This window comes from Pelobates fuscus, chromosome 10 (assembly GCF_036172605.1).
Source record: "Pelobates fuscus isolate aPelFus1 chromosome 10, aPelFus1.pri, whole genome shotgun sequence".
Classification (NCBI taxonomy): Eukaryota; Metazoa; Chordata; class Amphibia; order Anura; family Pelobatidae; genus Pelobates; species Pelobates fuscus.
The window spans coordinates 89770823-89842911 of record NC_086326.1 but is presented as its reverse complement, the minus strand read 5'-3'; the positions used below and the strand labels follow the sequence as shown (position 1 = coordinate 89842911).

Here is a 72089-nt window from a genome sequence, read left to right as displayed (position 1 = left end):
AAAGAGACAGCGTAAACTAGGACTAGCCGGGGTCTGGTACACAGGAAACAGCAAGCCGGCAAACAGAACAGATGAGGATAAAGTGAAAACGAAGTCAGAATACAAAGCCAAGGTCAAATACGGAGGAACACAACTGAACACCACAAGCGCTAAAGGGAACTGTAGCAGAAACCACGATAGGGCAAGGAACTAAGGGAAAAGGGTAAGTATAAGTAGCATCTAAACTAATGTGATTGGCTCCTGTCATATCCACACCCCCAAAAGGTAAGTGTATGGAGTGCGCCCGAGACTCGCACTCTTAGATCCAGGCGGAACACGTGACCGCTTCTCGCGGTCACTGCCTGCCTTCCTGTTTGAGCAGTCGGATGAGCCGCGCGCGGCTCGTGCAGCAGCAGGACCGCGCACGGCTTGAAGAGAGGACCGCGCACGGCCCCTGGAAAAGGTGAGTAATGCTACAGTATCCCCCCTGAGGACACGCCCTCCGGGCGGGCAGGACCAGGTCTGGCAGGAAAACGCGAATGGAAAGAACGCACAAGGCGGGGAGCATGAACAGCATCAGCAGAAATCCAACTGCGCTCCTCAGGCCCATAACCCTTCCAATGTACCAAGTACTTATATAGTCAGTGACATCCTTTCGTAAGGAATCCCACCAAAAATACAGAGAAACAGCTGACACCGTTTTGGAAATACCAGGATGTCCAGCAGTCTTAGTATCATGATATAGTGACAGAATATCCCGTCTCTCGGGAACATCAACGAACAATTTATCATTAGGCCTCTCGCTAGGTGCCATGCTTTGTTTTGCTTGTATGGCCTGCAAGAGGGACGAGGAAATAGACAATATAGTAGTTGCTATTATCCTGTCTGGGGGAATGACAGGAGTAACATCAATCTCCTGTTTGTCAAAAGTTTCGAACTGTCTGGACAGAGCGTCTGCTTTAGTGTTGCGATCACCTGGCCTATAGGTGATAATATAATTGAAATGAGACAAAAACAGTGCCCACCTAGCCTGCCTGGAAGACAATCTTTTAGCTTCGCTAATGGTAGGATAGGATCTTTATCAAAGACAGTCTTTAGAGATAAGTACTAAGACCGTATAGCCATAGACAAAGGAGGAATGGTAGGAACATTAATAGAATTCACAGGTGTGACTTCAATAGTACAAGACTCGTGGCAGGCTTCCCTCCATGATTTTATCTGCCCTGTCTCCCAGTCAAAAATGGGATTGTGGGCACGTAACCATGGATACCCTAACACTAATTGTGAAGAGGGAGAGGTGATGACCTGGATCCAAATGGTTTCATAGTGTAAAACCCCTGTGTACATGTGTAACGGTGCAGTCTCATGAGTAACAACTGGAGAAATTAATGGTCTACCATCTATGGCCCCAACGGCCAAGGGTATCTCCTTCTCTCTGATGGGAATGTTGTTTCTCTTTACTAAACCAGAGTCTATAAAATTTTCAGCTGCCCCGGAGTCAACCAGAGCGTATATGTTTTCAACTATACATCTCTCTCCCATATGTAAAGAAACAGGGAGAAGCAGTCGGTTAGGAGGCAATGTAGGAGACTTAGAAATCACACCCAAGGCCAGTCCCCTATAAAGTCTTAGGTGCGAGAGTTTTCCGTGAGCAAAGGACATTCCTTTACCATATGGTCTCTCTTACCACAATATAGGCAGAGTCCCTCCCTTCTCCTATGTAATTTCTCAGTATCAGAGAGTTTGGCAACACCTAATTGCATAGGTTCCTCATCAGATACTTTAACATTCTCCGGTATATTAACTCTGGGGTGAATAGGTGTAACAAAACGTCTATTCCTGTTCTTAGTATAGAGCCTGTCAACTCTCTATCGGAACTCAAGTGCTTTATCGGTAAGTTGGTGCATAAAGAACCCAACTTTAGACCTCTCTGTGGGAAATGAACGTGGATACATCTCAAAGTGAAATTCTATTTGGTTAATGAACCCTCTGCATGTCTTGGAGTCCCCTCCATACCTAGGAGGAGGTGTTAAATGGGCCGAAGTATTAGGCAAAGTAGATACTTCAGAAAGAAGAGGTGTAGAAGGGTTAGGTGTGGTTGCTGGAATGGTTCTAGCTAAGAGCGTCTGGAGAGCCTGGGCTATCTGATCCATTCGGTGATCCTGCTCTACAAATCTAGCCTCATGGGACGCCATCTGTTGAGCTAAATCTGCGGGGTCCATGGCCCTATCGTAATGTAACGAGATTATACCCCAACACGCAGGATCCAGCTAAACAGAAGACAGCACAGAGGGAAGATACGTCTACCGGTCCTTAGACTGGCCGGACTCGACGTATATAGGAGAATACAGAGTCAGGAACGATCCGAGGTCAAGGGCACAAAGAGACAGCGTAAACAAGGACTAGCTGGGGTCTGGTACACAGGAAACAGCAAGCCGGCAAACAGAACAGATAAGGATAAAGCGAAAACGAAGTCAGAATACAAAGCCAAGGTCAAATACGGAGGAACACAACTGAACACCACAAGTGCTAAAGGGAACTGTAGCAGAAACCACGATAGGGCAAGGAACTAAGGGAAAGAGGTAAGTATAAATAGCTAAACATCTATTTTGATTGGTCCCTGTCATATCCACACCCCCAAAAGGTAATTGTATGGGGAGTGTGGCATGACAGGGACCAATGGGAGACCTTTTCTAATTTAGGCTCCCACTGTCCCTTTAAGAGCACGCCCGAGATTCGCGGCGCGCTCTTAGAGTCAGGCGGGACACGTGACCGCTTCTCGCGGTCACTGCCCGCCCTCCAGTTCCAGCCATCGGATGAGCCGCGCGCGGCTCGTGCAGCAGCTGAGCCGCGCGCGGCTTGAATAGAGGACCCCGGCCGGCACCTGGAAGGGTAAGTACCGCTACAAACACGCCGTCTTGGGTTTGACTTGCTTGAAAGTCACACCGGACAAGCACTCCTGTCCGCCCTGAACGCACAGGTGGAAAAGTGGCTGACTCCGCAGCAACTGGAGATCGGCAAAGTGGTTTGTGACAACGGAACAAATTTTTTTGGCGGCATTGAAGTTGGGCAAGTTGACACATGTGCCGTGCATGGCACATGTGTGTAATCTGATCGTACAACGCTATGTGCATAAGTACACAGGCTTACAGGACGTCCTGAAGCAGGCCAGGAAGGTGTGTGGCAATTTCAGGCGTTCCTACACGGCCATGGCGCACTTTTCAGATATCCAGCGGCGAAACAACATGCCAGTGAGGCGCTTAATTTGCGACAGCCCGACACGTTGGAATTCAACACTCGTAATGTTCGACCGCCTGCTTCAACAAGAAAAAGCCGTTAATGAATGAACACACACACACACACCATCCAACACACACACACACACACCCACACCATCCAGCACACACATCATCATCCAACACACACATCAAACACACATCATAATCCAACACACATCATAATCCAACACACATCATAATCCAACACACATCATAATCCAACACACATCATAATCCAACACACATCATAATCCAACACACATCATAATCCAACACACATCATAATCCAACACACATCATAATCCAACACACATCATAATCCAACACACATCATAATCCAACACACATCATAATCCAACACACACATCATCCAACACACACATCATCCAACACACACATCATCCAACACACACATCATCCAACACACACACCATCCAACACACACTGCATTCATTATACACAATCTGCACTTACTACAAACACACTACATTCATTATACACACTCTGCACTCACTACAAACATACTACATTCATTATACACACTACACTCACTACACACACACAAACTACATTCATTATACACACACTGCACTCACTACAAACACACTACATTCATTATACACACTCTGCACTTACTACAAACACACTACATTCATTATACACACTCTGCACTTACTACAAACACACTACATTCATTATACACTCTCTGCACTCACTACAAACACATTACATTCACTATACACACTCTGCAATCACTACAAACACACTACATTCATTATACACAATCTACACTCACTACAAACACACTGCATTCATTATAAACACCCTGCACTGCACTATATGCATAGGAGCACTGCACTATATGCATAGGAGTAAAAAAATATTAAGGGGGGAGGAGAGGGTGTGAATCTTGGGTGAGTTCCCACACTTTTTTCCCCAGGACTTGACCCCTGTCCCTCCCTCATCTGCACAGATCCCCCTGGGGGCAGACTGGGCTTTTATATGATTGGGGGCGTGATTATCATAATCACGCCCCTAAAAGGCACGTGTGCGTTGAGCTCTCTTGTTTAGAGCTCTTCCGACCTCATGGCGTCAGTACGCATGCGTCAGCTCCTGAAAAGAGGCGGGCGCATAGCGGCCGGCGTCCCTGATGCTTAATGCATTCTTTCCTGGAGTGGGAGGGGCAGTCCGACCGATCCCGAAGTCAGCAGATTGCGGACCGATAAGGTAGGTGGCTGAAGGCTTACACGCCTCCCTCATCTGCAGAGATCCCCCTGCCTCCCTGACGACCCCTCTCCCTGCATAGATCCCCTCTCCCCCACCTGCACAGATCCCCTCTCCGCCTGCCTCCCTTGCACAGATCCCTCTCCCCCCTCCCTCACCTGCACAGATCCCCTCTCTCCTTCTGTCCCCTGCACAGATCCCCTCTCCTGCACAAATCCCCTCTCTCTCTCTCTACCCCGCACAGATCCCCTCTACCCCCTTCCCTTACAGTCCCCCTCCCTGCACAGATCCTCTCTCCCCCTCCCTTCCCTGCGCAGATCCCCTCTCACGCACAGATCCCCGCTCCCTCTCCTGCACAGATCCCCTATCCCTCCCCTGCACAGATCCCCTCTACCCACTTCCCTTACAGTCCCTCTCCCTGCACAGATCCTCTCTCCCCCTCCCTTCCCTGCGCATATCCCCTCTCACCCCTTCCTCCCCTGCATAGATCCCCTCTCCCCTCCTCCCCTGCATAGATCCCCTCTCCCCCTCCTACACAGATCCCCTCTCCCCCTCCTACATAGACCCACTCTACCCCTCCCTGCACAGATCCCCCTGTTTCCTGACAGCCCCCCTCCCCTCTTCACCTCCCTCCCCTGCACATATCCCCTTTCCTTCTCCCTCCCCTGCACAGATCCCCTCTCCCTCCTCCCTGCACAGATCCCCTGCCTTCCTAACAGCCCCCCTCCCTGCACAGATCCCCTCTACCCTCTCTGCACAAATCCCCCTGCCTTCCTGACAGCCCCCCTCCCTGCACAGATCCCCTCCCTCCCCTGCCCAGATCCCCTCTTCCCTTCCCTCCCTAACAGCCCCCCTCCCTGCACAGATCCTCCTCCCTCACCTGCAGAGATCCCCCTGCCAGCCCCCCTCTCTGCACAGATCTTCTCAACATCTCCTGCACATATCCCTTCTCCCCTTCACAGTTCACCTCTACTCCCATCCCTTACAGTCCCCCTCCCTGCACAGATCCCCTCTCCCCCTTCCTTTCCCTGCGCAGATCTCATCTCCCCCTCCCTCATCTGCACAGATCCCCACTCTCCATGCCTCCCCTGTACCCCTCACTCCCCTGTACAGACCCCTCTGCCTCCCTAACAGTCCCCCTCCTTCCCCTGCACAGAACCCCTCTCTCCCTGCACAGCCACCCCTCCCTGTACTCTGACAGTCCATCTTTCTCCCTGTACAGATCCCCTCTCCCCCTGCCTCCTGTGCACTGTCCCCCTCCCTCTCTAGCCCTCCTCCATGCCAAAAAAATAAAAAGTATATTGTGACGAGACCAATCTCGCCACATTGCATTGGAGGAGCCTGGTCGCCCGCCTGCTGCCTTTGGATTATGGACTGGCAGCTAAAGGGTTAATTTTACTGTGCAGAAGGATTTATTTCTCCCTTTCTGCACAGCCGTTCGGTAGATTCTATCTACCGAACAAACAGCTTCTTTTCAGCCTCCCCAGAGCCGTGGGAAGCCGGCCGGCGCTGTTAATGGGCCACCCAGAAGCTGGAGTGCGCCCTCCATTTACCTCCCTGAAGCCGCGGTTAACAAGCATGTGCCGGCAATTGACCACCCAGTAGCTGCGGTTAACCGCAGCTTAATTGATTGTTACTGGGTGGTCGCGGTTACACTTAGCCGCCACACGGTGGCGGTGTTCTGGAGCTCCCCGGGCAGCCAGCGCTTTTCTGCCCGGCTTTCATGCACCAAACCCGGACACTTTTACGTGCAGGCACCGCTGAACCTCCAGCCCCTGGTTCTAATTCGTACTGATTTAACGAATGCATGTAAATTCGGTATTTTATGTTGGAGGAATGTTTTAACCCAGATAGCCATGCAATGGAGCATATTAGTGTAATTAAATACTTTGGCTCCATGGCAATTAAACTGTATTCGTGTGGTCTGAGTGCCATTCACCTAATAATGTGCACTCAGACCTGAGCTATCTGGGGATATGTTAAATGTATCTATTTACTGTACCATTTGTCCCATTATGTATTTTAAAGTGATAGTCTGTCTTTGTGTCCCCACGTGTGTAATGGAGTTTTGCCTTTGTCCTGGGAGATAATTGAATTACTTCTCAATTATCTCCAGGACAGAGGGGAGGAAGCCAGGATGCATTGTGGGGATGTTTTACTTCTGTATGTCCTGAAATGCTACTTGTCTGTCCTTTGTTACAGTCTTCCATCTGGTCCCCTAGGGGAGTGTCCACCAGGTGGGAGACCTGCATAAATACAGGGACAGGTAGCCCTCAATAAACAGACCACTGCTTGACCCTCACAGAGCCTTGTCTCGTTCTTGGGGGGATTCACTGTATGCTGTTGGAGACTGATTGCCAGGAGTGTAAGCCGCTTGGGAGCTTTTCCTGTTCGTCTGCTAGCAGCTATTCGTGAGGTTCCAGTTCGGGAGTTTGGAGTGCTACCTTATTCCCTTGTATGCAGTTCGGGAGTTTGGTACATTCACTTGTATCCAATTCGTGAGTTTTGGTGATTCTACAGTAGCTGTGCCTGTCTTTGAGAAGGGGATTATCGCCTAAACGGATTTTAACCCCTTGTCTGCTGAAACGGTCCGTTACATATATATTTTTAAGTGTGTATAAAAACTTAAATTCAGTCAGCTGCATTTCACTCCTAAGGGTTTCCTTTCACACCAATAAGGTAAATATACTAAAGAGCTTCAGTAACAATAATTTTAAAGGAACACTCTGCTCAAATGGGCAAACCCCTGTCCCCCACCCCCATAAAATCATTGTTTAGTAGATATGCCCTCAAGTAATTATATGCATGAATGTTTCATGCATGTATATCTTGTAAAAGCGTGAAAAGGTTGTAAACTGTGTTGGGCTAGAGGCGTTGAGTACTTAAAATTGGTATGTCTGGCACAGCCACAGACGTACACGACTGCACTGGACAGGACATGGGTCAAGATAGGGGCAGCAAACTCAGGGACAAAACCTGTAGCTGCGCCACTGCATATGTCGATTGCCATGGCACACTGTCGCATGTGCCGGAGATACAATTTGCCCCTGGCCAAAAATGCCAATTACTGTGGATGTGCAGTGTTTCAATCTTTATCCCATTTTTATTTGCTAAGATAGGTGATTTTAAGTAGCATTGTTAAAGGTAAAGCTGTATTCTTGTTTGTGTGTGCGCTGTTCCTTTATCTGTATTTTGTATATGTTTTGGTCTTTACAGCAGCACCACTGCTTGGAAATGCATGTTCTAGGTGTACCCCCAATTTCCCATTTCTTTTTTAATACAATATAGTGCTTTGAAGAGACACGCCAAGGACCATAACCACTACAACCTGCTGTAGTGGTTATGGTGCACTGTCGCCATCCACTTGAAAAAATTCAAATCTTTTTAACATGGATTGTCAGTCTCCTTGGTTCCAGCCATCAGGGCCGCAATGAGAAATTTTGGGGTACCCAACACATCTCTAGGTCTGAGCCGTCACCCCTCAGGTCCCAACTCCAAGTCCACCGACAAGAATTCAATGTGTGTAGAGTGGATACAGGGCATGTGTGTTTTGTGGATGCAGTATGTATATATATATATATATATATATATATATATATATATATATATATATATATATATATATATATATATATATATATATATATATAATAATATTATATAAATATATACACACACACACACACACACTTTGTGTTTGAATGTAAGCAGGTTTGTGAATGTTGGCGTTTGAATGTAGGTGTGCATTTGTGTGTAGTGTATACACTTCCACACACCAATACACATACTCACTGATACACTGACACATAGTTACAACCAGGGCCGCCATCAGAAATTGTGGGGCCCTAACACAGCTCAAGATCTGGGCCCCTGGGTGCCCGCCTCCAAGCCCCACCTCCAAACCCCACCCACAGGAATACACACACACACACACACACACAGACACAGACACACACAGAAAGATACACACATACTAACAGACACAAATACTAAAATAGACATACACACAGATACAGATACACACACACACACTGACGTACATACATACTCACATACTGACACACACACATACATACAGACATACAAACTGACATACATACACATAATACTGATATACATACATACAGACAGACATACACACACACAGAGATAGATATATACATACACAGATACATACAGACATACTGACATACACACACACATGCATACTGATAGATAGATATATACATACACACACACATACTGACACACACACAGACATACATACAGACAGACACAAATATACATACTGACATACACACACATACAGATAGACACATACATACACACACAGCCATACATGCATACTGACATACATACATACACACTGACACACACACACAGACATATATACATACTGACATACAAACACAGACATACATACTGACACTGCCCGGGCACCACGTGAGCGGGGAAACTCCTGCAGGTGCATCTGCACCGGGGCCCAAGCATTTAGGGCCACCCGATGGGCCCTATATCTTCAGGGGCCCGGTCAGCGCAGCAGCCGTGTAATTGCATGACCGGGCCCTTTAAAAAAAATTGCGGCTACACCGCAAGTGCTGCTGGGAGGAAGTGATGGCTGGTCACTTCCTCCACGCTTACTCCGCGCAGGGGGAGGGTGGCTGATAAATGAAGTGTGTATATGTATGTTCTGCACGTATGTGTGTATGTCAGTATGTATGTCTGTGTGTGTGTCACATACACAGAATACAAACACACATAAAGGCATACATTCTGACACATACACATACTGAAACACAGACAGACATCAGCGTGCAAGCCCCAGTGCACCTGCACTGGCGGCAGTTCTGCTACTACAGATAGGGAATGTGGCCCCCATGACCACTGGCCCGTGACAACCGTTATGGATGTCACACCCTGACGGAGGCCCTGCCCGCTTGATGCCTGCACCTCATCCTCTGCATCCCATGTACGACAGCAGGAGAAGCCTGACACCTCTGTAGAACACAACCGATAAAGAACCAAACTCATTGACAGAGCTCAGCTGAAGGTCTCAGTCACTGATTCTGTTTTTGCATGTTCTTGCTTTGTTCTTTAAAGACATACAGCTTTCATGTTGGACAAGACTGGATGCAGCACAGGTGACCAGGTAAGTTGTCAATGTATTTGTAAACTGTTATTCAATTGTGCCTAGGCCCTTAAGCCCTTAAGGACCAAACTTCTGGAATAAAAGGGAATCATGACATGTCACACATGTCATGTGTCCTTAACCCCTTAAGGACACATGACATGTGTGACATGGCATGATTCCCTTTTATTCCAGAAGTTTGGTCCTTAAGGGGTTAAGGGGTTAAAGGGAAACTCCAGTGCCAGGAAAACGATCCGTTTTCCTGGCACTGGAGGGTCCCTCTCCCTCCCACCCACCAATCCCCGGTTACTGAAGGGAGAAAACCCCTTCAGTCACTTACCTGAGGCAGCGGCGATGTCCCTCGCCGCTGTTTCCTCCTCCGCGACGCTCCTCCTGTCCATTGCTTCGGCCGGTGGGCGAGACTGATCCCGCCCACCGGCCGAGGAGACCGAATGCGCATGCGCGGCAATGCTGCGCATGCGCACAACGTCTCCCCATAGGAATGCATTGAAAAATAATTTCAATGCTTTCCTATGGGGTTTTGAGCGACGCTGGAGGTCCTCACACAGCGTGAGGACGTCCAGCGACGCTCTAGCACAGGTTTCCTGTGCTATGGACCAGGAAGTGACCTCTAGTGGCTGTCTAGTAGACAGCCACTAGAGGTGGAGTTAACCCTGCAAGGTAATTATTGCAGTTTATGAAAAACTGCAATAATTACACTTGCAGGGTTAAGAGCAGGGCCGGACTGGGAACAGAAAGCAGCAAAATAATTTCAGCCCTCTAATTCATTGTGTCACATAGTATGCTTGTATTGTTTATATGTATGTGCTTTGGAAGAATTGTGTCTTATGTGCAGCCGCTCCAGATGATCCATGGGTGTTACAGTGCTGTAACACCCACCCTCCAGGCCGCCCCCTGTCTGTTGTGATTGGCTTTGCTTGGGGACATTTCTTTAACCCCTTAAGGACACATGACGTGTGTGACACGTCATGATTCCCTTTTATTCCAGAAGTTTGGTCCTTAAGGGGTTAAGCAGGGAAATACTCCATGCCGATATCAGCATATTGGCATCAGTGTGTCAATTGTATAATTTCAGCATATATACATATTAAAAGGATGTTCCACACTAATAAACCACACTAGTTCAATGGCACACACACACACACACACACTGACTTCAGAAAAGCTCACTGACACACACTCGCTCCCTACGGACATGTTCACTGACACAAACAAACTCACTACAGACAAGCTCACCGATACACACAAACGCTCTCTGACTCATGCACAAGCTCACTACAGACAAGCTTACTGCTGCACACAAGTTCACTGACAAACATTCACTCAAGCACACTACAGATTAACGCAGTGGCAAACACAAGCTGACTACAGGCAAGCTCAACACACACACAACCTCTCTGACCCACACAAGCTCACTAATGACAAACACAGAAGCTCTCTGACCCACACAAGCAAGCTCACTACAGATAAGCTCCCTGCACCATACACAAGCTCACAACTGTCAAACTTACTGGCACACACACAAGCTTATTACAGCCAAGATCACTGATATACACAAGCACACTACATGCTCACTGACACACACAAGCTCACTACAAGCTCACTCGCACACATGCACACTACAAGCTCACTCGCACACAAGCACACTACAAGCTCACTGATACACACATGCACACTACAAGCTCACTGATAGTCACAAGCACACTAAAAAGTTCACTGATACACACTACAAGCTCACTGATACACACTACAAGCTCACTGATACACACTACAAGCTCACTGATACACACTACAAGCTCACTGATACACACTACAAGCTCACTGATACACACTACAAGCTCACTGATAGCCACACGCACACTACAAGCTCACTGATACACACTACAAGCTCACTGATACACACATGCACACTACAAGCTCACTGATACACACATGCACACTACAAGCTCACTGAGAGCCACAAGCTTACTACAAGCTCACTGATACACACATACACACTACAAGCTCACTGATACACACTACAAGCTCACTGATAGCCACACGCACACTACAAGCTCACTGATACACACTACAAGCTCACTGATACACACATGCACACTACAAGCTCACTGATACACACATGCACACTACAAGCTCACTGAGAGCCACAAGCTTACTACAAGCTCACTGATACACACATGCACACTACAAGCTCACTGATACACACTACAAGCTCACAGATAGCCACATGCACACTGACAAACAGTTGCACACTACAGACATGCTCTCTCCCTCACACACTCTCTCTCACACACACTCTCTGTCTCTCACACACACTCTCTGTCTCTCACACACACTCTCTGTCTCTCCCTCACACACTCTCTGTCTCTCCCTCACACACTCTCTGTCTCTCCCTCACACACTCTCTGTCTCTCCCTCACACACTCTCTGTCTCTCACACACACTCTCTCACACACACACACACTCTCTCACTCTCTCTCACACACACTCTCTCTCACACACACTCTCTCTCTCACACTATCACTCTCTCTCTCTCTTACACTCTCTCACACACACACTCTCTCTCACACACTCTCTCTCTCTCACACACACACTCTCTCTGTTTCAGTATCAATCTTACATTTACCTGTCCCTGTCAGTGTGGATTCTAAGTTCAGTGTGAGGATCCTTCATGAGGTGCTTCCTCTTCCTGTGTGAAAGTTTACCAGGCTGAGGTTGGTGGGCGGAGCTCCAGTGCGGGGGCTGGATCCTTACCAGACAGGCCGTGCAGAGGAGCTGGCAGTGTGAGAGAGACTCACTCCTCCCTGCTGCAGCTGGCTGCCACCTCTGACTGTGTAGCAGGCACCTCGGTAATGGTCTGCCCCAGCCTCCAAACAAAACCTCACAGGAGGGAAAAATGTGTCAAATGCTGCACTGTCGGCCCCAAGTCCACCGGGAAATTCCCCGGTATCCCAGTGGGCCAGTCCGGCTCTGGTTAAGAGTAGTGGGAGTTTGCACCCAGACCACTCCAATGAGCAGAAGTGGTCTGGGTGCCTGGAGTGTCCCTTTAAAACGGTGGGTACTCCTACGTTACACTATAGCTTTAGACATTTAAACACCAATTTTGAACATAGAGTTGGATGGTATCTAAAAAGGTATCTGCACAGTCTAATATTAAAAACAGAATGCACGCTATTAAAAAGCTAAAAAACTAGGTGTGGATGGCAATCCCGAAGCAATTAGTTGGAAGCAACCTCCACAACAATGGGCAATTAATCATGTTGCTGTGAGAACACTGCATAAGTAGGTGTTTTCTGTTAGGTATCAGTCAGTCAGAATTCTCATTAAAAGCTTATGCAATACTGTAACAGATAAGTAATATATCATCCCATTAGGTAATGCAAAGAAATATAATGCACAAAGGTCACTAGGATAAAATAGTGTAGCTAGTGTATTTTACCTGCTGATTTATTAATGCGTTACACTGTCCTGTGTAGTTGAAGTTGGATATACTTTACATTTTAGGTTTCACAGAAGTTCTTATTGAAACCACCTCGTTCTCATTAAAACCTGAAGAGATAGCAGTATTCAGATACTAAGAAGCTGGTTCATTAACTTGTAATTTCCCCAATGCGGTTTCCCTACAGTCCATAATGAACGCTGCTGCCAGGCTGATTTTTCTCCCCCGTCACTACTTGCACACATCACCCATCTGTCAATTGTTATATTGGCTTCCTTTACCCTATAGGATTAAAGGGATACTATAGGCACCCAGACCACTTCCGCTCATTGAAGTGGTCTGGGTGCAATTGCTGTGTTCCCCTTAGTCCTGCAATGTAAAGCATTTCATTTTTTGAGAAACTGCAATGTTTACTTTCCAGTACTAAGACAGCCTTAAGATGGCTTCTGGGAGTTTACCAGAATCTAGGTCACCAGAATGACGCAGGATGTCCTAACGCTCTGCATTGAGTCAATGCTCTCCTATGGGGAGGGTCTAGTGCACTTGCTGCATTGGACCCCCCTGGAGGAGGAAGAGTGCCAACCCAGCACTGACTGACATCAGCGCTAGAATTGTATGAGTAAATACATTTTTTTAAACCTTTTCTGAGCTAGACGGTGGTCTGCAAGAGAGGTGGGGACCAGCGAGTACTATAGTGTTAGAAGTACAGATCTTTAGTCCTACAACTATAGAATTCATTTCTTTTAAAAAAATACTAACTCTTACCTACAAAGCTCTCAATAACTCTACTCCCTGCTACATTTTTGCTACACTAACTCATAGGTACACACCTTCTAAGCTGCTCTGCTGCTGACCTTCTGACTGCTGCATGTACCCAACTTGAGCTAACAGGTCCTCTCGCTGGTAGCTCCATTCTTATGGCAAATCCTGCCTCCCCCATCATACTCTGCAATATTCTTAAATCCTTTTTAAGAAGTCCCCTAAATCCAATCTCTTTCGAAAAACCTATGTACTTCCAGGGTAAATGTCATTGCTCTTAAGTAGTAGGTCCATTCTCCACTTTACTCTCATCTTACAATTCTGCTACCTTTGCACCCTGCTACTTTTCTATCACTCATGTTTTTATGCCTCACCTGCAGTAGATTGTAAGCTTGTTTGAGCAAGGTCTTCAAGCTACTGTTTTCTTAAAGATGTTGTAAGCATTTGTCTCAATTTTTGCTAAAGTCCCTTTAATGATATTGTAAAGTGCAGAAGAATAGGTTTGTGCTGTATTAATGATAAATTATTGAGTTCAGGTGTTTCAACCTCACACATTGTTAATAGTTGTATAAGATCCAGGACATAGTCATGAAGTCTCCAAAGATAATATTTGCACTACTCAGTTATGTTAAATGTTGCACTGCGGTCTCCGTACCACCACCTGTGACAGTCGGGAGCTGTGTGAAATGGGATTCCTCTGTAAAATTGCAATAAAATGCTCACAGAACTGTGCTGAAATGTACTAAAATTCCAATACAGTCAAAATATATGAAAAACAAGCACCTACTATGTCTTATGGTACCTTGGTAACTTGACAAAAAGATGATGGTACCACTGTTGAATTTTGTCACTTCTCACAGGTGTTGCATGTGATGGCTGTGGGAATAAGGCACTACCTTGCTCATCTATGAAAGCGCCAGTGGTCTCATAGGATCCTCCATTGACATCAGTGTTGTACTCTCACACATGTACATCACTAATGTGGGCTCTTGGTGGGAAAAGCACCAGAAGCTAAAGATCACAGATAGAAACATAGCCCGCATCCGCCCCTTTCTTACGCAAGATGCTACCAAGGAGCTTGTCCATGCTCTAGTAATTTCCCGCATGGATTACTGTAACCCTCTCCTGATTGGTCTCCCCAAAAGCCGTACTGCCCCGCTACAGTCTGTAATGAATGCTGCAGCTAGACTGATTTTCCTATCCAGTCGGTCCTCTCACACCTCGCCCCTCTGCCAGTCCTTACATTGGCTCCCTGTATCCTATAGGAGTCAATTCAAAGTGCTAACCCATACATTTAAAGCACTGAACAATTCCAGCCCCTCTTATATCTCTTCACTGATCCAGAGGTATGCCCCTCCTCCAGGCCCGGACTGGCCATCGGGCACACCGGGCAAATGCCCGGTGGGCCGCGATGGCCGTGGGGCCGAGGCCGGCAGGGGAGATCACAGGATCTCCCCTGCCAGCCCCAGCAGGGCCAGCGCGCTACCCGAGCGCCGGCCCTGCTCTGAGCCTCCATGGGCCGGTGGGGAGATCAAAGATCTCCCTCACCGGCCCAGAGACACTGACAGGCGGCCGCCGGCTGTGGGGTGTGAGGGAGGCAGCAGAGAGGACCGGCGGAGCTCAATCCAGCAGCTCCGCCGGGTCCTCTCGCGAGGTCTGAGCGTTGCCGCGGTAACCGCGGCAACGCTCAGATCTCGCGAGAGTGAACTCTAGCCGGCAGGTTAGAGTTCACTCTCACCACTGGACCACCAGGGAAGGAAGCTGCAGAAAGGATCCGCCCCAGGCAGAACGGCTCCCCCCTCCCATGCTAAAGGTAAGAAGGGAGGGGGGGATATAACTTTTTTTTTTTAAATTATTAATAATATATTTAAATAAATTGTTTTTTTTAATTATTAATATATTTAAATTAAAATATTTAAATTAAAAAAAATCACACCAACAGCCCCCTCACACACACAGCCCCCCCCAGACACACACAGCCCCCCCCAGACACACACAGCCCCCCCCCAGACACACACAGCCCCCCCCAGACACACACAGCCCCCCCAGACACACACAGCACCCAAACACACACAGCACCCAAACACATACAGCACCCCCAGACACACACAGCCCCCCCAGACACACACAGCCCCCCCAGACACACACAGCCCCCCCAGACACACACAGCACCCAAACACATACAGCACCCCCAGACACACACAGCCCCCCCAGACACACACAGCCCCCCCAGACACACACAGCCCCCCCAGACACACACAGCCCCCCCAGACACACACAGCACCCAAACACACACAGCACCCCCAAACACACACAGCACCCAAACACACACAGCACCCAAACACATACAGCACCCCCAGACACACACAGCCCCCCCAGACACATACAGCACCCCCAGACACACACAGCACCCCCAGACACACACAGCACCCCCAGACACACACAGCCCCCCCAGACACACACAGCACCCCCAGACACACACAGCACCCAAACACTCACAGCGCACGCAGACACACAGCGCACGCAGACACACAGCGCACGCAGACACACAGCGCACCCAGACACACACAGCCCCCCCAGACACATACAGCACCCCCAGACACACACAGCACCCCCAGACACACACAGCCCCCCCAAACACACACAGCACCCCCAGACACACACAGCACGCAGACACACAGCGCACGCAGACACACAGCGCACCCAGACACACAGCGCACCCAGACACACAGCGCACCCAGACACACAGCGCACCCAGACACACAGCGCACCCAGACACACAGCGCACCCAGACACACAGCGCACCCAGACACACAGCACCCTCAGACACACAGCACCCTCAGACACTCAGCACACATCACCTTCAGACACACACATCACCTTCAGACACACACATCACCTTCAGACACAGACAGCACCCTCACTCACAGACAGCACCCTCACTCACAGACAGCACCCTCACTCACAGACAGCACCCTCACTCACAGACAGCACCCTCAGACAGACAGCACCCTCAGACAGACCGCACCCTCAGACAGACCGCACCCTCGCTCACACACATACACATATATAAAATAACCCTCAGTGAGTTAACAGACAAAGAAAATTAGAAACCTAGAATGTGACGGCAGATAAAAACACCCTCACACACAGCACCCCTCTTAAATACACACACACTGCGCCCCTCACACATACAATACGTCCAAATATATATATATATATATATATATATATATATATATATATATATATATATATATATACACACACACTACAGCACCCCTCACACTGCACCACCACACACATTACGCTCCAGATACACGCTAGATCCCTTACCCTATATGCACTCTTAATCCTCTATATATACACACACACACACACACACACACACTCTCCTTTACACACTAGATCTCCTACACACCCTCTCTACAACCCCTACACACACTACGTCACCTATACACACACACACACACACACACTACAGCCTGTATGCACACACTCGCTACATCCCCTATAACACTATGCCCCCTATACACACACTATCTACAGCCCCTAGCCACACATATTACACCACAAACACAAATGAAATTGACCTATTTACACAATACCACACCACACTCTACACACACGCAATTTCACAAGCAGGCTCCAAACACATGCACCATACACTTTCCTGGCCCAATTGTCCTCTGGTATCCCACTTGTGGAGACACCAGAGACAATTTAAAAGCAAACACAGCGCAAGCCTTTTTCTAATGCCAGAGCTCTTCAGCGCGGCTCTGCGCATTGAACCAACTTGCTCACTTTGAGAGGGGGTGTGCTTGTCATTAGTGATGAGAAAACACACCCTCTCTGGCCCCGCCCCCTTCTTAGGGGGCCGCTCTGATTGAAAAATGCCCGGGCCTAATTTTTTTCCCAGTCCGGCCCTGCCCTCCTCGTACCCTCCGCTCTGCCCGCGACCACCTCCTGACCGCTGCTCGCACCCGTACGGCCAACTCACGCTTGCAGGACTTCTCACGGGCGGCTCCTCTCCTATGGAATAACTTGCCTACTGCCATCAGACTCTCCCCTAGTCTTCAATCATTTAAGAAGGGCCTTAAATCCCATCTCTTCAGGAAAGCGTATGGCCTCCCAGAGTAATCTCTCCCTTACATACCTGTCTCTTGCTCCCCTATGGAATAGTGCTTTGCTCTCTCCTCCAGCTCTGCTTCACTCCTACTTGATATTTCCTATCCTAATGTTTCTAATACCCCACCTCCTATAGACTAAGCTCATTTGAGCAGGGTCCTCTTCAACCTATTATTCCTGTAAGTTTTCTTGTAATTGTCTTATTTATTGTTACATCCCCCCCTCTCAAAATATTGTAAAGCGCTACGGAATCTGTTGGCGCTATATAAATGGCAATAATAATAATAATAATAATAATAATAATAATAATAATAATAATCATTCAAAGGAAACAAAATCAGACACGTATAATTCACCTCTGCTGTACCCTTGGTCTGCTGCTGCTCCCCTAGCGGTGATGTCACCATCGGGTGTCTTTGGAAAATTTGCAAAGATCCATAAGGTGACCAAGCCACGGTAAAGTGCAGGTGTGCAACTTTATGACCTGACACAAAAAGTGGGTTATGGTGCAAGCGATTTGTAAAAATGCCAATCAAGCAGCCTGCAAAACGTCTACTGTGGGTAGCACCACATTTTGAAGTGTAACACCCAAGGTAGACGCAGCATTATATATAATTATGAGTTTCGAACGTATTCATTTTATTAGTTTCTCATGTATTCTTTTTACCAATGCAATCCAAAACAAAGTCCATTTACTAAATAATAATTTCTAAATTACTTTCTGTTATGTGTACCTATTAATAGCAGAAATACTGGCTCAGCGAGATACTAGAAGGTAGTTATTTAATCCAGAAAGACTAGTAGTGTTATTCTACCTATGTGGACTAGGCTAGAATGATCGCTGCCTTTGTGCTAGGATACTATATATTATATAACAATGATCAACGCAATCTAGAAAGTGTATACAATTTAGGCCAACTAATAATATAGGAGACATAATATAAGACAGCAGAGGGTGTAGGCAGACTTGTTCTAAATGCACTTGTAATTGCAACAAATATGTTGTTTACTTTAAAATGGGAATAGCAATGGGGTGTATTTATTTTGGGTTCTATTCCACTGTTGTATATACAGTCATCAGGTACTTGTTAAAACGCATTTTGCTGCTGTTAGTGAGTACTACTGAAAACCAGCCACTAAGTAGCAACTAACAATTGCCATTATGCTCTATGGCAACTGCTAACCTCTACCTGAAGCATTTTTAAGTTCTGTCCCACCCTGCCAACTTCCCCAGTGTCCCTCAACTGTCCATAACAAGCAGAATGTTGAAATTTTCCCTGGAGGATAACAGCATTTAATGATGTTCTGGTTACAGCAGAGGGGTGCAGCCAGATACTGCACCCAGATTGGTGAATTTCAGGTTGTCTATAGCAATGTCATAATCCCTGCTCACACTGGGTGCAATTTGCCGAGTCATTCTGCACTTTTGTATAGTGTGAATTATAATTGTCCCGAGCCTATTGTATGTTATACTGATTAGCTGCATCATTAAAACCACTGAAAAGTGAATAACATGGATTATAAGAATCGCTCCTGTCAATGGATGTATTACAATAGCAAATGTCAAGGGATGTGATATATATCAGGCAGCAAGTGAACAGTTAGTTCCTGAAATTTATATGTTATATGCAAGCAGAAAAAAAATGGGCAAGCGAAAAGATCTGAGTGACTTTTACAATGGCCAAATAGTGATGGCTACATGACTGGGTCAGAGCATCTCCAGAACGGTGGTGTTCGGTATGCAGTAATTAGTAGCTACAAAAAGTGGTACAAGGAAGGACAACCAGTGAAGCAGCTTTGGATGAAGGCTAGCTCGCCTGGGCCAATCACACAGAAGAGCTACTGTAGTTCAAATTGCTTTAACAAAAATGTAATGCTAGGCATGGCAGAAAGTTGCCAGAACACACAGTACATCCCAGTTTGCGGCATATGGTGTTCCATAGCTGGAGGAGGAAGTGTTATGGTTTGGTCAATGTTCTGCTGGGAAACTTTGGGTCCTGGCATTCATGTAGATGTTACCTAGTGATTGTTGCCGACCACATACACCCCTTCAAGGTAATGGTGTTTTCCTGATAGCAGTGATTTATTTCAGAAGAATAATGCACCCTGCCTTACTGCAAACATTGTTCAGGAATGGTTTGAGGAACATGACAACGAGTTCAAGGTGTTACCTTGCCCTTCAAATGCCTAGCTCCCAATCCAATAGAGCATCTTTGGGATGTGCTGGAAAAATTAATCTGCCTTAACTTTGTACCCCACCTAGCAACTTGCAGAACTTAAAGGGTCTTCAACTAATGTCTTGGTGCCAGATGTCACAGGACATGTTCGGAGGTCTTGTGGAGTCCATGCCTTGATGCATCAGAGCTGTTTTGGCAGCACGTGTGGGCCCTAACCAATATTAGGCAGGTGGTTTTAATGTTGTTGCTGATGAGTGCATGATCCCTTGCTTTGTATATGTAACGGTCTTACCTTGGTTGGAGTCTGAAGTGCAGAGACGTTTGCTCACCTTTGCAGATAAACACAACCCACAGTAACCAGGTAAGAAGCTACCTGGGTTGTGAATCTGTGCACGGGGGCATAGCAGGAACAATAACCGGGTGCAAGGAAACAGACAAGGGCAAATCCAGGAGAGTAGTCAGGCAAGGTTCCAAATGTCAGGGCAGGCAGCGAACAGGCAATAAGAAAGATCCAGAAGCAGGGGTCACAAGCCAATTCAGTCTTAAGCAACAGGAACAGGAAGCAATGAACAGACACTGCCCTCATGGAGATGTAGTGCTATATAGGTGGATAACGAGCAGCCAATTTGCAAGATGCCACAGGTGGACTTAAAGAGACAGGTAGTAATCAAAGGAGAAGTCCAGCCCCCTAGTGCTGCAGACAAGGCCAGGTAAACATGGCTGGAACCGTAAGTTCAGAAGTGGCTGAGAGACAGGAGAGCAGGCTTAGGATACAGAAGGACCCTGGATCAATTCCCCTGTAAGGCACCTGTGGGGTGGCCACGCCTAACCACCTGGATGGCACAGGGAGAACCGTGACAGTATCTTACCCTATCTTTGGATTTGCCCCTGCTTGCTGAACTCCTAACATATAGGAACTGCTCATACAATACAATTACCCGATCAGCTCAAATTCGAATCAATTGTAGTTAACAACAACATGACTCTCCAAGTCTAGTTTTACAACGGGGTCATTAGTTTTTTTTTATTCTATAGACCCTATAAGTCCAAGATGTGTTTGTGGTTCTTTTCTGAAGAGACTAAAGAAAGACACTTCATACTAATAATAAGAAATGTTGATAACAAGTGACACAGCACAATATAACATTAGCAACAATCAAATAAACTTACACTATATAAGCTCTAAACTATTAAACTACGCATGCCTATTGTTCTGAATAGCTCACAAATTAAGACTGCCAAATGCTTCATATCTGATTCACAGACACAAGACATTTAAAAAACTACAAACCTGTGCATATATTTTCAAAAGAAAAGTGGAACAGAAAATAGCTTATAAAGCCCTTTGTTCTGACATTTATGGAAATAATAATCGCATAGTCAATATTGCATATATGTTGTTAGCGATGTTGGCACAATCACAATTCTACCTTTCCTATAATTTTGGCACCACTTTTACGATTACTGGATTAGTGAACCTGGCCTTACATCTTATGTTAAACACTGAGGTCAGGTCAAATCCAGAGGAGTTAGCAACACTTTGACGATTGAATATTTGGCAAATTCATATAGGATCCCATATAATCCAACTGAGTATATCCGTTGAATAGTCTCCCAAGTCCCAAAGTGAAGAAGTGATTATAACTCTCGCCTACCCAAACATCAACCGAGACTTGATGAAGGGTACAAAATGAACTGGTTTTATTATGGCCAAGTGGCCTGTTTATATACACAGAATCCCAGGAAATGCCAAAAGGAAAAGAGCAGAATCCAGAATGTAGATAAGATAAACTTTACTGGATACAATAACTTAAAATCAAAGAAGGCATACAGCATAAGCCAACTTGCATACATATACAAACGTCCACCAGCACTAACGCGTTTCAACCTTGTTGGCATTTAAGGGAGACACCACATGGAAATTCTACAGCCTGAATAAGCTGATTATTCAACTGCTATCTGAGCCAGAGCCTGCTTGTTGTGGCTCTGGAAAGTGTGAGTGACCCAATACCTCTATAATAGATCTTGAATATATATGTTCTGTTTTATGTTATGTGTTTCAGATCCAGAGGTTCCTCACATATAAGTATATTATTTACAATTGTTTTATTATTGTGCACCCTCCATTATCTTTTATTCTCGTTTTAAACACTTAAGTGCCTTTTGAGTGATTTTAGGCACTGGGGGTAGTTGCATTTTTGGTACACAACAGCGCCAACCCACCATTATTTTATCCTGTTTGGGTTTAATATTCTCTTATATGTCAACTGCAATACTAACTGCTTAAACTGCTCCCTGGGACTCTCCTAAAATGTATGCTTTCCTGTGGTCTCCTCCAAAGGGGCACTAGGTGGGGTTCTTAGCCCAATAGGAATCTGGTCTGGAATCGAAATAAATACTAACAACGTCTATCTAAACAGAAATAAACTGTAAATCAAAGCCTATCCTCTTTGCTTAACTGAATGGGTTGAGGAGAGGTGACCATGATAAGGTAAAATAACCAATACTCTGAAATAATTCCATACACACACTTATACACACATGTATACTGATACATACACTGCAATGTCCACAAGGAATATAGGTCAAGGAGATACCTGTCACCTAATAGCATAATCAATGCACTTGTCTTCACCCGTGATGTAGTCAAAACATGCTAGAATGAAGGAAAGGCAAGAAGTGTGTCATGGAAAGCCATTTTGGACCCTGAGATCTTTCACAATCGTTTTTTTTTTTGTTTGTTTGTTTGTTTGCAATATTTTTTTATGCACATAATAAGCAATATTATAATGCAATTATATAAAATGCATTAAAAATAGGGGTTAATTTTTCACCCTATCATTTCCCTTTAATGTAGAATAATAACTCTCTAAACATTCCACTGAGTTTTCTGTGACAATTACAAATGTTTGTCAATCACCGAAGAGCTTGTGATATTCACATTTTATGCAGGTATTTTTATGGTTATGATTTTGCATTCCTATGTATTATACAAACAGGCATGCAACCATGTGCCTTTTTTTATGTGACAACGGTATAGTATAGAATAGAGTTCTTATGTTTAATTAAAAAAATTAATGAGAACACAGGTATATGCATAATGGTCAAAAGAGTCCCACTGAATTGTGTCTGGTTCCTGGATCTTTAGGAGCTATCAATATTATTGAGGTTTACATTTTAATTCATTAGGACTGCAGGAAAGAAATATTAAACATCACTATGAGAATCCAAGAATCCATAATTATAACCTATAAACTCAGCTACTGCCGTCATCAAAGGAAATTACATATGAGCTAAGGATGTGCAATTTGTTTCATCCCAAATCAAAATGTGCACGTATTTGGCTGAATTCAGCAATTTTTTTTTTTTTTTTTTTTTAAAGTCTTTATTTTTGTTGTGCATGTTTTACATAGCAACGTCAGACGCCACAACAGCGTGTCTAAGAACGTACTTAGGTTGAACAGTGGCAAGAGGAATTGCACATTTTTATATATTGATGTTGAACATTGGCTTGGTTATACAGTGAGGTCATTAAAATAAAATGAAAAGGCAGCATATTATAACCGTATTAACTGAATGTATCCTAATTAAATGAATTCAGCAATTTTAAAAGAAATTCATTTCCAATTCGAAAAAAAAAAATATCAAACTGAAAATGAACTCATTGAAAACAAACCGAAAAACTGCATTGTTCTGATTCATTAGGTTTGGTAATACCACATTAGGGAGTTATACTAAACAGCCCAATAGTAAGAAAAGAGCTCTTAACTGTGATCATTCACTTGTTTAGTAGACAGATCCCTAATTTGGTATCCTTAAATACTCCATGTAAGGTGAGCAAATTAGGGTGTTGTCTACAAAACAGCTGAAAGATTAAATAAAAAAAAAAAAAAACATTTTCTATGCTTGCTCTTTTAGTTTTTTAGTAGATAGCTCACTAATTTGGTATCCTTAAATATTGTACGCAATTTCTTGTTAGGATACCAATTTAGTTATATATATATTTTTTAACATTCTGTTTTTATTGGTATTTTTTGTTTGAAAGGGGGTACAGAAGAGAAAGGGTTGGGTGTGGCACCAGTGGGACAGAACTTAAAAATCGTGACGATAGGGCGTCATGGTTCAGGTAGAGGTTAGCAGTTGCCATAGAGCATAATGGCAATCAAGACACCTTCTACAGTGAGGTTTGGGCCTCCATTAGGAGGTGTATCTTTGTTGCGGTCAGATCCTGCACGTCGTTGTGGGTGTACCTGATAGTGGTGCAAGGTCTAGGTGGCTCTTTCGAGGCTGCTGCTTCACAGCGTGCTGGTCATCTTTTGGGTAGGTGCCCGTTGCTGGCGCCATGGGGTCACGTTTATACAAAAACTGGGGTGGGGTAGGAAGAGGGTTGGGATTCTGGCCGTTTGTGGGTCTATTTGTGTCTGGGCCGATATTCGGCTGCTAGGTGTGTCGACCTGACTCCGGTTACGGGGCATTGGGGATGTGGGGAGGGGTCTAGAACTATGTACAAGTAGTAAGTGTTATGTATGTCTCATTTGATATTGAGGTTAGTGAAATGTGTCGTGGGTGGAGTAGAAGAGTGTTAGAAGAGTTAAGTGAAGAGGAGAAGGATAGGTCAGTTTGCAAGTGTCCCCAGAGAGTTCCCCCGGTGCCTGCGGTGGGATTAAAGGGGGAGGGCTGCTTTTGGGAGGGAGGGGGTGAGTGGATGGAGGTCCTGGTGGTGTAGTAGGAGCGTTCTAGGTCTGAGGCAGAAAGCAGCGTGTACCTTTCCATTATTGTGAAACGGGTGTTTCACATTCCACTGTCAATCCACGCGTCCCACACCCTATGGAAATCTTTGGGTGTGTCATGGATTTGTGCTGTTAGTCTATCCATTTCTAACGCTTCCATGATTTTATGTTTCACCGTGGTGAGTGTAGGCGTGCATTTGTCGGCCCATAGTTCCCCGATTGCCCTGTGTGCTGCTAAGGCAATGCGTGTTGCTAATTTGTTTTCATGTCTAGTCATAGTATCAATTGGTTTGGATAGCAGCCAGGCCCAGGGATCTAGTGGGAATGTTTTTTTCCAAGACCAGTTCAATTCGTTTTTGAATCTCTAGCCAGTATGGCTTCATTTTGGGACAGGACCACCATCAGTGGAGGTATGTGCCCTGTTCACCGCGGAGTTTCCAGCAGTCTGTCGTCTGGAGTTGTCCCATTTTGTGTAGTCTTAGGGGTGTGAGGTATCAGCAAAATAGTGTCTTGTAGACCTGTTCCTTGTGTGTGACACATATTGTCAGGGAGCTGGTTGAGTCCATGCTTTCCCGTTCAAATGTCGTGGGTGGTGCCGTGCCTGCTTGTTTAACTGCTGGGTTGTGTGCTAGGTTTCGCAGTTGGAGGAAGCGGAAAAAGTCAGTGGTTCGCCGCCCCTCTTTGTCAGGTAGGTCTGCGTATTCTATGGGTTGTGAGTCTTTATAGAGGTGCATGAGTCTGTAAATATTCCTTTGTTCGTACCAGCTCCATATTGTCAGGGAGCTGGTTGCGTCCCATATGTATTTTCAGTCAGTTGGGTCAGTTGGGGGGCCAAGGTCTCGTTCCCAAGCTGGGATATATGTCAGTTGGAGTTGTGAGGTACGTGTTGTCAAGGATATGCATAGGTTAGAAATTTTCCCCTTACGGGAGGGTGAGTCCATGCTTTGCCGTTCAAATGTCGTGGGTGGTGCCATGCCTGCTTGTTTAACTGCTGGGTTGTGTGCTAGGTTTCGCAGTTGGAGGAAGCGGAAAAAGTCAGTGGTTTGCCGTCCCTCTTTGTCAGGTAGGTCTGCGTATTCTATGGGTTGTGAGTCTTTATAGAGGTGCATGAGTCTGTAAATATTCCTTTGTTCGTATTCGCAGAAGTGTTGCGCTGTTTGGCCGGGCGGGAACAGTTTGCTGCGCAGTATTGGTGTTAATGGTGAGAGGAATGAGGTGTACTCGTATTTGAGTTTAAGTCTGTCCCATAGATCTAGGGAATGGGTGACCGCCAGTGAGGTGGGTGGGGGTAGGGCCCGCAGGGCTCTGGGGATCCACATATACTGGGAGGGGTGTTCCCATCCCAGAATGGCATGTTCGAGATCCACCCAGCGTTTCCTCCCTGGCGCTGCATGCCATTGCTGTATCTGGGCTAGTTGGGCTGCATGGTAATAGTGCCGGAAGTTTGGTAGACCCAGTTTTAGGCACATATAACGTGGTCCTTCTCACCTGCAGTCTCTCGCCTCTCCATATAAAGCTGTCTATTGCTGATTGTAGCCTTTTGAAGTCAGGGAGTTGGAGTGGAGTGGGAAGTGTCTGGAATAGATAGAGGAATCTTGGTAATAGGTTCATCTTGACGGTTGTGACTCTCCCGAGCCAAGATATGCCTACCGAGTTCCAGCGTATTAGGTCCTCGTGGACCGTCTGGAGTAGTGGTGTATAATTAAGTGTGTAGAGGTCATTTAAGTTGGGTGGTATACGTATGCCTAGGTAGATGAGCGAAGTCGGTACAGTGCGGAAGGGTAGCGTGTGCCGTATGTCTCGCCAGTGTTGGGTGTCAAACGCTATGGGTAGTACTTCTGATTTTGAGAGGTTGATTTTGTAGCCTGAGAGGTTTGCATATTCGTCTATAAGGGTTAGTATATGTGGAACGGCGGTGGTGATGTTGGTGAGTGTGAGGAGTATGTCGTCGGCATATGCTGCCACTTTATATTCTGTTCCTCTAATTCGTATCCGTCGATGTGTTGGTTTAGGCGAATTGCCTGTAAGAGGGGCTAGGGATAAGGAGAAAAGGAGAGGTGATAGTGGCACCCTTGGTGCGTGCCATTGGAGATTTGAAAAGTGGCGGGGTTTGTGTTTGGGATCAGCAGCCGACCAGCTGGTGTTGCATACATTGTACACAGCATGGAAAAGAAAGGCTGCACCAAATGGAAATAAAAAAGTATATATGTGTTGGAAATTATATATATAAATAAATAAATAAATAAAAACTGTCCCAATAAATATCAGAGGATTAGTTGTCTTTTCCACAGATTCCGCTGGTAGAGTATTTTCTCTGTTTATAGTAGTTCTGATCGTCTCGTGATATGAAAAACACAAGAAGAGAGGACCAATCGTGTGGAGTGTATAAGGTGATTAATAATTAATTAAATAATAGATATTACACTCACATTTGAATGAGCTATGGCCAGCTCAGGTGTAACAGGCATACAGCGTAATAATCCCTGCTCGTAGGATATGTGGATGCTTGTTCTCCAGAAGGTAATGGTGTCCAACTCTCAGAAGAAGGGGGAAAATAAAAACAGCAAATAGTGCTCTCTGATAATATGATGAAATAGTGGATAAAAAATGAGATAAAATATACTCACAAGTGGAGTGCAGATATCGCTGCACTCTGGATATAGCGTTGGTGGTATAATCCCCACCTCAGGATAAGTTAATAAGTAAAATGCCAGGAAAAGAATAAATAAAATAAATATGTGTATAAAACGAGTGTGGCACAGTAATATAGCCAAAAAATATTTATTATATAAAATACACAATATTTAAAACCATTAACGCGTTTCCCCACTAGGGTTTTATCAAAATGTAATAGTATTAAAACCTGGCAAATATACAGTATATATAGGAACACTGGTACTTTAAAAATGGCGCCAAAATGACATCATTAATCAATAGCCAATCAGAGTCATGCATTATACATATAAAAAATAAAACTTACAATAAGACATAAAATAATAAATAGAGGTATTAGTAGTACAATTATTGCATATCTTAATCGTTTTGGATAAAGTTAAATGAAAAACGAGACTTCAAACTTAGTTTATAGTGTATTAAAATTGTGGCGCGTCACGTGACTCGCATAGCACTATGGGAAATGTAGTGCGTGGGTCACGTGACTGGTGTCTACATAGATATGCATGGAGAAAGGGGAGGGGAGCTTGGCCACATAAAGAATATGGGCGTGCGGCCGTCCTATTTGTGGGGGCACGCACGTCATAAGGGGCGGGTTTATATGGCGTCACGTGACCCGCGGCAAATAAGGAAGTATAGTGCGCAGGTCACGTGATGACGCATTGGAGCATGGGATATGTAGTGGAAAAAAGTCCGACCACCATTGTGGGCATCAGGGCAAGCAAGGGGGGGGGGGGAGGAGAAAAACCACTATACTAAAGAATGGACAAACTAGTACATAATCTGTCAAAACACACATATATAATGGTATATACCAACAAATAAATTATTGTATGTAAAAAAGCATAAGATATGAAGGCCATATTGGTTGTGGGCATATAGAAGATAAAGTACAATAGATTTTAAATAAAATAATAAAAATATAATAAAAATATATATATATATATATAATAGAAAACCAACATATATTGTGAATATAGGTACAGAACATAATTAGGAGTAAAACAACACATATAAAAACAGCACATATAAAAAAAAAAAAAGCACATATAAAAAGAATGCGGTCGGATTGTACGCACCATGGTTAGGAATTCTGATGGGAATTTAATTTGGTTTAGGACTTGAAATAGGAATGGCCACGACAAACGGTCAAATGCCTTCTCTGCGTCTAGGGAGATCAGCGCTGTTGATAGCCTGTGGTGTAGGGCATACCAGACGGTGTCTATTGTCCGTCTGGTGTTGTCTGCGGCTTGTTTGTTTGGGGTAAACCCCACTTGATCTGGGTGGATTAGGCGTTCTAGGTGTGGGTTCAGTCTATTTGTGATTGCTTTTGTGAGTAGTTTGATGTCTGAGTTCAGTAGGGATATCGTGCGATAGTGCCCTGGGTCGCGGTGATCTTCACCTGGTTTAGGTATTAGGCAGACGTTGGCTGTGGTCATATCGGAGGGCAATGGCTTTCCCGTGAGAAGGGGGAACCCTTTGCACAGGAGTAGTTCGGCACTGAATGTTTTGTAGTACAAGACTCTAAAGCCGTCCGGTCCCGGACTTTTTCCTGGCTTGCAGGCCCGGAGGGCGATTTTTAGTTCCTCTACAACTATTTCTTGTGATCGGGGGTTTCGCACTCCCGGTGACAGTTTAGGGAGGTGCAGGGGTGTCAGGAAGTGTTCAATCTGTGTTGTGAAGTCTGGCGGTTGTGTTGTGTTGTGTTAGAAGTATGGTTATAGAGCGCAGTATAGTATTGGGCGAATGTATTTGCTATGATCTCTGGATAATCTGTTACTGTTCTGGCGGCCGTGCGTATTTTGGAGATGCGTTTAGCTTCTACTTTGCATCGGAGGCTGTGAGCCAGCATGGAGTCAGCTTTGTTCCCCTTTTCATAAAATTTTAGTTTGGTCCACATAAGAGCTTTTGAGGTGTCTGACATCGTGAGGGATTCGAGTTTGTCGCAGGTTGAGGTCAGTTGCGCCAGTAAGGCTTCGGTTGGTCGGCGGTTGTGACTGTCCTCTAGTCATTTCAGAGTGTGCATTGTGTCAGTTAGCTCCTTAATTCTGCATTTTTTAAGGGTGGAGGCCAAAGAGATCAAGTGTCCTTGTATGACTGCCTTATGGGCTGCCCATACGATCCCTGGGGTGGTTTCTGTCTTGGTGTTTAGTTTGAAGTAGTCTTTAATGTGTATTTGGAGTGTGTCAACTATTGCTTTGTCATGTAGTAGCAAGGGGTTGAGGGCTGAGCCGCCAGGACCATGGGCGTGTGATGTCAGGGATAGTCAAAGTCATGGAGACGTCTGCGTGGTCCGACCAGGGTATGTTACCTATGGACGCTTGGGAAATCCAGGGTTGTGTTTTAGGGGTGATTAAGAATCTATCGATTCTGAAGTGAGAGTGGTGTGCGTGGGAGAAGTAGGTGTAATCCCTGGTAGAGGGGTGTTGAGCTCTCCAGGTATCTAGCAGTTGGGAAGAGTTAATAAATCGGGAGAAGATACGGTCATTTTGGGTGGGCCGCGTGATGCCTCAGCTACATGATTGCCTGTCCACTGACGGTGTCAGCATGGCATTGCAATCTCCCCCTATGATCAGGTGTGCATGTTGGAGTGTTTTGATGTGGGTTTGGAAAGTGTCCCAAAAGGTCTGGTCAGGTGTCGTAGGGGCATATAGGGAACAGAGTGCAAGTTTATATGTACCTATACTGCCAGTCAGAGTGATGAAGCGACCTCCCGGGTCTGCGGTTGTCAATATTTCGGTTAACGGACAGGTAGATCAGAGGAGAATGGCTACTCCTTTTGACTTGGAGTCTGGTGAATTAGCTAAAAAGTATTACTTGAAGTGTCGATTAGCCAGTGGGAAATGGCGTGCATGTGTGAAGTGTGTTTCTTGGAGAAAAAGTATATCCGCCTATGTGCGGCTGGCCCAGGGCAATATGCTATGTCGTTTTGCTGGCAGGTTAAGGCCTTTGGCGTTTATGGAAATGCACATTAGCTTGAGTGGGTAGGTCGGGATCCGGGGTAAAGGGTAAAGAAGTAGACAGACAGAAAACTGGGCTTATCCAGAGTGCCAGTTGTAGTTGGGCGGGCAACCTCAGTGGGAGGGAGTGCATGGTGTCCCCCCTGAGGTTGGGAGTGTACAGTGGTATTAAGAGAGAATACAGGGTCAGTAGTGTGTATGGAAAGTGTAGGTCGGTTGTGGGTCGCCACGGTCCGGCCAACGATTGAGCAGTATCCCTCAAGTGAGCATTTGTTTAGGGTGGGTATGGGTGAGGAAGTCACTAGCGTGTTGTGGGTGTTGGCGTGCAAGGTAGGGCCACTATATGGTAAGGTGTGGTGCTGAGATGGAGGGGAAATGAATGTATGATCTGCGGTGCTCATAAGGCGCGTGTGCTGGGTCTGAGCGCAAGGATTACAATTCAGCATTAATCTACAATATAGTAACATCAAATACATGTAAAACTTGAGAAATTAAACTGTTCACCAGTAGGGTGGTAAAATGGGATTCTTGGTTATGTCTTGTGGATGGTACCCTCCCACCTCTCTCTCGAGCTACTCCCCGTTCCTGCCATCCTCCTCCCCCCCGTATTGCATTCTGTTATTGTTCCCCCTCTCTCGCTCCTCCTTTCTCAGTGTTCCCTCCCCCCCCACCCCACCTCCAGTTGTTTGTTTGTGTGGTTGCCCTGGGCATTTGAGGGTGGCTTTTTTTGCCGTCCCCTGGAAAATGCCAGGGGGACGTATTAGCCTCGCGGCTAATACGTCCCTGAGTGCACTGCTGATGCTGTGTCCTCCATTTTAGCCTCAACTTCCTGCGTCCGCATGGCGAGGTCTGTCAGGCCTTCATGTAGAGGTTGGGTCTGCAACATGTGCCTTGAACTCCTGCAGGAAGCCTCTCATGTCCCTCCTGGTAAGAGGAGCATCCATGCTGCTTGCAGATACTGAGCAGCTGTTGTCTGTTTCGCTGTCAGAGGATGTGTGGGTGCGGGTAGGCGTTTGGGCCTTGTGGGGTGAGGGATGTGCTTATGTTGGCTAATTGTTCGGCGGGACCGCGGCGGAGCTGCACAATTATCCGGCCATCTTCTTGGTGGGTCAGACAGCTGAAAGATTAAAATAAAGGAAAGGTCCTTTCTTAATTTATTTCAGCTGTTTAGCAGATGACTCCCTAATTTGCAATACCTATGTGAGATTGCCATATTTACCAAATAAATGGGCTCAGGGCGAAACTAATGTAAAAAGGACCCTGGTGCGATAAATTATTTTAATCATCTGTCATACAACTCTCATGATGCTATGCCAGCTGCCAGCTGTATTTGTGTGCATGTAGGGGTGTATTTATATATAGTGTTAACTTTTAAATCCAGGTGTACATGTGTGTGTAGTGTTGGTATGTGAATAAAGGGATGTGTTTGTATATAGAAACACAGAATTTGACGGCAGATAACCATTCGGCTCATCTAGTCTGCCCAATTTTCTAAATACTTTTTATTGGTCCCTGGCCTTATCTTATATCAAGGATAGCCTTATGCCTATCCCACGCATGCTTAAACTTACTCACTGTGTTAACCTCTACCACTTCAGCTGGAAGGTTATTCCATGTATCCACTACCCTCGCAGTAAAGTAATACTATTGTTTTTAAACCTTTGCCCCTCTAAATAGAAACATAGGATATAATTTTGATGTTTTAATACAGGTATGTCTTTGTATGAATGTTTGCATTTGATTGCAGGGGTGTATTGTCATGCAGTGTTGATATTTAATTGCTGAGATATATGTACATATACACATACACTGCCACATACATGCATACTTACACAGATATACATACACATTAGCACTCACACATATAAACACATTGAAACATAGACACACGCTCAGACACACACTGACACATATGCAAACCCTAACATACAGATACACACACAGAGTAACACATACATACGCACTCAGTTAGACACCCTGACACACAGATACACACATTCACACATACATACACACACGCTGACATGCATATACACACCGACACATATACACAGCGTGACACACAGACAAACACATACATACACTGGCACACACACTTACACATATTTACACATTGACACATACACACTGACACAAAGATACACATATACACACACTGACACCAACACCAACAAAGATACACACACATATATATGTCATAGTTTTTATATATTTAACTACCCTCCTGTTAACAAACTTTTTATGTGCAGAAGGCTTTTCTTAATTTTAATCTTTCAGCTGTAGATAACTCAATAATGTGTTTCATTATGTGGGATTATGTGCAATATTTAATGATACCAAACTAAGGGGTTGTCTACTAAAAAAAAACCTGAAAAAACTAAATTTAAAAAAAGCATTTTTCTTAATTTTGCTCTTTCAGCAATTTAGTAGCTAACTTTGTCATTTGTAAAAATCAATAAAATTGCAAAGTGAAACAAAAAGTGTTAAACAGACCGACTGTATATTTTGCACTATAAAGACACATTCTTTATAACATCTATTATACCTATCAGTACAAATCATATATTATTTCATTCAAATGCTTTCATGCAAAGGAATTAATAAAAACCATTTGGTTGCTTGTCACATGGGTTTTGGTGATTGCTATGTATAAATATATATGCTATTACGCATTTGTCTCTGAATGTTCCATACCAACGTATTCCAGTTTTTACTGGGGTGTGTTCAATTTTAGTAGTCCATGTGATTCATTTGGGCAACACCTTCCCATTGTTATTCCTAAAGCTATATATTGTGCGTGCATCAGTCAGCTATCGTACACAGTACCAGTATCCTCCCAACTTGACTTCTTATGCAAACTGGAAAATATCTACTTAATCCTGAAAATTTGTGAACTATACAGACCATCATGTCCTTAAAAAACTTAAGCAGGATCCCAAAGGTAAGTGGAATTACAAAATGTGTATACATATTTATGCACACATACACAAACACATGTTCTGTAGGAATAATTGTAAATACAAAAAAACAACTCATTTTCAGCCTCTGAGGGTCTTTCTCAAAATCTTGAGAAAGACCATCAGGAGTCGAAATGTTGATCGGGAGGCTGTTGTTTTTTTGTAATTTGATGCACTGATTAACCTATTTCAGCGATTGAAAAACCTTTGAGTGCACCCCGATTGTTTGGATTATTTAAACAACATGGGTTGGCACCTAGATATCTAACAGACATATTTTTTGCTTAGGTCAGTGGCAAGCTCTTTTGTATATATATATATATAACAAAGTGTACGTATAAAGATAGATTTCCTTTTTAGAACAACTTTTAGAAAACGAGCAATAAACTAAAACCTAAGTGTAATTGGCTGTATCCAATTAGTTTTCAACTTTTAGAAAACTGTTAAAAAAAGAGTTATTTAAAACAAGTTGTGTTCATGTGAATTGTACCATTGTGTGTGCTTCGTTATTTTAAATGTATGTACTGATAGCAATACAAAGGTTTAAGACACTTTCAGTGTTAGAGGGGAACTGACACGGTCCAGGTTATCTAACATTTTGTTTACTTTTTCCTATATTTAACAAACAAATATTTAAGAAGTGTGAAAAAAATTAAATGTAGAATTCCACACCTCTTTATCCTGCAACTGGGCATCTTCATCTTAGCTGCCCCCCATTTACTGTTTTAAGCCATGTCCTTTGCACCTGGCAGTTAGCATAGCGATAACAAACAGTGAAGAGGAGAATGAAACAGTGTGTCTATCTCTCCTCTTTATTTATTATTTAATATACATTTTAGAAACATAGAAACATAGAAACACAGAATGTGACGGCAGATAAGAACCATTCGGCCCATCTAGTCTGCCCAATTTTCTAAATACTTTCATTAGTCCCTGGCCTTATCTTATAGTTAGGGTAGTCTTATGCCTATCCCACGCATGCTTAAACTCCTTTACTGTGTTAACCTTTACCACTTCAGCTGGAAGGCTATTCCATGCATCCACTACCCTCTCAGTAAAGTAATACTTCCTGAAATTATTTTTAAACCTTTGCCCCCTCTAATTTAAGACTATGTCCTCTTGTTGTGGTAGTTTTTATTCTTTTAAATATTGTCTCCTCCTTTACTGTGTTGATTCCCTTTATGTATTTAAATGTTTCTATCATATCCCCCCTGTCTCGTCTTTCCTCCAAGCTATGCATGTTAAGATCCTTTAACCTTTCCTGGTAAGTTTTATCCTGCAATCCATGAACCAGTTTAGTAGCCCTTCTCTGAACGCTCTCTAACGTATCAATATCCTTCTGGACATACAGTCTCCAGTACTGCGTACAATACTCCAAGTGAGGTCTCACCAGTGTTCTGTAAAGAAAAACAGTGCATTTTATGAAAAAAATTATAGTTATATGTGATTTTCAATGTTTATTCAGTAGTGTATATTCCAGAGAAGTGACATTTTCCCTCAAAGCCAGTGGGAGCTGAGTGCTCTTTTCCACAAAATAAGTTGAGTTTTTTGGGAGGTGAGATCCCTAATAATAGGCGTATAAAATGTGGGAAACCATAGAGAATTCCCCACAATTTGCTTCAAATATCTTCCTGGAGGTTACGATAATCTTTGGGCAGGAAGGAACAAGGAAATGTTAGAAATAACGGTAAATGCGGGCACTCTTCTGCTGAGTTCCAAAATCGGTACATTTGGGAATCGGGAGAGATATAGGGCCACTAAGAACCTTGTAGGGGTCGACGGAGTTTATGGGCCTCCAACTGGCGATGGACACAGAAAGGGACATTCAAGTCCTCTCACATTCAAACCCTCCCCCTTTCCTATTTTACCCCTCTCTTTGTTTTCCTCCTTCTTCTCGTTGCCATTCTTTTCCTTCCCATTCCTACCCAGTTGATGTTCTGGTCTGTTGATGTTTTGCTACATACAATATAATAATAATGATGAAAATGTACTTGAACCACTTGCTTGTATAACATGAATGCAAATGTAATGGATAAATGTACTATTGTTGAAAACTTTTAATAAAAAAATATATATATAGTTTTTTTACAAAAAAAAAACAAAAAATAAAGAAAGGGTAGAGAAACAAACAATTATTATTTTTTTTTGCTTCTCCTCTTTCAAAGTAATGTCTGCCTTGTCTGTGCTAGAATTAAACTGGATTGTGATGTCAGTTATTACATCTATAAGACACATATAAGAAAAATAAATATTTTGATGAAAAACTTTAACACAGTAATAGGCTGTGTTACTTGTTTTATTCACTAGTTAAATTTCAGACAAGTTACAGTTATCCTTTAAGGAATATGCATGACTCTGTGTGTATATAAACCCACCTAGTATTTATTTGTCGTTACTGCTTTTTTTTTCCATAGAATTGCCTGGTGGTTGTACTGCTGACCCTTGGCTTCCTCGTAATACTGAGTAATGCAGCATGTATTGAAAACAAGATGAGACGACCTAGCAATATGCCAAAACTTGATTGTGAGTTAATTGTACTGGACGAGCTTCATATGAGACGCATATACACGTGTCAATGTTTTATCCTGGCTTTCTCTCCTTGCTTGCTTAGCAAAATTTTAGCAAAATATTTCATTAATCAAAAAGTCATAACAGAGCTGTTTCTTAATTAGTTAGCATATTCCTTATATTTCTGTTTTGCAATCGTCAAAATCCATAATTTCAACAGCAATTGTCTATCTATTCCAAAAGGATTAGTCTAAGCACATCAAAATACCACATTGCTAATACGATAAACTTCCGTATTACATATTTGGCATTATTGATGACTCTAATCATCTAAATTAGTAATAATCTAAATGCTAAATTATTTGCATTCTCAAGCTATATCCTTGCAGGTACACTTGCAGTATACCTGCCATGGATGGCCTCTTTCTCTCCAACATAGCAACTACAGTGCACATGCTATAGTTAGTGTAATTATTGCTCTAGTGAAAACAATGTGCTGGTATCGAAGCCATGTGGGAGGTCCTCCCTGGTTCCTGGCATTACTTGGGAAAAGGTAAGCAACTTCATAATAGCAAAATTACTAAATACATATATAAGTAAATGCTAATATTTCATAAATTATAAAGAATTACAAAATTACAAAATTACAAAATTCTGTTAGTACAATAGAAATGGTATTACAAAATACGGATTTCATCTGTTATTTTACATCTGCATCACTGGACTAATAAGGCCACAATCTCTAAAACTCTAAGTTTTCTAAAGTGGACCCTCATCCCTGCTTTACTCATTGCCCAGCTCGCTGCAGCTCTGTACTGATGCCAGGGCTGGTGGGAAATAAGTGCAGACTTGATGCCTGCTCTGAAGCCACATACACCAGCCTCACAGCAGGCTGCTTTGTCTGGGGTTCAATGGGGAAAACAGTATGTGATGTGTATCACATCTCTCCGGGTACAGAAACAAAGGACCAAAATAATGCAAAAATAATTCAACCCCAGTTATATGTGAGTGATTATTTTAGTCACTCCACAAGTGGACCCCTCAAAATGTCAACGTAAAACAGTCTTTCTCAACTTGATGTAAAAACCAAAGGAAAAATAAAGTTACCTGCACATTTCCCAAATCCCTATGCATATTTAAATCAATAGAGGTTATTTAGTAACTCCAATGGCCATTAGATGTAAGCCCACCTGCCACGTCAAGGCAAACCTCTGATGTGGGTCCTACACTGACTATTCACCTTGCTTCCTTGAGCTACTGGCAAAGAAATCTCTTATAAGGCAGAGAGGGGTATTTATATAATATTATATATACCCCTCTCTGTCTCATTAGAGATTTACTGATATGCAAGTGGATATAATTTGAAATTTTTTAGTTCCGATGCAGGTATGTTTAATATGCATCCTATTAAAAAACGTCCTTATTTTTATTCATTGTAGACTGCATGGAGAATGGTGAGAAGCGACCACTGTATTCATCGTGGGTCAGGTCTGACTGCATGAACTGTACTTGTGGAGCTTCTGGAATGATAAGTTGCTGTTCACCGTAAGCATTAAGATGATATTAATTTATTACTGCAATTTCTTTCTTTCATGTCTTTTATGGATGATATTAGAGCAAGTAAAGTACTGACAATAATCACTCCATGGAAAGAGTTAAACAATGATATAAGATATATATATAGTGTAATACAATTTAGGTCATATGTAATGTTTATGTGATGTGCATGGTTTTATTTTTCATAAGGTACACTTAAGAAAAACAAATGGAAGTAGTTTAGCCTTGATCATAGTTTAACCCCTTAAGGACACATGACATGTGTGACATGTCATGATTCCCTTTTATTCCAGAAGTTTGGTCCTTAAGGGGTTAATCATATGTGATCATCATCATATGCTCCAGCATATTACTCCTCTCCCACCCCCCACCCCCCAAAAAAAAAAAAAGCTAACCTTTATTTTATTGTTTTATGGAGTTATATGTTGATTTTGTCTTAAAAATGTGTATGTGAAATGTTTAGTCATACCTGAGAAGGTAAACAGTATTTATGACATGTAAGGGACCAAGAGCAGATTGCATCACCTAAAAAAAGTATCTCTTTGTGTTTAAGAATTTTAAGGAAGTTTATAGGAACTTTATATAGGTCAGTAGGATGAATAGATGTCTAAGATAGCTGTCAGGGGCGTTGCAGCAATCCAGTCCCAAGGCGTTGCAGCAACGTCAGTCCAGTAATATAAATGGAGAGCAATTAAGTAGACAGGATTTCAATATAATTACCCCTGACTCACTTTGGATAATGTGTCTCTTTAGCAATATTTCTGAGTGTACAGCTCGGGTCCAAGAAAATAGCTTGGGTCCTACATTCTCCTACATTTTCTGTGCATTTTACATACCTTAAAAAAAAAAAAAAATACTCTGCACCCTCAATTGATTTTTCTAATCCTTTCCGTCACAAAGTCATGTCCCACTCTTGTCTTAACTACAATTGTTATAACCTCTTAAACCACCATAGAGTTGATACATGAAATATGGTACCAAAATCCAAATTCATTCTCCAGTATCCATATTCCCCCAATGCATTGCCGTCACTACATTTACTTAATTTATTGCTCCTAAGCCACAATCCCCCTATTAATTACCTCCAAGAAGAAGAGTGTGTCCTCTTATTTTTATTTCACGAAACGTGCAGGTTTTAAAAGAAATTTACACTTTATTAAATGAACTTGGTTACACCCCCAATGCTTTCAAACAGACCACAGGTCATACTACTTCCTTGTTTGGTTAGCTCAGTGGAGCTAATCTCAAGAGTCAACAATTGCTCAGAGCACCTGCATTGCAAAGACTTCTCATTGAGCTGCATTGAAAAGTCTCTGATTGGACAACCACAGAAACTCTAGACTGGGTTAGAAGGGGGTGGCTTGCAAAGGCTGTAGACATGAGAATTGCTGGTTTTGAAAGTGTTTTTTAGATATATCCCTAACAAACAAAAATGCATCATTTAATGCATGCAAGTTTTCCTTTGAGGTATATCTACTAAACACCATTTTTATTTAGCTTGTATTTGGGCAGTAGAGTGTCCCTTTAATAATTGTGTTTTATAGAATAGCAGAATTTTTTTGTCTGGCCTTGACCATAACTGTGTCTTTTAACAGCTTGGAACCCCGAAGTGAAGGCTGTATAGCTGTATTTGATAAAGCCACCTGCACCTTCACTCTGAAGAGATCTGACAACAGTAACAAAGAATGTGTACCCGAAATGGCTATGTGAATACTGAAAAATATTCTACAAATCTTAATATCTATGTCATGTGTGTTCTAACCATGTACCCTCCCGTCAGTGTTGATTTTAAATATGTATTCTTGTGAAAGCTCGCAGCTCAGCAATGGATCACTAATTAGTTCACAGGTCGCACTTCTATAAGGAAGTTTGTCAATATTGTATAGATTTTAAGTAGAATGAAAATCAATACTGTATAGTTTTTAGTACAAGATGTGTAAAAAGTATATTTCTTTTTGCTTTTTTTTAACTCAATGACTTGCTAATGCTTAAATAGCTCATCAGTTTCGCAAGAGACTCTTTGATTTGAACCTCACCTTAAATTGTGCAACAATGGTGCTGTGCAGCGAGTAATTATAGATTTAAAAGTAATAACATCACCAAGCACAAACATGTACAAAATAATTATTTCTTGCTGCATTAGATAATTCAAATATTATTCCGTATAGTGATGTCACAAGATGGCAAAGCAACACATTTTTTGGTTCATTTAAAAATAGAGCACCTCAGCCTGTTTGTACCAGACACATAGATTTTTACATTAAACGTAAAGGAACACAGAGATCTCAAATGAACCACCATGATTAATTAATCATTTACCCCTATATAAGATTGATACAAATTGCAGGGGGCATTTTTCATTTGTCACATGGTGGCAGATAGAATTTATATGTGTCCATTGGCTGATTCACCAATTATATCTTTACATCCACTTGAAAAGAGTCACAGAACCTATGTATAAAGACATTGCCGTTCTAAAAGGGACAAAATATCTATTTGAGCATATTACCGTTGATTTGTAGCTAATAAAAATATTTCGTTTTTTTAACAAGAACTGAACAGTATTCATATCATCTAAAGTAAAGTGCCACATGTGAGTCTACTAACACAACATACGAGAGTCTTAATTAATTATATTTTTAGTAGATCTCACTATAAGCTGTTTTGTAAAAAGAGGGGACATGCCAAGTCCACAGAAATTAAAGGATCACTATAGGGTCAGGAACACAAACATGTATTTCTGACCCTATAGTGTTAACACCACCATCTAGCCCCCCTGGGCCCCTCATGCCTCCATAAATATAGCAAAATCTTACTGTATTCAAGCCTGAAGCTGTAACTCTGCATGCTGTTTGCCTAAAAAAAAAAAAAACAAGCAGTCTGCTGACATCATTAGAAGTGGTAGCCTGATCCAGTCACAGTGCTTCCCCATAGGATTGACTGACAAAGAGGCAGATCAGGGGCAGAGCCAGCATGATTCAAACACAGCCCTGCCAATCAGCATCTCCTCATAGAGATGAATTGAATCAATGAATCTCTATGAGGAAAGTTCAGTATCTGCATGCAGAGGGAGAAGATGCTGAATGTTTGGATGCATTTTAGGCAGCCATGACCCAGGAAGGATCTCTAACAGCTATCTGAGGAGTGGCCAGTGAAGTTATCACTAAGCTGTAATGTAAACACTGCATTTTCTCTGAAAAGACAGTGTTTACAGCAAAAAGCCTGAAGGTAATGATTCTACTCACCAGAACAAATGCAATAAGCTGTAGTTGTTATGGTGACTATAGTGTCCCTTTAAATGTATGTAACAACACTTTTTTCTGTTATCAGTTAATGCTGAGTCCATAAGATCAATATTTTCCTGCAACTGAACTGGACAACTCTTACATAGCATGGTGATTTGACAGGTTACTGTGCTGTTCAATTGTTGAGTCTGTAAAAAATATATTTGATCTTTAATAAGTGACCAAATAAAAGTCTCTCGAGAACAACAATTGTCATTTTTGTAATACTCACAAATGGTGTCATCGGTGGAATCTAAATTGAACAAATGACATAAGGGACTCTGTAATTTTTTTTGGGTGGCCTCATACACTTATAAGTAGTTTGTGATGCTAGAATGGAAAATAAAGAATTCTATGCTCCCCGTACCAGAAACCCAGGTTGTAATTTTTAATTAATGTTATCAGTCCCAAAATTTAAAGTTTAGATTTTTGATTTTATTTTCATTTGTGAAAGAGATTCCATGACATAAACTTTTTTTTTTACAAAAAGGTTACTTTATTGTACCATTTATTGTACCATCATATATGTCACATATGTGGATTTTTATATTTAAAAGACTATAAAAAGCTGGAGACTAAGCAGGTAAAGTAAGGTACAAAGTCAGTTGTACACAAATGTCCAAGTTAAGCTCGACCCAATTAGGGGAGAAACAGAGAAATGTTATGGCTGGCTGGAGAGAAAGAAAAATTGAGAAAATAAATAAACAGAAATGGTAAATTAAAAATAAGTATTCTGCACATGTAGCATCAGTATCCCGGAATTAAGGCAAAGACTCCAGAACCCCAGACTCCAGAAGCCCAGAATAAATTATTTAGAAATATAGTATAAATCCAAAATAAAATAAAGGAATATCACTCATGATCAGTTAGAAATAGGCCTTATGAACAAGCTACAGCCTCACAACTACAAAGTCCAATTCATCATCCTGGGGTTGGGATTTGCCTAGGCATGAAGGGAGCAATATTTGGAGCATCCCACACTGGTGGTTGTCCCAGCAGGTTGCAAGATTGGCTTAAGGCCTGAAAGAGAGGCGCTGTCTCCACTGGTCAGGAGAGCTGATGAATTTGGTCTTTATGTTTTACAAAAAGGGACTGAGGGAAACCAATGGGCAGCTTTGAGGCATTAGGTCACAGGTTTAAAGATGTCAAGTCATTGTAGAGTCAAGGGACAAGGTCTTGATAGAAGGATAAATGGCATTTTTAGAAAGCAATGGTAACTTTAGCTCTAATTACATTGACAAACAGAGCCTTGTAACCCTAAGATTGAAAGCAAATAGTTATGTCCATTATGGCCAACAGCTGAGCCCGGGCAGATTTAGGGAGGCTCTCTATCCCATCCAGGATTAGGAACTTCCCCTGTTTAAGAGACAGTAATGATGACAACAATCTAGAGAAAAACGAGGGAAATTCACCCTGATCCACTGAGTCTATAACCCCTTGTACGTTCAGATTCCACCATTTATGCATGTCAGCCAAACCCTCAATTAAAGTAATAGTAGTTTCATTTTTATTGAGGTCACAATATTGGAAAATGGAGGTAATTTATCTTGTACTCACCTCCAAAATGCCTTGTCCACTGCAATAGTTTCAGTTTAAGGTGAACGTCCAGTTAAGGGACAAGGTTCCTCCTTAAATACTGCAAATTCAGCAAAAAAATTATTTAGGTCCTTGTAATACTTCTCAGGAAAAAAATATTTGGAACTCAAATGCAGGTGAACAAATACATTTGAAGCTGTCACTTTCAGAAAATATAAATTATTTAAATAAAGAAATTTAACTTTGGCAGACTTCTGCAGCGGTAAGGTTTTGAAATAATAATGCATGAATGTTTGTAATCATGTTTTCAAAATTGCATCACAAGAATATCGGATATAAATAATAAGGAAATGCTTAATTAGCAAAACAGTCCATAGAATTCAAAATAACGTTTGACAGAGCAGGTTGATTCCTGTTGTATGAAATAATATAGTCCTTTTGAAAAAAGACAACAAAATCTGATAAGTAGGTACATCCTGGTTGCACAGTGGTTATGGTCCTTTAGACTCCAAATAATAATGAATAAGACAATCAAAGAGTGAGTAATTGGCTTATGAGACTTTCAATTAGAATATGTAAATGGATTCCCAGAAGCAGACTTAGTATTTCTTTATCCTTCCCAAATAACTTCAGTAAAGAACCTATTGTTAATCCCAATAAGTGGAGAATTTATCTTGCATTAAGTGATGAGCATGAGAGTCCTTCCAGGATAGAGGGGTTTATGGTTCCTTGAGGTATGTGGAAAAAGGCAGGAATCAAAAATTAAGTCTTGTTCCAAGTAAGGAAGTCGAGAGTAGAGCGTAGTCAGGATCAAGCCAAGAGGTTCGGTACACAGGAAATCAATTAGAAGCTCCATCGGTAAATAGGCAACAAGGTAGCAAGTAAGCGAGAGTATCAAACACAGGAAACATTGATTTCCTTTTGAAGGGAAGCGCGTGACATCAGACACAAGGGTGAAGAGAGATTGGCGAAACCCGGAAGTAATACGGTTAGTGCCGATCTGGCTAAAATCAAACATGGAGGAATTCCGAGAGAATAGGGAGGAATCCTAACAGTCCTGCACCTAAAAGGGTTATTCATTAAAGTGCAAAATCAAGGTGAATTCAAAGTGAATTTCAAATTTAAGGTCAAATAGCTGCACTGGAAAAACTGTCTGAGTCAGCTATACTTTCATTTCAGCTAATCTGGTCTTAAATTTGAAACTCCTTTTAATTTACTCTGAATTCCTACTTTAGTAAATAACCCTGGTAGATTGAATTCCACCTTTTGTACATGGGTTTTCTAGATTAGCCACTTTGGTTTGCTGAGATGATATCAGAGTGCACTATACTTTCATCCCCGGAGATCTGGTGGACAATATATTTTAAGCCACTTCCTGGCAGAGTTACTCATTTACATGGTTGTCTACCCATAATCTTCCCAGGAGATAGATGTAGAACTAATTAATTTTAAAGATTATTCACAAAGAGCTAATGATTAAAAGGGGTCAGTGAAAATAGTATGGAGTACATGATTACTTTTTAGTAATCCTGCCACCAGTTTTACAGATACAAGCAGTAAATTAATGGGATACGCAGTCAATCCAGGTAGCCCATAAATAAGGAGTGTATTCAGAGGGAGCTGGATGTATGTCTCCATATAAAACCCCTACAAAACCATTTTGTGGGGCCCCAAGGTACCCACTCCCAGACATGCACTCAAATACGAGCTTAAAGACTATCACAACATGCTGGGAGGGGCTGGCGCATGTCGCTCACTCACAAGACGCCACGTGAATCTCTGTGTTCCAGGAGTGAGTGATGTGCTAGATTCCCTTCCCGGCCACCAGATGGATCTCAGCTCTTCAGCAGCGCGCCACGAGTGCAAGGTGTGTCAAAACCCTGGGGGACCCATCCTGGTATTCCTGGGAGCAAGTTTGAATGTGCAGACTGACATAGTGTCCCACCCACATAGGGGGCATGGATGCCTACTATCAGTAGAGGGGCCTCCCAGTTATAAAGGCCCAGAGATCCCTCCTTATGGGAGGGCTCCCATTCCTCTCCCCTATTTAAGTGCAGAACCCCCTGGACACCCTAGGGATCACAAGTTGGATTTACCTTTGTTAACTCCTATAGGCCTGGATTTGCCTCTATTAACGCTTACCAGCTTGGATTTACCTTTGTTTACCCTTATCAGATTGGACTTGCCTTTGATTATCTTAGTGGAGTTGCCTGGGCTAACCACTGCCACCCTGGACCAGTGTTTGACCTTATGATGAACTATGCCGATTTATTTACTAGCCTTTATACTTTATACTTTTGTTTGTGTCACATCCTGTTCCTAGCTGCGGATCAATCTGGCTATGGCTTCTGGTATCCAGTACTCTTTTTACAATTTTTGTTTAGTTTTTCTTGTTTTTTTTGGTTTTCTATTCTATGTCTGGTTTTCTTTATGCTGGGTTTTCTGGGTTCATTCCTGTATTCCGTTCCTGGAATTCCCAGTCTCTTCCTTTAAATGTTTGTTTTATGTTGCCACGCCCGTTCCTTTTCCATGATTCCTTTTGTTTCAGTTGGTCCCTGCAGGCAGTTGCTCAAGTGTTGTGTGTGTTTTATTATGGTTTATTTAGCAGACATTAGGCAGTTAGAGTAGGACCTGCCTAATATGGGGTACTTTGACGTGGTGGCAGGCTTATGCAATGTATGATTATATAATGTAACTAAATTTCCAAAGTTTTTCACATATAGTACTTAGTTATGTCTCCTCTTCTTTTGCCTATTATATCTTGTTTTATTTTGTAATTTTATTTTGTAATGTTCTGTAATGTTTCCCTTATGTATTGTGTACATGATCTGGGTTTAGCTTCCTATCCTTCTCTGGTTCTGAGTTCTTCTAGTTTTGTCTTGTTTTGATGTTTGGTGTCTATCCAAGCCTTGCCTTGTTTCTGTACTGGATACATTCCTGCTTCAGAGCCTCCCTATTCAGCTTTGGGAGGTCTGCTTATTTCCAAGCTCCTAGTTCCTGGGATCCGCTGAAGCTGCATTAGGGTCCTGGTATGTGGCCGCACAAACGCTGGTGCTCGATAGTGATGTCGCGAACATAAAATCTTCCGTTCGCGAACGGCGAACGCGAATTTCGGAAAATGTTCACGAACAGGCGAACCGGGCGAACCGCCATAGACTTCAATGGGCAGGCGGATTTTAAAACCCACAAACTCTTTCTGGCCACAATAGTGATGGAAAAGTTGTTTCAAGGGGACTAACACTTGGACTGTGGCATGCCGGAGGGGGATCCATGGCAAAACTCCCATGGAAAATTACATAGTTGATGCAGAATCTGGTTTTAATCCATAAAGGGCATAAATCACCTAACATTCCTAAATTGTTTGGAATAATGTTGTATCGATCAGGTAGTGTAAGGGTTACGCCCGCTTCACAGTGACAGACCAAACTCCCTGTTTAACGCACCGCAAACAGTCCATTTGCACAACCGCAAACTCCCCATTTGCATAAGGTTGGATACCAAGCTAGCCATGTCCCGTTCCTTGTCCTCACTGATGTCATTGAAGGTCTCTTCCTCCACCCAGCCACGTACAACACCAAGGGTCCCCGAAAGGTGACAACAAGCCCCTTGGAACGCCTGCTGTGTTTGGTCTTCCACCTCTTCAAAGCCACCTTCCTCCTCTGTCTCCTCTTCTTCAGACTCCTCTCTCTGCGTTGCCTCTCTCTGCGTTATTATAAGGTGTGTTAAGTAGTACTATTCCTATCAGTTGGTCCTCCTACTTTAAATTTGGGGCACTGTGCGTGTAATCTGAGGTGAGGTAATCTAGACTTCTCTTCTCAGTGACAATACCTCCTGCTGCACTGAAGGTCCTTTCTGACAGGACACTTGAAGCGGGGCAGGCCAGAAGTTCTATCGCAAATTGGGATAGCTCAGGTCACAGGTCTAGCCTGCACACCCAGTAGTCAAGGGGTTCATCGCTCCTCAGAGTGTCGATATCTGCAGTTAAGACGAGGTAGTCTGCTACCTGTCGGTCGAGTCGTTCTCTGAGGGTGGACCCCGAAGGGCTGTGGCGATGCGTAGGACTTAAAAAGCTTTGCATGTCCTCCATCAACAACACGTCTGTAAAGCGTCCTGTCCTTGCCGGCGTGGTCGTGGGAGGAGGAGGATTACTTTCACCTCTTCCCCTGTTAGATTCCCGTTGTGCTGTGACATCACCCTTATACGCTGTGTAAAGCATACTTTTTAATTGATTTTGGAACTGCTGCATCCTTTCCGACTTGCAGTAATTTGGTAACATTTCAGGCACTTTCTGCTTATACCAGGGGTCTAGTAGCGTGGACACCCAGTACAGGTCGTTCTCCTTCAGCTTTTTTATATGAGGGTCCCTCAACAGGCACGACAGCATGAAAGACCCCATTAGCACAAGGTTGGATGCCGAGCGACTCATGTCCCATTCCTCGTCCTCAGTGATCTCACTGAAGGTATGTTCTTCCCCCCAGCCACGTACAACACCATGGGTACCAGATAGGTGACAACGAGCACCCTGGGATGCCTGTTGTGGTTTGTCTTCCTCCTCCTCCTCAAAGCCGCATTCCTCCTCTGACTCCTCTTCCTCACAATCCTCTTCCAGCATTGCCGCAGGTCCAGCAAGCGATGCTGATAAGGCTGTTTCTGGTGGTGATGGTGACCACAACTCTTCCTCTTCACGCTCATCTACGGCCTGATCCAGCACTCTTCGCAGGGCACGCTCCAGGAAGAAAACAAATGGTATGATGTCGCTGATGGTGCCTTCGGTGCGACTGACTAGGTTTGTCACCTCCTCAAAAGGACGCATGAGCCTACAGGCATTGCGCATGAGCGTCCAGTAACGTGGCAAAAAAATTTCCAGCTCTGCAGAGGCTGTCCTAGCACCCCGGTCATACAAATACTCGTTAACGGCTTTTTCTTGTTGGAGCAGGCGGTCGAACATTAGGAGTGTTGAATTCCAACGTGTCGGGCTGTCGCAAATCAAGCGCCTCACTGGCATGTTTTTTCGCCACTGGATATCTGAAAAGTGCGCCATGGCTGTGTAGGAATGCCTGAAATGGCCACACACCTTCCTGGCCTGCTTCAGGATGTCCTGTAAGCTTGTGTACTTATGCACAAAGAGTTGTACGATCAGATTACACACATGTGCCATGCATGGCACATGTGTCAACTTGCGCAAATTCAATGCCGCCAACAAATTTCTTTCGTTGTCACAAACCACTTTGCCGATCTCCAGTTGGTGCGGAGTCAGCCACTGATCCACCTGTGCATTCAGGGCGGACAGGAGTGCTGGTCTGGTGTGACTTTCAGGCAAGTAAACCCCAAGACGGCATGACAAAGCCGTATCCGGGATGTGGAATAGTACCTGGGGAGCTGGGTGGGTGCCATTGATGTGGAGCAAGATGCAGCAGCAGAAGAGGACTCAGCCGAGGAGGTTATGGAAGAGGATGGAGTAGGAGGAGTAGAGGAGGTGCAAGTTGTGGCGGTGTCACCAACTCCTCTGCAGAGCCACTCATTCCATGCTTGCCCGCCGTCAGCAGGTTTACCCAATGCACAGTGTAGGTGATATGCCTGCCCTGACCATGCTTTGCAGACCAGGTATCAGTGGTCAGATGGGGGTGACTTGGTGACATTGGCTTCTTACACTCAAACATGTCCTTGACAGACACATGACTGTGGGCAGATGAGCGGGAACTGCTCAAGGCGGGAGACGGAGTGGTGGATTGTTGAGAGGGGGCAAGGAGGACAGCAGTGGTTGACGTGGCTGAAGATGCTAGACCAGGAGGAGGATGGCGGCTTAGAGTAGGCGTGCTGCTTGTACTCATGTGTTGATCCCATAGGCGTTTGTGATGTGAGATCATGTGCCTACGCAAAGCAGTTGTACCTAGGTGGGTGTTGGACCTCCCACGACTCAGTTTCCTTTGACACAGGTTGCAAATGGCATCACTGTTGTCAGAGGCAGACACACAAAAAAAATTCCACACTGCTGAGCTCTGCAATGACGGCATTCTGGTGGTGGACACAGCATGCGTTGATTGGCGTGCTGTCGGGCTGACCCCGGGTGCCGATGCATGCTGTCTGACTGTGCCACTAGCTCCTTGCGACGACCCCCTGCTTCCAACTCGTCTCCTCCTCCTCTCTGTCTCCCCATCTGAACTTTCGCCCTGTTCTTCTTCTTGCCGAGCGGGCACCCACGTGACATCCATGGACGCATCGTCATCATCAACCGCTTCACTTGTATCTGACAACTCAGAAAAGGAAGCCGCAGCGGGTACAACATCATCATCATCACACCGTACCTCCATGTGTTTAATGCTGCCTTCCTGAGACATATCCCTGTTATCTACATTCTCTGGCAATAATGGTTGCGCATCACTCATTTCTTCAAACGGATGTGTGAATAACTCCTCTGACATACCAAGTAAAGCGTCTGTGGTGCTAGTTTTGGTGGTGGCGGCAGGCGGGTGAGTGGAATCTTGAGAGGTGCCTGAAGCTAAGCTGGAGGAGGATGGTGCGTCAAGGTTCCGAGCGGAGGCTGTAGAAGATTGGGTGTCCTGTGTTAGCCAGTCAACTATGGCCTCAGAACTTTTAAAGTTCAGGGTACGTGGCTTCTGAAAACTGGGCATTATTCTAGGGCAAAAGGGAATCACAGCACCACGACCACGACGGCCCCTGTGGGGTGGCCTGCCTCTGCCTGTCATTTTTTTGGGGATTAGTGGTACTATGCGTGCAAGCTACTGTGAGACCAGATATGAGTGGCAATGTGCACTGGCACCGGTCTACAGAGCACACGCTGAAGGAAGGCCTGACAGAGCCGCTTGAAGGACACTGACTGGCTGCTATTAGCTAACACTGGAAACCTTTTTTATTTGTAAAAGCACGCTATAGAGATACCAGATATGAGTGGCAATGTGCACTGGAACAGTTCTGCAGAGCACACACTGTAGGCCTGACAGAGCCGCTTGAAGGACACTGACTGGCTGCTATTAGCTTACACTGGAAACCTTTTTTCTTTGTAAAAGCACGCTATAGAGACACCAGATATGAGTGGCAATGTGCACTGGCATCGGTCTGCAGAGCACACACTGTAGGCCTGACAGAGCCGCTTGAAGGACACTGACTGGCTGCTATTAGCTTACACTGGAAACCTTTTTTCTTTGTAAAAGCACGCTATAGAGACACCAGATAACTGGCAATGTGCACTGGAACAGTTCTGCAGAGCACACACTGTAGGCCTGACAGAGCCGCTTGAAGGACACTGACTGGCTGCTATTAGCTTACACTGGAAACCTTTTATATTTGTAAAAGCACGCTATAGAGATACCAGATATGATTGGCAATGTGCACTGGAACAGTTCTGCAGAGCACACACTGTAGGCCTGACAGAGCCACTTGAAGGACACTGACTGGCTGCTATTAACTTACACTGGAAACCTTTTTTCTTTGTAAAAGCACGCTATAGAGACACCAGATATGAGTGGCAATGTGCACTGGCACCGGTCTGCAGAGCACACACTGTAGGCCTGACAGAGCCGCTTGAAGGACACTGACTGGCTGCTATTAGCTTACACTGGAAACCTTTTTTATTTGTAAAAGCACGCTATAGAGACACCATATATGAGTGGCAATGTGCACTGGAACAGTTCTGCAGAGCACACGCTGAAGGAAGGCCTGACACAGCCGCTTGAAGGACACTGACTGGCTGCTATTAGCTTACACTGGAAACCTTTTTTATTTGTAAAAGCACGCTACAGAGACACCAGATAACTGGCAATGTACACTGGAACAGTTCTGCAGAGCACACACTGTAGGCCTGACAGAGCCGCTTGAAGGACACTGACTGGCTGCTATTAGCTTACACTGGAAACCTTTTTTATTTGTAAAAGCATGCTATAGAGACACCAGATATGAGTGGCAATGTGCACTGGAACAGTTCTGCAGAGCACACGCTGAAGGAAGGCCTGACACAGCCGCTTGAAGGACACTGACTGGCTGCTATTAGCTTACACTGGAAACCTTTTTTCTTTGTAAAAGCACGCTACAGAGACACCAGATAACTGGCAATGTACACTGGAACAGTTCTGCAGAGCTCACACTGTAGGCCTGACAGAGCCGCTTGAAGGACACTGACTGGCTGCTAATAGCTTACACTGGAAACCTTTTTTCTTTGTAAAAGCACGCTACAGAGACACCAGATATGAGTGGCAACTGTCAAAGTACACTGGCACAGGTCTGCAGAGCACACGCTGAAGGAGGCCTGACACCCAGTCGCTTGCAGACAACTAACTGCTCTTCTATTACAGTGAAAAAAAAATATTTTTAAGCTATTGTCACAACAGATATGAGTGGTGGCACTGACTGTGAAAATGGGCACAGCATCCAGCCTGACACAGAAGATGGCAGGCAGGCAACTGCTCTTCTATTACAGTGAAAAAAAATATATTTTTTTTAAATCTAAAGCTTAAGCTATTGTCACAACAGATATGAGTGGTGGCACTGACTGTGCAAATGGGCACAGCATCCAGCCTGACACAGAAGATGGCAGGCAGGCAACTGCTCTTCTATTACAGTGAAAAAAATATATATATTTTTTAAATCTAGAGCTTAAGCTATTGTCACAACAGATATGAGTGGTGGCACTGACTGTGCAAATGGGCACAGCATCCAGCCTGACACAGAAGATGGCAGGCAGGCAACTGCTCTTCTATTACAGTGAAAAAAAAATATTTTTTTTTAAATCTAAAGCTTAAGCTATTGTCACAACAGATATGAGTGGTGGCACTGACTGCGCAAATGGGCACAGCATACAGCCTGACACAGAAGATGTCAGGCAGGCAACTGCTCTTCTATTACAGTGAAAATATTTTTTTTTAAATCTAAAGCTTAAGCTATTGTAAAAACAGATATCAGTGGTGGCACTGGGCAAGTGGGCACAGTATCCACTGTGAGCCTCACACAGAAGCTGGCAGGCAGGCACCTGCAATTACATTACACAGAAGAAAAAAAAAGCAGCCTGATGAGCTCCAGAACACCGCCACCTAGCGGCCGCTAAGTGTAACAGCGGCCACCCAGTAACAATCAATTAAGCTGCGGTTAACCGCAGCTTCAGGGAGGTAAATGGAAGGCACACTCCAGCTTCTGGGTGGCCAATTAACAGTGCCGGCCGGCTTCCCACGGCTCTAGGAAGGTTGCAAACAGGCTGTTTGTTCGGTAAATAGAATCTACCGAACGGCTGTGCAGAAAGGGAGAAATAAATCCTTCTGCACTGTAAAATTAACCCTTTAGCTGCCGTAATCCAAAGGCAGCAGGCGGGCGACCAGGCTCCTCCAATGCAATGTGGCGAGATTGGTCTCATCACAATATATATATATATATATATATATATATATATATATATATATATATATATACTTAAATGGACACTATGGTCATCAAACTTTAATGACCTTTAAGACTCAGTAGAGGTTGTATGTGCCGGATTTGTATAATTAACCGAGTTTTACATGTTCTTCCACAATATTTTATCATATTGAATCAACATCAGGTAACTTTAAGTATTTATGCAGAAAAAGTATAGCAAGTGCTCAAACTGTTAATATGGGTAATAGTATAGGAAAGAATAGCTGGGTGCTGTAACCCCTTAAGGACCAAACTTCTGTAATAAAAGGGAATCATGACATGTCATACATGTCATGTGTCTTTAAGGGGTTAAGGGAAAATCCGATCCCCAACCAGATCCATAGATATAACCAGATCCATACATATAAATAAACACATTTTCCATGAGGAAGGCTTGGTTGCCGAAACGTCAGGGTTCTGTTGTCTCCTGCTCTTTGGATTAGTATGCCCGGTTTATTATGGGTTTATGGTTTTTACTCTTGAGCACTTTATTATGCATATATTGTGGTTATTGGTAAGCTGATTACTGTTTAAATACCTGTACTACTAGCAGCACTTTTTCTGTACAGTTTATATGTATCCACTATATGAATAAAATACATTTTATATGCAAACAACTTTTTATTTTTTATGCTTGGGTTTCCTTTTACTATGACTTTAAGTATTTAACAAGAACAATTTAAACTTTGCAAAATAAATATTTCAAGGAAATATAAAGTGACGCATACCCAGAAAGAGTTCAGTTTTTCTTTTTATTTTCTCACACAATATACCTGAGCTGAATATGTACACGTATATACAATAAGTCCAGGAAAATATCACTGCATAGAATGGCTTCACATTTTCTATTCTTTTATACATTTTTAATCTATACATTTATTTATGGATATAAAAAAAATCCTTTATGGATATAAATTCCCATCTTAAATATCTGGGCTGTTTAAATACATAAAAAGATTTGCCCCTTATCTTTGGTCAATGTCATCAAAGAAAATATGTTATCTTTATATAGTCTATATAAGAAAATATTTATTTGCAACTATATTTCAATATTTCAAAAATATATGAACATAAGCTGAACGCATTCCAAACAGCATAGTCAATAGAATATTTGCATTTCACTCAGTTTATTTATTATGAACAGACACGTTCACAATGTTCCTGAAGGTTCCAGGTATATAATTTCCAATGACGACTTCCAACTTAGGATCAAAAATCCAATTAAACACGTCTATAAAAAAAAAGTGGGAAAATTAGGTTAGAATTGCAAATAGAGTCATATTAAACATCACTATCAGCTTTAAAATTCACAGGTAAAGAAAAAAATATAGATTGATTTAAATGTATAAGGGAGGGCAATATTCTCCATTTATGATAAAGTGTAGACAAAAATGCCTTTATTTTGACAGTTAAAGAGATTTTTTTTGTGGTTAAATGTTCTTGGCGTTCATTTAGTTCAAATTCATAGTATAACACAATTTGAAAATCAGTATGAATAACGTGTGTCTTTAGCGTACCTCTTTTAAGAACAGATGAATTCTGAAAACCGTTTATCCTTGAGTGCAGAATTTTGTTTTGCTCGAAAACGGGAAGAGCATCTAATTTCTACGGGTAATCAAATGGGGGGGACAAAAAAAAAGCACCGTCAAATAAAAATTCAACAAAAGAAAGGACAACAAAATAAAACATGAAAGCATTAATCTCTTCATATATAACAATAGCATGTAAACAGTCTATCACACACAGAAGGCACAAATGATAATTGCAAGACAGTAGAAGGAAATAGTTTAGGGGAATGTTAAATAAACTGCCAAGTTTCTTAATTTTAGCATTAGAATGAAAAAATTGCCTCAACGTTTTCATTATCTACTTAGCTTAGCCAAATGGACCCTGCTATTTTAAAAAGGAAACCATAGCCAGATTTCACTGCTACAAGGCAAAAATATATATAGTTAGGGTTAACTAAAGTTCAGGGGATATTTGGGTGTGGGTACAATTCCTTAGTTTGTATCATCATTGGAATATATTTAACACAATTAAAGGAAGCATGTCAGTGATCCCCAACTATAGATCAACAAAATGGTGTTTACCTTCAGTAGCAGAGATAGATCCTGAATCAGATGACTGATCACTTGGACCATGTAACAGTGCTGATTGAAGACCTTTGCTAGGCAATGTCAAGGCTGAATGTTCTGCTGGAACCATCTCCTGAGCAGGAATACCAGATACACCAGAATTTAGTAAATGTTTGGCCACATCAGAATTTGTCAAGTCATTAAGTCATTTGTCATACTGCGCCTGGACTTCTCAGCATAAGGCTCCAGGTTAGAGTCCATGGGCTTAGTAAATGAATTTTCACCAGAGCAAGTATTTTGAGATTTATACACAGTATTTCCATTGGTGGGATTTTTCGATCCATTCCAAGTTGTTCGGTTATTTTCAGGATATTGCATTGTCTTCACAAGAAATCCATTGTGTTGAATGTTGCGCAATACATAATTCTCTTCATCTATATTTCTCAGATCTGATACTGAGGGTAAAACAGGTGTCCATTTAGCCTTTTGATTGAGCAGAGGATTGGGCTGTGATGTTGGACCATTAGCTGTAAGACCATCCTGTTGTAAGGGTAAAATGTCAAATCCATTTAATGCAGCAGGGCATCCCGTACGCCTCTTTTTATTTTTAACAGAATGTCCAGTGTTTTTATACGTGGTTCCATTCTCCAGAGCAAGACTACTTTTGTGAAAAAGCTTATTATGTATTTCCAAAACTTCTGGGTTCAAAGTATTGTAGCTACAATATTGGCATTTATTAATGTTCAAGAAGGCAAGTGTGGCAAGATATTTTTGGTTATCTTCAGCAGTTGTTAAACTCAAATTTAATGGCAATGACTGAGGATTTACAGGAGGGGTTGCATGACTTCCTTGATGAAGTCCAAGGTCATTAGTCACTTCCATCTCTTCAGATCCAGACTGGCCAGGTAGTGCTTTACAAACATCAACATTAGGGATGAATGATGGTCTAACAGTGTCCCCATTTCCTAAAGATGGATTTAAATCTCCAGGTGTGTTTTGCAATGTAGGAAGACATTTATATGGTTTTATTGGAGGCTTGCAGTCCTCTTTAGGAGTATTCACTTCCTCACTATCTGGCTTGGATTCTTTTAATGAAGAGTTGGCAGATTTTTGAGAAACTATTTTACTCATCTGCTTCACTTTAACTCTGGCATCTTCTTCCTTAAAGTTGTGATGGTGTCTCAAATGGTATTTTAAAGAGGTGGCTTGTGCCGACGTATAATCACACATTTCACACTCGTATGGTTTTTCACCTGCAATGATAAAAACATCTGTTAGAAGCAAGCTGTCAAAAGGCAATATAATAATTCATTTATAGAGGAGTTAGGAAAAAATCTTAAAATGTAATCTACTGTCATTCAGTACAATTTTAATCAATACAAATGTTATCAATCAATATTCCTAAAAACTGTTTGTTCTATAGAAATTTAAGATTTTGACTCCCTTTTAAAAACTAACCAAAATATTTTTGAACTAGTAGTAGAACTGCAAAAATTCCAAAATGTGGGCCAACCTAAGGCCTCAATTTAATATTGTTGGATATGTTTTTCAAATCATTAAATATTTCTGGATACATTTTTACAATTATTTTATCTGATGAAAAATACTTAAGTTTTGCAAAAATTTTTAAATCAATATTTTTTTAACCTGCGCGATATTTTTTCATATATATATATATTTGATGTATGATATATTTTCTATATATTAATATTTTGAAACAATAATTTTTAAATCTTATCAGGCTTACCAGTGTGTGAACGGAGATGGATACTAAGGTAACTTTTTGAAGTAAAACTTTTTCCACAATCGTTACAAATTGGAGATTTGCTTTCCTTCTTCTTGTTTTGATCTTCCTCTGCTTTTTCTAAAAGGATATGAAAAAAGACATAAACAGAAAATTCCAGATTAATTTTGGTTCCCTAGAGCACTCTTTAATCATTAGTACATTTTTAAACATACACTTACTTATTCTCACAAAGCATTTCCCTTTTACAGAAATAAAAGAAATTAAACATATACAATATCATCCTAAAGCAGTGTGTTAAAATACTTTCATAACCAAACTTGTCTCCCACCAACTAGAGTAATGCCACTTGTTCTAAGAAGTGAAGTCACAGTTTGGTTTTTTAAGGTTTGGGGAGTTAAATAACAAAGTGTCAATTCATTTTATAATGAGGAATCACTGGATGTGACACATAAAGCAATTCATTTACTGAGTTTAATAAGCAGCGCCGTCACACGTATCTAGATTCTTGAAGCAGAATAAACGTTTATGTATAATCTTCAGTAATGTAAATAATCTGCCAATAGAGGGAGCTATTGCAATAAAAAAAAATTGTAATATCTAATAATTATGCACACTGAACATTTACTTAGCTGTTTCATAGAGAACGTATAAAATTTAAAAAATTGTGAAGATTGTAGTAGATGAATATCTTACCTGTCTGCATAGGTTCACTATGTGTATCTTCTGACATTTCCACTGAAACACCATGATTTTGCATTTGTTGGATTTGTTGATTTTCCTCAACGGTTGTGGTATCAGAAGAAACAGATGGACTTTCAGTGCACATGGATGAGCTTTCATGATTTTCGTGTAGCAAATTAACCTTTTTGATCGCATCATCTCTGTCAGGAATCACAGATCCACCCGTTTTACCACCCTGTCTTCCTTTACTCCCTTTGGCGCGGTCATCCAATTTCCCTGTGGTGTCCAATTGCCAAGCTTGACAACTGACCACTGGATCCAGTGCTGTGATCCACATTACGGATTGCTTTGGTCTCTTTGGAGAAGAAGATTTGGGCTTTAGGTTTAGAAAACCCATGAAGCGAACCTTTTCACATTCTTCTTTATCCAGCTTACTGTCATCAGATGAAAAAGGAACATTATTTGTATCTGGAATCTGTTGGTTTGACCCATTTGCAGAGGAGGTGGAAGGTGGAGAAGTGGGATTAATTTCAGGTGTTGGTCCAGTTGAATGGATTTCGGTAGCATCAGATTTCGCAATATGTATTATACAATGCTCTCTGAGGTTATCTTTGATACAAAACAGGCCACAAAACATGCACTTTTTAAAAGTACTGGTAAGGGGTTTGTCTGATTGTTCTTGAACGACACCATTTATTGTAACAGGTTCATCAAGGCTTGGCTCCGTCTTAATGTCCTTTGATTTCCTATTCCGTTTCCTGCCCTTCGATGTTCCATCATGTGTTATTGCATGGTTCTTCAAAAACATGTCCTTCTTGTATCTTCTTCCACAGATATGACAATGAAATGGGTATGCTTCTTTGTGCTTTGCCAAGTGGCTTTCCAATTCCTCTGAAGTACAACCGGTGTAGGGGCTAAGCTCACATTTAATAGCTTTGCTATCACTCTCATTACTAGTGGTGGGATCTTCATTTTCACCGCTGGAACCTCTCTCATCGAGATCCTTACATGCACTACCAAGGCCTTCAGCATCATCCATAAACTTTGACAAAGTCTGAGGTGGCATTTTTTTTACTCCAAGTTCCCAATTTGTAGGTTTTTTTTGTGATGTAACTTTCTCAGTAAATTTTTTCACTGTTATGATTACTTAAAGAGTTTGACAGTTACGACGGCAGACTAGAACATTCAGTACTGCAGCAATCTCAATAACTTTTCAAGCAAATCGAAGATGTCCACAACTAAAATACAAAATAAAAAAGAAATCTATATAAATTTGTTTTTAATTCAAATAAAGAAAAATTATTACACAGAACATGTAGAAACACTTAGTAATTTCTACAATAAAAGTTTAGTGAACAAATTATAATCCATTTTCTTTCAGCAAAATAAAAAAGTGATTTAAAAATAAAATGATAATTTGAAAGTTAAACAACAATGAATTCAAATCAGATTGAAAACCAGATACAAGATCATGGAACCAAAATCAATCTGGTAAATACACCTTAAAAATAAATTAAATGCAATGCACGCAGCAAAATCTAGAAGGGGACGCACGGTGTTGTAGTGGAGATAGTAAAACCAAAAAGAAAAATGTAAATTGCAGGTTCTTCAAACAAATAGGCTTTTAAAGAATAATAAAATTGGGCTAAAATGTGGTTGATACTGTCAAATATGCAACAACGACTTTATAAAATAAACACTAAACTTAATACAATGAATTAACATTTTAACTTTGTGTAATGTCTGTGTAGCTTATTCATTAAATTGTTAATTGAAATGCAAATACGGCAGACGTGCAAAGCTCAGAACAAAAGAGAAGTTAAAAATTATCACATTTGTCTATTTTGGCTCCAAATTAATTATATTACTATAAAACCTTATGTGATGTTTTTGCATCAAACAGAGATTACACAAAAAGAGAGAAAGTATTTATAATGAAAGCAGAGCATTAACTAGAAATATTTCACAGGATAATAGCTTGATACACATTTAATTCATATACAAATCAATCTGTTTTAACAAGCTGCCTGATCACCTGATTTTTGGATATATTTGAATTCACTTTATATTGCAGCAGGCCTATTGTTTACAAAAACCAAAACCTTATTATAATCAAAAGCAAACTGCAATTGAATCTCCAAAAAGTCAGTTACTATTTTATGGAATACTGGGGAGGGGCTGCTTTTTAATGAAGGAGGGGGGGGGGGGGGTTCTAACAAGTTGCTAATTTTAATATTAGGCTAAAGTTGAATGTTTCTTTGTATCTGCTTTAGTTTATATCTATAACATTTCCAGATTACTCAATAAGTACAAGACTGCAATATAACAATATTAAATAGCTACCGTATGTACTTATAACAAACTGAAACAACAGAAATAACAGATCAATGAAAGAAATACACTTTATCCCTGTTTGTCCCCTAATGCAGTTTACAAAAATTCCCCCCTCCCCAGCTCTATAGAAAAGCACCCCCTCTCTCCCCAATGTTATCAACACAACAGGAATATCAGTAACTATTCTACAATCAAGCAGCACTGTTCGATCCACGGAGAAGAGGTTTTTAAAATAAATAATCTCTATAATAAAATGTTCCCAGTGTGCAGCAGGTATCAGTGTGCTCCCCATTAGTGCTGATCATTGTGCCCAGAAAATAACCGGGGGCCTGGATGGGGTCGGACACGTTAAAGACCCCCTCCTCTATATTAGTGAACGGTTAAGTAATAAAGTAAAACAATCTAGGCTTCTGGTGTCCCAGCATGGCTATAACAGGTTATCATAAAGTAGTTAGAAGCGGCAAGTTACCTGGAGATTTGGCTACCTTGGGTCCTTGTACCTGCTGGTTCTTGCTCTAGTTGAAGTCATTGATTGTCAGCCTAGAGCTTAATCTCTCTATATATTGAGTTCTTAAGGCCAAGCCCCGCCCACTGATTAGAATTACAATAATGAATCTTTCTATAAACCTTTCTCCATAGACATTGCCTAAATCTCTTGCATCTGATTGGCCAGTCACTGGACACTGTTCGTTATGCTAATGTTTTATTAGGGTAATGCCAAAATATGTAGATACTAAAACTAACTGAAATAAAAATGTATCCTTATTGCATTTTAAATATACACTAAATAATTTTATATAGGTTATTGCTTTATTTTTACTCTTTATTTTGAATTGTTTCATATATATCTGAATATAGATGATGGACTATATATATCCCTCTCTGGTGAAAGATCTAATATTTTCTTATATCATAATAAGTCCAATAAGCATATCTCACATGGTGACACTGTTGAGTGAGAATATCCTTATTGCATTTTAGTTACGGGACCTCAAAGTGTTCAATAAACCTTGAATTATAGTAAATTAAAAACAGATTGGTAAACTTTAGGCTAAAATGTTTAAACAGTGACTATAGCTTTGTTAGAGGCTTTTATACCAGATCAGCTATTAGGGCCCAACTTTTACAATCCAGTTTCAGTTGCATTCAATGCAATGTTTTAGAGATTTCTTGGTGGGGAAGATTCAACACGATAAAGGCATTTATTATTCCTAAATGGGCTTATCTTATTAATATGATTGCATTAAAATTTCCCAAGGCCTGGTTAGACATGGCCCAGCATTCTCTTTCCAATTTCATATGGAAAGGAAAGACTCCAAGAATTAAATTACAAGTCCTAATAACAAAACAAAAGTAATAAAGGAGGTATGGGATACCCCTTAATAAATGATATATATTGGGCTAACATAATTACCCATATTCATAAATTTCAGATCTATAATGCAAAAGAGCTAGCTTTGTTTAAAATAGAAACATTTAGATCCGCCGAAACAAGCCCTCCTCATATGGGACGATTTTACTAAGTGTAACCATCAATTAATACAATTCAATTCAATCGTCTTAAATTATCTTATAGAAGAATGGCAATTAATAAAAAAGAAACTTGAGATTGCCAATGAAATATTTGAAGGAGCTAACCTTCGACTCGTGGAAAAAGTCATGCCAGACTTAAATCTTAGTACATGGAGATTTCATAAAGACATTTTTATTGAAGATATTCTCCAAGCTCATTTGAAAAGTTAAAATCAGAATTGGATATTTTCGATAAAGAAACTTTTACATATATAAGAGTGAGGATTTTCTAAACGATTTTCTTTTAAAGGCAGAAGGAAACAAGAAGAGGTTAATCCATAAAATCTTTAAAAGAAGAGAGGTCAAAGGAGTTAGCTCTATAGCTATAGAATTAATAAGACAATCATATTCAAGTATAGATCCTTCAAGAAATGGGAAAAAGATCTGAATCAAAAAATTACAGACGACGAATGGTGTTTTCCATTAAGATTAATTAAAAAAACATATACATTGTCTTAATATTATAGAAACATTATTTAACCCCATTAAGGACCAAACTTCTGGAATGAAAGGGAATCATGACATGTCACACATGTCATGGTTTCTTAAGGGGTTAAAGTCCTTCATAGATGGTATCTAGACCCAACCAGACTGGTTAAAATTTCAGCGACTAACTCTCCACTTTACTGGAGATGCCTAGCCCATGAAGGCTCTATGTTACATATCTGGTGGAATTGTCCAAGAATAACTACATTCTAGGATTCAATATACTCCAGTATGTTAGTATTTAATATAAATCTAAGGAAATCCCCAGAAACAGGCCTTCTACATCTCAACTGGGCTAAACTTTCAAAAAAATCATTATGTCAAAATCATTATGTCTGCAAAAATAACTATTGTGAGACTATGGATTATTATATGCAAATAATAATTCATACCATATTTACAATTATGATCAATGGATCAATAAAATAAGGGACATGTTTTTATTATAACCCAATAACAGCCTAAATCCATTAACCGTGATATACTATGTCTTGATATAAGTGTTGACTTGAGATTCACACTAAATTATACCACTTGTGCTTAACCTTTGTATTGTAATGTGCATGTGTATTGTCTGTTTTTTAATATGTGTATGTCTAATACAAAATATAATAAAAAGATTAAACATTAAACAGTGACTATAGCTTTGTTAGAGGCTTTTATTCCAATCAGCAATTATGGCCCAACTTTTACAATCCAGTTTCAGTTGAATTCAATGCAATGTTTATTAATTAATGTTATAACACATAAGAACAACACTGCTGTCATAAACAGTAAAATAAAAAAATTAAAACGGATACAATCATAATTTATTAACATTTTTGGAATCAGTCTGTGGGTTGGTGAAATTATGACAAAGAGAGCAACAATGACACAAGTTTGGACCCATTTCTTTATTTATATTTGTATTTATTACTGGTATTTTTAAAGCGCCAACAGATTCCGCAGCACTTATCTCTTCCCTAAATATATTTATTTTTACAATAGTTATAACATAACACAGTTTATTTATTTAACTGCTGTGATGTTAATAATTTAAGTGTATTTGTCTTCAACAATGATTGGAAAATAAAGAGCAATTTTAAGCCAATTCTTCTTATTTTGGGATTTAATATTTGTATAAATTATAACTTATAATATTTCACAATTTACTACAGATATAAAAAGCAAATTCAGTCATTTGTTACTTTATTGATTGTTATTTTATTGATATTAAGTTACTTAATGTGATATTATTTTCACTATGAGTTCTCAGTGATTCCATTTAACACTAACAGTTTTTCCTTTTTTTTTATCATTTCATTAACTGGAATGGTTTTGTTAGCTTGTTTTTTTTTTTTTACCCATAAGTGAGAACTGCTTCTACTCACAAGTCTTTGATTACCTGAATATGATAATGAATCCTCCTGGCACAATAGGGGTTAAACTGACATTTACATAAATTAAGCTAATTGTATATGTAAACAATAGTTCTGCTGCAGAATAATGTTTATGAAATTCTATACAAAGAATTAGATGAACAGGAATGCAGGTGAGCTGTTGTGCAAATTAGGTTGATTTCTATTTAATTTACATGTGTATCAACCCATTATATCCTGTAAATCTGTAAAATATTTCTATTTAACAGTTAGTTTCATTGCTTTAACTTGTTTGTAAACTTGTAAATAGAAATTGCATCATTTTGCTATTTTCCAAGTTTTGCACCTTCACTGATGATATCATTGTCATTCTATATTTTATTCCTCTAAAACACCCGTATTTGTGTTCAGCGAGTTCTGACGAGTACAACAGTACTCCTCTCCCCCCCTCCCATGTACAATTTTTTTATTAATATTAATATATAATTTTCATTTAGTTATAAGCAATCTTCTACTCAGCACAATTTTTATGATTTTCCCCTTACTAATTTTGTTATGTTGGCATCAAATTTGTTGTATTAATGTATATATTTCTAATCATTTCGATATTTCAGCATCAAGCAAATTATTGCACAGAAAGAAAGCATCCACAATACACCTACATAATGTTTCAATTGTTACATTATAATTAACACAAAACAACATAAAAGTAACCTGTGATAAGCAGGAGACTAAAATTAGTGAGAAAATAAAATTCTATATGAAGACACTGGACACTGTTCGTTATGCTAATGTATTATCAGGGTAAAGCCAAAATATGTAGATACTAAAACTAACTGAAATAAAAATGTATCCTTATTGCATTATAAATATACACTAAATAATTTTATATAGGTTATTGCTTTATTTTTACTCTTTATTTTGAATTGTTTCATATATATCTGAATATAGATGATGGACTATATATATCCCCCTCTAGTGAAAGATCTAATATTTTCTTATATCATAATAAGTCCAATAAGCATATCTCACATGGTGACACTGTTGAGTGAGAATATCCTTATTGCATTTTAGTTACTGGACCCCAAACTGTTCAATAAACCTTGAATTATAGTAAATTAAAAACAGATTGGTAAACTTTAGGCTAAAATGTTTAAACAGTGACTATAGCTTTGTTAGAGGCTTTTATACCAAATCAGCTATTAGGGCCCAACTTTTACAATCCAGTACCCGTTGCATTCAATGCAATGTTTTAGAGATTTCTTGGTGGGGAAGATTCAACACGATAAAGGCATTTATTATTCCTAAATGGGCTTATCTTATTAATATGATTGCATTAAAAATTCCCAAGGCCTGGTTAGACATGTCCCAGCGTTCTCTTTCCAATTTCATATGGAAAGGAAAGACTCCAAGAATTAAATTACAAGTCCTAATAACAAAACAATAGTAATAAAGGACGTATGGGATACCCCTTATTAAATGATATATATTGGGCTAACATAATTACCCATATTCATATATTTCAGATCTATAATGCAAAAGAGCTAGCTTTGTTTAAAAAAGAAACATTTAGATCCGCCGAAAGAGAACAAGCCCTCCTCATATGGGACGATTTTACTAAGTGTAACCATCAATTAATACAATTCAATTCAATCGTCTTAAATCATCTTATAGAAGAATGGCAATTAATAAAAAAGAAACTTAAGATTGCCTATGAAATATTTGAAGGAGCTAACCTTCGACTCTTGGAAAAAGTCATGCCAGACTTAAATCTTAGTACATGGAGATTTCATAAAGACATTTTTATTGAAGATATTCTCCAAGACTCTAGGTTAAGCTCATTTGAAAAGTTAAAATCAGAATTGGATATTTTCGATAAAGAAACTTTTGCATATATAAGAGTGAGGTTTTTTTAAACGGTTTTCTTTTAAAGGCAGAAGGAAACAAGAAGAGGTTAATCCATAAAATCTTTAAAAGAAGAGAGGTCAAAGGAGTTAACTCTATAGCTATAGAATTAATAAGACAATCATATTCAAGTATAGATCCTCCAGCTAAAAAGAAATGGGAAAAAGATCAGAATCAAAAAAATACAGAAGACGAATGGTGTTTTCCCTTAAGATTAATAAAAAAAATATACAATGTCTTAATATTATAGAAACATTATTTAACCCCTTAAGGACACATGACATGTGTGACATGTCATGATTTACTTTTATTCCAGAAGTTTGGTCCTTAAGGGGTTAAAGCCCTTCATAGATGGTACCTAGTCCCAACCAGACTGGTTAAAATTTCAGCGACTAACTCTCCACTTTATTGGAGATGCCTAGCCCATGAAGGCTCTATGCTACATATTTATTGGAATTGTCCAAGAATAACTACATTCTAGGATTCAATATACTCCAGTATGTTAGTACCAGTATTTAATATAAATCTAAGGAAATCCCCAGAAACAGGCCTTCTACATCTAAACTGGGGTAAACTTTCAGAAAATCATCAAATATTGACTCTTCATTGTCTTATGTCCGCAAAAATAGCTATTGCAAGACTATGGATTATTATAATATGCAAATAATAATTTATACCATATTTACAATTATGATCAACGGATCAATAAAATAAGGGAATTTTTTTTTAATTATAATCCAATAACAGCCCAAATCCATTAACCTTGATATACTATGTCTTGATTTAAGTGTTGACCTGAGATTCACACTTAATTATATCACTTGTACTTAACCTCTGTACTGTAATGTGCATGTGTATTGTCTGTTTTTTAATATGTGTATGTCTAATACAAAATACAATAAAAAGATTAAACATTAAACAGTGACTATAGCTTTGTTAGAGGCTTTTATTCCAATCAGCAATTATGGCCCAAATTTTACAATCCAGTTTCAGTTGAATTCAATGCAATGTTTATTAATTAATGTTATAACCCATAAGAACAACACTGCTGTCATAAACAGTAAAATAAAAAAATTAAAACTGATACAATCATAATGTATTAACATTTTTGGAATCAGTCTGTGGGTTGGTGAAATTATTACAAATAAAGCAACAATGACACAAGTTTGGACCCATTTCTTTATTTATATTTTTATTTATTACTGCCATTTTTAAAGCGCCAACAGATTCCGCAGCACTTATCTCTCCCCTAAATATATTTCTTTTTACAATAGTTATAACATAACACAGTTTATTTATTTAACTGATGTGATATTAATAATATAAGTGTATTTGTCTTCAACAATTATTGGAAAATAAAGAGCAAATTTAAGCCAATTCTATTTGTTTTGGGATTTAATATTTGTATAAATTAAACTTCTAATATTTCACAATTTACTACAGATATAAAAAGCAAATTCAGTCATTTGTTACTTTATTGATTGTTATTTTATTGATATTAAGTGATATTATTTTCACTATGAGTTCTCAGTGATTCCATTTAACACTAACAGTTTTTATTTTTTTATCATTTCATTAACTGGAATGGTTTTGGTAGCTTGTTTTTTTACCCATAAGTGAGAACTGCTTCTACTCACAAGTCTTTGATTACCTGAATATGATAATGAATCCTCCTGGCACAATAGGGGTTAAACTGACATTTACATAAATTAAGCTAATTGTATATGTAAACAATAGTTCTGCTGCAGAATACTGTTTATGAAATTCTATACAAAGAATTAGATGAACAGGAATGCAGGTTGGCTGTTGTGCAAATTAGGTTGATTTGTATTTAAAGGGACACTGTAGGCACCCAGACCACTTCTGCTCATTGGAGTGGTCTGGGTGCCAACTCCCACTACCCTTAACCCTGCAAGTGTAATTATTGCAGTTTTTTTTAAACTGCAATAATTACCTTGCAGGGTTAAGTCCTCCCCTAGTGGCTGTCTATTAGACAGCCACTAGAGGACACTTCCTGCTCTATAGCACAGGTTTTCTGTGTAGAGCGTCGCTGGACGTCCTCACGCTGTGTGAGGACCTCCAGCGTCGCTCTATTCCCCATAGGGAAGCATTGAAATTCATTTCCAATGCTTTCCTATGGGGTGCGCTAATGCGCATGCGCAGCATGGCCGCGCATGCGCATTAGGTCTCCTCGGCCGGCGGGCGAGATCAGTCTCGCCCACCGGACGACGTAAGCAGAAGGAGGAGCGGCGGGGGAGGAGGAAGCAGCGACGTGGGACCTGTCGCTGCCTCTGGTAAGTCACTGAAGGGGTTTTCACCCCTTCAGCAACTGGGGATTGGGGGGTGGGAGGGAGAGGGACCCTCCAGTGCCAGGAAAACGGATCGTTTTCCTGGCACTGGAGTTTCCCTTTAATTTACATGTGTATCAACCTATTATATCCTGTAAATCTGTAAAATATTTCTATTTAACAGTTAGTTTCATTGCTTTAACTTGTTTGTAAACTTGTAAATAGAAATTGCACCATTTTGCTCTTTTCCAAGTTTTGCACCTTCACTGATGATATCATTGTCATTCTATATTTTATTCCTCTAAAACACCCGTATTTGTGTTCAGCGAGTTCTGACGAGTACAACAGTACTCCTCCCGCCCCCTCCCATGTACAGTTTTTTTTATTAATAGTAATATATAATTTTTCATTCAGTTATAAGCAATCTTCTGCTCAGCACAATTTTTATAATTTTCCCCTTACTAATTTTGTTATGTTGGCATCAAATTTGTTGTATTAATGTATATATTTCTAATCATTTGGATATTTCGGCATCAAGCAAATTATTGCACAGAAAGAAAGCATCCACAATACACCTACATAATGTTTCAATAGTTACATTATAATTAACACAAAAAAACATAAAAGTAACCTGTGATAAGCAGGAGACTAAAATTAGTGAGAAAATAAAATTCTATATGAAGAATCTTTGCAAAGAAGGACTGAAACGTTGCCACTGTAGGTACTGAATTTTCAGAATAATATTTATATATAAAAGCATACTGCTATATATTCAGGGACATAATTAATTAATATAGTTTTATAGAAGCGAAGCGAAATAATAGCTTGACTAAATAAAACAAATGTCAAAATCCCACGTGCAATAAAGTCTTTTAAATCTTAAAATTAGATATTACATTTATTTATTTACATTGGTTTGTGGGCTTCTAGGTCTGTATTAAGATGGCTGTATCGCAGTTACAGCAGCGTAGTGTGCCCTAACGGTCTGCAGCCCTTTGATGAACACATCATTGTTTAAAAACTATAAAACATTTAGTTTGCATGCCCTATATGTGACTCAGTAACTTTCCAAACAAGCATAAAAACTGTACATTGGGGGTAGTGCTGTACTCTTTAGACATTGCTGTGTCCCTCCAGACACTCTGTGTTACTGCAGATACTCCCGCCAGACACTCTGTGTTACTGCAGATACTCCCTCCAGACACCCTGTGTTACTGCAGATACTCCCTCCAGACACTCTGTGTTACTGCAGATACTTCCTCCAGACACCCTGTGTTACTGCAGATACTCCCTCCAGACACCCTGTGTTACTGCAGATACTCCCTCCAGACACCCTGTGTTACTGCAGATACTCCCTCCAGACACCCTGTGTTACTGCAGATACTCCCTCCAGACACCCTGTGTTACTGCAGATACTCCCTCCAGACACCCTGTGTTACTGCAGATACTCCCTCCAGACACCCTGTGTTACTGCAGATACTCCCTCCAGACACCCTGTGTTACTGCAGATACTCCCTCCAGACACCCTGTGTTACTGCAGATACTCCCTCCAGACACCCTGTGTTACTGCAGATACTCCCTCCAGACACCCTGTGTTACTGCAGATACTCCCATCCAGACACTCTGTGTTACTGCAGATACTCCCTCCAGACACCCTGTGTTACTGCAGATACTCCCTCCAGACACCCTGTGTTACTGCAGATACTCCCTCCAGACACTCTGTATTACTGCAGATACTCCCCCCAGACATGACACAGAGCAGAATAGTGACTGTTCCCCCTACATAGGGTCACTTGGCAGATTTTGATTGACACCTATCCTAAGGATCCCTGATATACACTGACACAGAGCAGAATAGGGACTGTTCCCCCTACATAGGGTCACTTGTCAGATATGGATTGACACCTGTCCTCAGGGACCCTGATACACACTGGGGGGGGGACACCTACTATCCTCCCACCCGCCCCCACCCCTGCGCGGTGGGTGGGGGCCATAAATCACTATGGGGGGGACCTACTGTCCTCCCCCTGCCCCCACCCCTGCGCGGTGGTTGGGCCATAAAAATATTGAGGGGGGGACACCTACTGTCCTCCCCCCGGCCCCCACCCCTGTGCGGTGGGTGGGGGCCATAAAAATAATGAGGGGGGACCTGCTGTCCCCCCCCCAGCCCCCACCCATGAGTGGTGGGTGGTGGCCCTAAATAAAAATCCCCCCCCCAATCAAAGGTGACTAGGGGTCCCCAAGCCCATAATCACCCACCCCCCCACCGCAAAAGAAGTTACCCCCTACCTACCCCCCTCACCCTAAAAAATAGTGAGGGGGGAATAAAATAACTACCCTATAAAGAAAAATTCAACTTACCATTTGACGTCTTTTTTTTTTAAATCTTATTTTTTCAGCCCCAAAAAAAGGGGAAATATAAAGCCATAAGAACCGACGCAATAAAAAAAAAAAAACGAGCGCAAAAAAAATTATCCATCTTCACCCATGGTGGGCTCCGTGCAGACTGAGCTCTGCAGTGCAGCAGGGCCGGTGCTAGGATTTTTGACTACACAGGCGAAGATGCATTTTGACGCCCCACCCCACGCCTCCGCCAAAAAATAAACAATGCATCTTCACCTCTGTGTCTCGTAGCCCCCTTTTGAATTTCTTACCCCCATTAGTGTTGCATATCCAACCTCTTCAATGTCTTACCCCTTTGGCCCCTTTGTGCCCTTTAGTGTGTCTCCTACAACCCCTCTTCTGTATTTCTTACTTCCCCGCCAGCCCCTTTCTGTCTCTTTCTTCCCCCCAGTCCCTATCTATCTCTCTTTTTCTCCCACATAGACATGGATACAGGCAAAAATACATACATGCACAAATACACAAACATACAGACACACAACCATACAACCACACAGACATAATTATTCAGGCACACAGTCACAAAGATATACAGACACACAGTCCTAAAAGTCACACAATCAAACAAACACAGTCATACAATCTACACATACAGGTACATTGTCGTGCAAACACAGACATACATTCATACAGACACAGGCACACACAGAAATACAGACACAGACATAAAGAAACAGAGAGGCATATAGAGACATACATACACAATAATACAGAAAGACATACACACACACTGACAGACAGACATATACACACACACACTGAGACATATACACACACACACTGACAGACTGATATACACACACACTGACAGACATACACACACACTGACAGACAGACAGACATACACTGACATACAGACAGACATACACTGACATACAGACACACACACACACTGACAGACAGACACACACACACACACACTGACAGACAGACATACACACACACTGACAGACATACACACAAACACACACACACTGACAGACAGACATACACACACACACTGACAGACAGATACACACACACACACACTGACAGAAAGATACACACACACACACTGACAGACAGACAGACACACACACTCTGAAAGACTGACAGACATACACACACTGACAGACAGACAGACATACACACACTGACAGACAGGTTAAGGAGGGTGGCTTACCTGAGATCCAAAGTGCTGCCTGAGGTAGTTGGGAGTTGGAGGAGCTGGTCCTGCCCAGCCCCCCTCCTCTCTGCCTCCTCTCTGCTCCCATGCTGACGTAGGGGGCCGGCGGTAGCTCTGTCCCTGCTGGGCGCCAGCCGCGCTGTGTGCTACAGAGGGAGCAGGGATATGACGTGTTCATATCCCCGCCCCCTCCACACAGTCCGCGGCACTGCCGGCTTGCGCTCGGCCACGCTACAAGAAGTGACCGGCAGGAGAGGGGAGCTGTGCGCTTCCCAACCTCCTGCCGGTCACCCGGACTTTTGCGCCCCCCGGGCCGGTGCGCCCTAAGGCGGCCACCTGAGCCGCCTTATGGACGCGCCGGCCCTGCAGTGCAGGGAAGGCTTATAAAGCCTTGCCACGCCCTACAAGTAGGCTAAGAACACTCTGATTGGCTGGTTTAAGCCAATCAGAGTGCTCTTTGTCATTTTACAAAGCGTGGGAAAATTTTAAAGAACTTTCCCACGCTGTGTAAAATGACACAGAGCACTCTGATTGTTTAGATTCCAAGCCCACCAACCAGAGTGCTCTTTGTCATTTTACACAGCGTGGGAAAATTCCAAAGAACTTTCCCACGCTTTGTAAAATGACACAGAACACTCTGATTGCTTAGATTACAAGCCCACCAATAAGAGTGCTCTTTGTCATTTTACACAGCGTGGGAAAATTCCAAAGAACTTTCCCACGCTGTGTAAAATGACACAGAACACTCTGATTGGTTAGATTCCAAGACCACCAATCAGAGTTCAATTTGTAATTTTACACAGCGTGGGAAAATTCCAAAGAACTTTCCCACGCTGTGTAAAATGACACAGAGCACTCTGATTGGTTAGATTCCAAGACCACCAATCAGAGTGCTCTTTGTCATCTTACACAGCATGGGAAAATTCCAAAGAACTTTCCCACGCTGTGTAAAATGACACAGAACACTCTGATTGGTTAGATTCCGAGCCCACCAATCAGAGTTTTCTTTGTCATTTTACACAGCGTGGCAAAATTCCAAAGAACTTTCTCACGCTGTGTAAAATGACACAGAACACTCTGATTGGTTAGATTCCAAGCCCACCAATCAGAGTGCTCTTTGTCATTTTACACAGCGTGGGAAAATTCCAAAGAACAATCCCACGCTGTGTAAAATGACATAGAACACTCTGATTGGTTAGATTCCAAGACCACCAATCAGAGTTCAATTTGTAATTTTACACAGCGTGGGAAAATTCCAAAGAACTTTCCCACGCTGTGTAAAATGACACAGAGCACTCTGATTGGTTAGATTCCAAGCCCACCAATCAGAGTGCTCTTTGTCATCTTACACAGCATGGGAAAATTCCAAAGAACTTTCCCACGCTGTGTAAAATGACACAGAACACTCGGATTGGTTAGATTCCGAGCCCACCAATCAGAGTTTTCTTTGTCATTTTACACAGCGTGGGAAAATTCCAAAGAACTTTCTCACGCTGTGTAAAATGACACAGAACACTCTGATTGGTTAGATTCCAAGCCAACCAATCAGAGTGCTCTTTTTCATTTTACACAGCGTGGGGAAATTCCAAAGAACTTTCCCACGCTGTGGACAATGACACAGAACACTCTGATATGTTAGATTCCAAGCCCACCAATCAGAGTGCTCTTTGTCATTTTACACAGCGTGGGAAAATTCCAAAGAACATTCCCACGCTGTGTAAAATGACATAGAACACTCTGATTGGTTAGATTCCAAGCCCACCAATCAGAGTTCTCTTTGTCATTTTACACAGCGTGGGAAAATTCCAAATAACTTTCCCACGCTGTGTAAAATGACACAGAGCACTCTGATTGGTTAGATTCCAAGCCCACCAATCAGAGTGCTCTTTGTCATTTTAAAGAGCGTGGGAAAATTCCAAAGAACTTTCCCACGCTGTGTAAAATGACACAGAACACTCTGTTTGCTTAGATTCCAAGCCCACCAATCAGAGTTATCTTTGTCATTTTACACAGCGTGGGAAAAATCCAAAGAACTTTCCCACGCTGTGTAAAATGACACAGAACACTCTGATTGGTTAAATTCCAAGCCCACCAATCAGAATTGTCTTTGTCATTTTACACAGTGTGGGAAAATCACAAAGAAATTTATCACGCTGTGTAAAATGACACAGAACACTCTGATTGGTTAGATTCCAAGCCCACCAACCAGAGTGCTCTTTGTCATTTTACACAGCGTGGAAAAATTCCAAAGAACTTTCCCACGCTTTGTAAAATGACACAGAACACTCTGATTGGTTAGATTCCAAGCCCACCAATAAGAGTGCTCTTTGTC

The 72089-nt window shown here is 41.6% G+C and overlaps 1 protein-coding gene across 1 annotated transcript; it reads left to right on the top strand.

Moving 5' to 3' along the window:
• The first annotated feature begins 33298 nt into the window (after positions 1-33298).
• On the top strand, positions 33299-40680 carry LOC134575769 (beta-microseminoprotein-like). Its single transcript, XM_063435171.1, has 4 exons — positions 33299-33437; positions 35868-35976; positions 37401-37506; positions 39114-40680. Exons 1-4 carry the CDS (start codon positions 33405-33407, stop codon positions 39226-39228), a joined length of 363 nt encoding a protein of 120 aa, XP_063291241.1. The 5' UTR covers positions 33299-33404; the 3' UTR covers positions 39229-40680.
• Positions 40681-72089: the final 31409 nt, after the last annotated feature.

Excerpts from the sequence above, each read along its gene's own strand:
- LOC134575769 (XM_063435171.1), top strand. The coding sequence starts at position 33,405 with ATGTCCTTAAAAAACTTAAGCAGGATCCCAAAG. Across the intron at positions 33,438-35,867 it reads ACTTAAGCAGGATCCCAAAG|AATTGCCTGGTGGTTGTACT; the intron begins GTAAGTGGAATT and ends TTTTTTCCATAG. Across the intron at positions 37,507-39,113 it reads ATGATAAGTTGCTGTTCACC|CTTGGAACCCCGAAGTGAAG; the intron begins GTAAGCATTAAG and ends GTCTTTTAACAG.